Here is a 71,549-nt window from a genome sequence, read left to right on the forward strand (position 1 = left end):
TTTTTTGTATTGGAAAAAAAAAAACAAATGCAGAGAAATCTTCATTAACACACGCACAATTGGTTCAAAGTCAAAGTCTGAAATGATTTTTAATTTATGAAGTCATTAATTGTAGCTAACATAAATTAATTTTTAAAAATTCATGATAAATAATGACAAATAAATTATCCAAAATGATTTCTTTTGTTTTTTTTAAATAATGAGTAATTGTAAAATAGATAACACCAAATTGAATGATAATAACTGTTATTTCATTTCCGGTTATGAAAAAAATGAATAAATAAAATACGGATTTGAATTTATTAAAATGAATATATTAATAATAACAATAAGAATATATTTATAAAATTATTATTTAAAAATTATAAATAAATAATAAAAGCGAAAATAGAAAATATTTTTCGTTTAAATAATTTGAATTAAAATCAAGCCGGTAGGATTTTATGTTATCTGCACTTTGCGCATGTGCTACCAACCTAACAATTTAAAAACGCCGGATAGTTTAATAATAATATAATTAATTAATTAATTAAAATGGTAAGATTTTTATATTTAAAATAAAATAAAATGAAAACTTCTTTTTTTTAAATAAAACTACGTATGAAAATTATTAAAATAACTCGATCTTTAATAAATAATTAATACATTTTTTATATTCTTTTAACGATATTGTAAAGCCTCGTTTCTGTACTGTTATATTATGCATCATGGAAATAGTAATTAAAGAAAATAAATTTTTTTTTTCCAGCATTCTGTCTTATGCAGAAAAGAAAATGCTCATGAAGACTCTATATGGGGTTGCGTTTGGGGTAGAATTAGAAAAAAAAAAGACAATTCGGGCAACGATAAAGAGGATTCTCAAGATGGTTTGCCTGAAGAAGTTGACTATGTTGTTACCGGTGGAGTAGACGATTGTGTTAAAGTTTGGGTATATGATGATAAAAAATTAAAATTAAATCACAAATTGGAGGGGCATTCTTTAGGAGTTGTATCAGTGGCCCTAAATTCAGATGGAAGTAGTATGTGTAATGTATATACTGTTAAATAATTTTATATTATTATTATTATTTCATCATACCTCTTTCTCGACAACAGTCAATTGTTAAATTTTAGAATAATAAATGAAAATGTTTAATTATTTTCTTTTATAATCATTTTGTATATCGAAAACTTACATTCTATGTAAACTACTCATTTTTCAGAATGTGCATCTAGTTCTATGGATTCAACTCTTTTTATGTGGGATGTAGTGACTGGAGAGAAATTAGGTAGTATAGATGTCGGACCAGTAGATATATGGACTGTAGCATTTTCGCCCGATGATAAATATATTATATCTGGTAGCCATTTTGGAAAAATTAACATATATGGTGTAGAATCGAAAAAGCAAGAACAAAATTTGGATACTAGAGGAAAATTTACTCTAAGCATTGCTTATGTAAGAAATAAATAAAATGAAAACATTATTTCTTAATTAAAAATCAAATCTTAATTAAAATTATATTTATTTCAGAGTCCCGATGGGAAATATATAGCCAGTGGAGCGATTGATGGTATTATAAATATATTCGATGTTGCATCAGCAAAATTAGTACACACTCTAGAAGGACATGCTTTACCAATTAGATCTTTATGTTTTTCACCTGATTCACAGTTACTTTTAACTGCATCTGATGATGGACACATGAAATTATATGATGTGTATGTTTAAAATTTATCAAAAATGAAATTGTTTGAAAAAAGAAACAACTCGTTAAAATTTATTTTATTTCGTTTTAGACAACATGCGAATGTAGTGGACACATTATCTGGACATGCTTCATGGGTACTGAGTGTAGCATTTTCACCTCACAACACTCATTTTGTTTCAAGTAGTTCTGATCATTCGGTTAAAATATGGGAATTATCGACTAGATCATGCATACACACCTTTTCAGAACATCAAGATCAAGTATGGGGTGTGAAATACAATCCAGATGGTGATAAAGTTGTGTCAGTAAGTGATGATAAATCAATTATTATCTATGATTGTCCTTCGTAATGTTTCATTTAAGTGCAATTAAAAATAATTTTTACAATCAAAAATTTTTTTTTTTTTTTTTTTAAATTTGACATATAATTTTTACATTGAATTTTTTTGTAATATTTTGTGTAATTGTGATGAATTCTGTCTTGATTTCCTTAAAAGGGAGATTAATGTAATCTTTTTTTATCCTAAATAATAATAATTGACAAAAACTAAAATCATTTTGTTTCGATATTTAAAACCCCTTCGAAGCACAATTTCATATTTGAACTTAATTTTATATATTTTTTTATTTTATTTTTGCTAAAAAAAGGAGGGGGGGGTGTGTGAGAAAATAACAAAATAAATAAATTCAATTTATTGTAGATTTCTTTTTTTTTTTATTTGTAATATTTTAAAATATGAAAAAAAAAAAAGGAAAAAAAGTGAATGCTGTCGAATTCTTTCATAACAACCTTTTTTTCTTATCATTAAATGTTTTTATGTCTTATCAGGGGGAAGGTGAAAATTTTCAATTTATGGAAAAGTTTTTGTAATTTTCGTCTTGCAAAAAAAAAAAATGATGCTCTTAAATATTTTTTTATTGGAATTTATTGTTTTTTAATTACTTTTGTGTCCACATTGATTTGTTTTATTTGCTGTAATAATTTATTTGTTAAGTTTTTTTTTTTTTTTTCCATCATCATTGAGGGTTGTTATTATGTATCCGACCAGTACCTAAAAATTCATAAATATTATTATTATTATCACCGTTGTTATTTTGTGTTGTAAGTCATCAAAGCAATCCTTAAGCCGTGCAAAGAAAGAGCGACAGCGTGACTGAAGTTTAAAAAAAAATATTTATTTAAAATATTATTGAATCGCAACAAGATTTTTCACTTTCGAAATAAATTTTTATACATCTTTTGCACTTTTCCGAATTCGTTTTCAAAAATCAACCCCTGTCGTAATTAATCAAGGCATTGATGTGAAATAAAATTTCGTATTTTTGATGGCGATTTCGACGACGGTATCCCGAAGATCTTGAAAGTGAATAAAACAGAAATGCTGCGGTGGGCAGATCCTTTGGAAAAATAACATTTTATCGGAGTAATAAATTGTTGGAAGCCACAGCATCACATAACGTGTCAAAGAACATATTTACGACATATATAGGGTTCAAGCCTTCATACCTGAAATTTTTATCCATTTTTACCTTGGGGCAATGTGTAGAATTTGAAAATTCGAGAGACTTTACCGAAGACGATGCATTTTTTTTCTTAAAATTAAAAATTTATTTATTAAATTTTATTAAATTTAATCTAAAATTTTTCATTAAAGGATAAAATTGATAAAATGTCTGTTCTTTTAAATAACGAAAACAATTTTTTTTTTAAACGACGCATTTAAATTAACGACTTATTGTCGTTGAAAAGATATATAATAAATCAATAAAAACAATTTGATCGATATTAATAAATAATTTAAAATTTGATTCAAGGCAAAAAACAACAAGTTTGTTAAAAAAAATTACTTTCACATTAATAAATGATAAGAAAATTAAAAAAACCAATTAAAAAAAATTTTTTTTTTTTTTTTTTTTATAAGAAAACGAATGGAGGCTGAATTGTGTTGTTAGATCCCCACGTTCGTTATGTTTTTGTTTAATTTAGGTTTTTTTTTTCATGTTGTTGTTTTCTTTTTTTTTTTTTTTTGCCTATAAAAAAAAAAAAAAGGCAAAAAGTAATGACGGACGGTTTTATTTCACCCATTGATGTCAAAGCCAAAGTGATTTTTTAATGTGATTAAAAATTTTAATTAACAGTTAAACCTAATAATAATAATAATAATAATAAACCCAAAAATAAATTTTTACTTTTCATATATGTGTCTGTCTGACAGCTTTCAATTTTTAAAAAAAAAAAAAAAAAAAAAAAAATTTTTTGATTCAAAATAAGTAAGTCAAAAAATTATTAATTTGACCCACTAATTAGCCCGTTACATCATTATTTTATCAATTATTATCATAACCGTTAAGCGATCAAGGAAAATTTAATTTAATTTGTTTTTTTTTTTTTTTTTTTTATATCTTCCAACATGTTATTTATATTTTTTTTTTATATAATTAGCATTTTTTTTAATTAAAAATTACATATCATTATTATCATTATTATTAGTATTACTATTAATATTATTATTATTAATTTTTTTTAAAATTAAATTTTCCGAACTTGTTCTTTGTTCTTAATTAAATATATAAATTTTCAATTTTTATTTTTCCCTTTCGATTGTTTAGAGATATGGAAGTGATTTGTTTTGATTATACGAAATAAGTTTGTTTTGATTTTGAAAATATGAAAAATTTTTAAGTTAAATTTCAAATGATATCTCATCAATGTAAAGGTATAAAAAAAAAGGAAAAATAGAAAGTAATTGAAGCCGCGATTTGCTTCAAAATTATTGTAAATTCATGAATTGAATTGTAGCCAGTATCCGACCATTAACAAATGGACGGAGACGAAGCAGCTAAAGGTAATGAAAACAAACAAGGTCCAAATAATCAACCGAAAGTGACAGGAGCTCCGAGTAGTTCAAATACAAGAGCTTCAAGTTTTCCAAATGTAGCACCTTTAATGGATCCCAACGTATCATCCATAAATAATCCTAACGTTCTACCTTTAATCGATGCCGACGTTGTACCCTCAAACCATCCAAGTTTACTACCAATCAACGATCCCATTGGACAGCGTCCGAGTAATCCCAAGACAATACCATTAATCGGACCGGACGTGCCACCGAGTACTTCAAACGTAAAAGTTCCAAGTTCTTCTAACATAAAGGTTCCAAGTTCTTCTAACATAAAGGTTCCAAGTTCTTCTAACATAAAGGTTCCAAGTTCTACTAATATAAAGGTTCCAAGTTCTACTAACGTAAACGTTCCTAGTAATGCTAACTTAAAGATTCCAAGTTCTACTAATGTAAAGGTTCCAAGTGCTTCGAACGTAAAAGTTCCTAGTGCTGCAAACATAAATGTTCCGAGTGGTACAAACGTAAAAGTTCCGAGTGCTTCGAACATAAAGGCTCCGAGTAATCAGAATTTGGGAGCACCAAGCACTTCAAATGTGAGTACTTCAAAAGATGTAGCCGAAAGTGCGTCAAAAAAAGAAGATCTTGCGACGAAACATTCGAGTTTGGCATCGAAATATTTGGAAGCTTTCACTAAAAACGCTGCAATGAAAAAAAGACCGGAAGGGAAAAGGGAAAGTGTTTTCGATTTCAATGAGAAGGAAAAAAAATTAATACCGGAAAAGACGACTTCCGAAGGAAACACAGCATCTTATTTAAATTTACTTAACATGGACAACGAAACATCCGAAAGAAGTAAGTCCTGCGCTACCCTCACTTATAATTGTCCCCTTTAACGGTTTTATATATTCCATTACGTGTTCATCAAGTACTTAATAATAATAATAATAATAATTTAATTATAGAAACAAGTAAATCATCTCGTAAAAAATATACTCCGTTCGATTTGTCACCGGTGGATGCCGCACGAAACGTTCAAGTCAATCAAAATGCAAACAACACGACCGGTACAGCATTTGTTAATTCGGGGCAAACAAATTGTCCAGGTTTGGCGGCAACACTTCTCCAGAAAAGGAGTCCTTTTATACACGATCCACCGGAATTGGAAGAAAGGAGGCCTCGCATACAGTCTCCGAGAACTCCGAGAGAATACATAATTAATTTAAGAGAAGATTTAGCGGATTTTCAAGAATCTCACGGTCTTCCTCGGTCCAGAGATTACAGTTTTGTTTCGTTAGGTTTAGCATTGATACAAGAAACCGGAAGAGCTTTGTTTTCCTTATTTCAAATGTTTACTGAATTATTTCCCGTATTAGCCATCATTTCCTTAATATTGAGATTTGCGCTAGATAAAGTAAAAAAAATTACAAAAATTTTAAGTTTCTGAATTCGTATTCAAATTTATTAACGTGACGTCATTTTTCTTCTTTTTTTTTTTTCTCACAGCTCATTGAAATATTTGAAACTCAGGAGACGGTACCGAAAATAAAAAAAGCCGTTATATTCACGCTCGAAATGATTGCCATTATACTACCCCTGTGGATAATCGTCGGATCGATATTAGTACCCTTGTTGAGTTTGGTCTTATCATTATTTAAAAGAGTCTTTCATATCAGATGGAGAAGACACGGTTGCAGTGTAATTATCATTTTAACTAAAACCCTAAATATTATTATTATTAATTTATTTTTTTTTAACGAATCAATTAACAAAATGACTTATTTAGGAATGTTTTTAGGCAAAACGGTGAAATTCGAAATGGAAAAAAACCTGAAACAAGCGAAGGAACGTCATGGAAAAAAAAAAAACTTTATACTCGGACTTCAACTAGAATTTTCTTTTTTTCTCTCTCTTTTTCTCTCTTTCTCTCTCACTCTTATCCCCTAAATTTTTCATTCAATAACTAACTGTTTGTTATCATAATTTTTTTTTTTTTGTTTGATGTGTATCTTCACGTGTAATGTTAAACACGAAGGAGGAAAAAAAAAAAAACGAAAAGAAAATTGTTTATTATTATTGTTATTAATATTATTATTATTATTATTATTATTATTATTATTATTATTACAATTACTATTACAATTATTACAAAATGAAAAAAATTTTATTTTTATTTAAAATATTATTATTATTATGTTGGAGTTTTTCCAGCAGCTTTCGTTTCAGTTCAGATATTTAAATTTAATTGTGATGGCGGTCGGTGGTCGATGGTACGTAAATAATCATTTTAAAAAATTTTACACGATTTTCGCACTGCTTCCACGACAACCCAAACTATTTCCGGTTTAATTTCCGGTAGACATTTTGTAGTATTTCCGGTTATTCGGTGTCCTTTTCCCTTTTCCTCCCCATATTGATATCGGATTTACGTATTTTTTTTTTCTTTTGCAAATCGACCCTTATTATCGAATGACGTCATGATTGTTAATAATAATAATAATTAATTAGAGGAAATAACGAATGCGTGCGTGTTTGTTAAAATACCAATATTTAAGTTTTTTTTTTTTTTTTTTTTGTTTTCTTACATTTTAAATTTTTCAAAAGATAATATGAATGAATTTCGAAATTGATTTAAACCCGGGTCACTGTACTGGGATAACACCCCGTCAGATAACCGGTGACCCCTGGACCACAAAATTTCGAATGCGGACCACACGATCAAATTTTTACTCATTTTATGTAACGCAATTGACCTAAACGGAAAAGAAAAAAAGTAAAATAAATATAATTTATTTATCAACCTTCACCTAAACCTTTTTTTATGTTTCTCTCACTTCCGCCAAATTTACGCGCACAATTTTCACAACTCGTTTCTCGTATTTTTTTTTTTTTTCTTATGCGTCACCGCCATTTCGCGTAATGTCGTCAAATGATGATAATAATAATAATAAAAATGAACAATCGTTGTCCTGTTTGTCGTCGTTTCCTACGCTTCGTTCTGCGGGAAAAAAAAAATTTTTTTTTTGCTGTTGTTAATTATTATTAACGAGAACGTAAATCAAACAATAAGTTTTCCCATCGAAAAACAATAAAATAATAATAATAATAAATTTATATAACGATTAATTGATTGATTCCCTCTTTTTTTTTGGTAAAAAATTTGTTTTTATTTATTTATTGATTTTTTTTTTTTTGAGAAAGTTTAAAAGGGTCATTCAACCAAAAAAAAAAAAAAATTTCAAAATTTATTTTGTCGCGTTTTTTATTTATTTATATAAATAAGTAACGGAAAAATTTTTTTTTTAAACCGGATATGCTGGAATTTTTCTAAAAAATCACCCTAAAATCCATTTAAATTTTTTTAAATAATAATAATGACAAACACGTGACGAAAAAAATCAATGAATTAATCAATTAATCGATTTGTTTTTATTTTCCGGGATTAATTTTTTTTCCAGGATTTTCCATGATGTCGTGACCCCCGTCATGGTTGTTTTTTAATCTACAGCAAAATAATTGGAAAAAAAAATTTAAATTTAAAACCTCACGTGAAACGAAGGGAAAAATGCGTAGTAAATTAATAATAATAATTAAATGAATAAAAAAAAAAAAAAAATTTTTTATTTATTTATTTTTTTTATTCATTGATGGACGTGTTAATGGCAAAACGAATTTTTATTTATTTTATTTTATATTAAATTTTTTTTTTTTTTTTTATTGACGGGGTCGCGTCCTTGTTCTTCACACACACACACGCACATATTTTGTAATTTTAATTTCCTAAATTTAATTTAATTTTACGACGATTTAATTGAATGAATTTTTTTTTTTTTTACTTGCGGATCCTGTAGGAATCTTCGAAAGGGAAAAAATTTATTTTTTCAAAATGGCGATTTGTGGAACATCGTGGGGAAAAAAAGGGGGTTTTTTTAAATTTAAATTTTCTTTTTATTTATTTCATTTCCGGTATTCAAACGGTTAAAAAAATTTTGAAAATTGTGTGTAAACTTTGCAATTTACAATTTGTGCCTTTTCTCTCTCTCTCTCTGCCTGCTTCTACCTCTAACCCTCTCTCTCTCTCTCTCTGTGCCTGCCTCTTTCTCTGTCTGCTTCTACCTCTACCTCTCTCTCTCTGTGTCTGTCTCTTTCTTTTTATAAAACACATAGTTTTTAGATAAAAAAAAAAAAAGTTTTTCACCATGAACTTGTTGTTGTAATGTTTAAACATGAATTATTGGTCCAAAATTATTAGACAGTTAAAGGGTCATTAAACATTTTGATGATTTTTTTAGGCTTAATAACATGAGTTCTGTTACAAAGGTGAAATGTTAACTATTGGAGGCTAGAAATTAATGATTGTATAAATATAACATATCGTAGAATTATTATTGATTAGCATGCGCGGATCTCATTTATTATCATTCGTATATTCATAATATCTTTACTGTCGGCCAAGTTTTCGCTGTGAGTAGAACATCAAAGCCATTCGAGCTTTGAGCTTCTACGGTACAGACGAAGTAAATCCATCGGATTATGTGTGTGTTGTAAAAAGAAAAAAAAAAAAAAAAAGGTGGCGAAATTTATTTTAAATTTTTTTTTCTGTTTTGGCCGGCCGTGATTAGGAATCACGAGAGCCGTACAAAAGGAAAAATTGTGTCGAAATTGTGAAAAGTGTTTGTTTAAAAAAAAATTTTTTTTTTTTTTTTTTTTTTAGTGCGAAAAATGGGGAGCGGGAAAAAGTATAATTTTACTTTTTTCATTTTAATTTTATTTGCTATTATATTGGTAAGTTGATGGATCGATAAGGGAGAGTTAAATGTTTAAACGAAAAAAAGATTGGTCGTTGACGAAAACAAAATTGAAATGGTTTTTAATTTTTTTAGCTGGTCAACAATGTTGAAGCCAAAGAAAAGAGAAAGAAAAAAATTCATCCCTCTAGAATCCATCTTGTAAAACCTCAAGCTCAACAACCGCCAATAGGGAATGAACCGCCACCACCACCACAACCTCCGAGAGGTAACGAAGCTCCAAATCCAAATTACGAAGAATATGATTATGGAGTTGATTATGATTATGATTACGATGAAAATAAAACAGGTATTTAAAGGGGGAGGGGGTGGGAAAAAAAATTGATTTCATCGAATAGAAGTTTTTTTTTTTTGGAAAAATTAAATTAAATTTAAATTTTTTAGATTCTGTTAATTCATCGGCTTTAGGACCTCAACCTGGAGCTCCAAATGGGAAAAATTTAAGAATTAATTTGCTTAATGCAACAACACCTCCTCCAGTAACTACTCCTCCATTACCAACTGAGGCTCCTGATAAAGAATGTATTGTTGATGGACAAGTGAGATTTCACAACGAAGTATGGAAATCTGACGAATGTACTACTTGTCGTTGTGATAATGGTTTGGTAAGTTTAAAAGAAAAGAAAAAAATTTTTTTTTAACTATTGATTTGTTCAATAATAAAATTTTTTTTTTTTTTAAGGTTGCTTGCACTACTGATGCTGATTGTCCACCAAAAAATAATTGTGAAAATATCGTGTGTCCAGACATTCCTTGCTCTGGAACTAAATACACACCCTACGGAGAATGTTGTCCTGTTTGTATTCCATCAGAACCGGTAACTCCAACTCCGGAAGTTAATAGACCGACTTATCCGTATGAAGGAGATGCTGGAGCTTTTGCTGGACCAAGAGTAATTTAAAACTTGTTAAAACAAAATAAATATCGATTTGAAATTAATTGTTATAATAATCGTTTGAATTTATTTTTAACAGGGAGAAACTGGACCACCCGGAGAAAGAGGTCGACCGGGAGCAATTGGAATGCCGGGTGCACCCGGTACTCCCGGAGTTCCTGGAATACCAGGACCCCCAGGACCTTCACCAGATGTAATGAAAATAATTTTTTTTGTAAATAATTATTATTTTAGGAAATTTTTAAATAATAAGATTTTAAAATGTATTTTAGCTCTCGAATTTTTACGCACAATTGGCTATGTCTCAATCAGGAGGTGATAAAGGACCCAATGACGTATTAGGTAGACTTCCGTTTCCTCAAGAACCATTTTCATATCTTCAATCTCAAGTTGGCCCACCGGGACCAAGAGGACCTCCAGGACCTCCCGGTCCACCCGGACCTCAAGGTTTTCAAGGTGTAAGAGGTGAACCCAGTGAATCTGGACCACCAGGACCACCAGGACCCCCTGGACCAAGAGGTTTACCCGGTCTTCCCGGAAAAGATGTATGTTATAATTTTTTTAAAATTTTCGCATTACAAAATCTTATGATTTTCTTTTGTAGTTTTTTGAAATATTTTTTGTTTTTAATAAAAAAATTATTTTCTAATTTTCATTGAAGGGTTCACCTGGAGAAGATGGAGAGCCTGGTATGGCAGGAGCAGCAGGTCCTCCAGGTTCTAGAGGTCTTCCCGGAATGCCAGGATTGCCCGGTATAAAAGGACACAGAGGTTTCCCAGGTTTAGACGGTGCCAAAGGAGAACAAGGACCCGGTGGAGAAAAAGGAAGTCAAGGATCGGCTGGTCCAGTAGGACCCGTCGGACCAATGGTAACAATAATTTTCTTTTCAGAAATCTTTACAAACTACTTTCGGATATAAAAACGTTTTTTATTATTTAAAGGGACCAACTGGACCCAGAGGTGAACGTGGCCGAGAAGGTCCACCAGGACCACCAGGTTTAAGAGGAATTGACGGTATTGCTGGGCCTCCAGGACAACCAGGTGCAATTGGTAAACCAGGAGCTCCAGGTTTTCCAGGAAATCCAGGAAATAAAGGAGATCAAGGAGCAACAGGACCCAAAGGTTCTCAAGGATTACAAGGACCACGAGGAGAATCAGGAAGACCAGGTAAAAAAAATGATAACAACATACCATAAATAGTTATTTGAAAGATTTTATTTTTTTAAATTAAATACTAATCTGAATTAAACACATTTAGGACAACCTGGAGAAAACGGTCAACCAGGTCCAAGTGGAAAAGACGGAAGCCAAGGAGAAAAAGGAAGCCCCGGTGCTGCTGGTCTTCCTGGACCACCAGGATTTCCAGGTGCAAGAGGAGCTCCAGGATTATCTGGTAGCCCTGGACAACCTGGAGTAAAAGGCGCTCCCGTGAGTTTTAAATTTTTTATATTTTATTTCGGGAATATTTCCAAGTTTTGAACTTATGGGTTACGACTTCTGCTTTTTCTCGAGTTGATGTTTAACGTTTTCTTTAAGACATAAAAATTCTTTTTTAATTTGTTAATTATATATTAAAAAAAAAATTTGTCTTCTTGAATAAAAATTAAACAAAAGCTTATCAAATGACTAAAATTTCGTAAAAAACGAATATTTTTGTTAAAGGGAATGCCTGGTGAAAGAGGACTTAAAGGAGAACAAGGAATGAAAGGTGAAGCTGGATCACCAGGGCCTAGAGGTATTCCTGGTACTTCCGGTTCTGAAGGAAAACGTGGTAAAAGAGGTTTAAGAGGACCTACAGGTTTAGCTGGAACTCAAGGAGAAAGAGGAACACCTGGACCACGAGGATTGCCTGGACCTGATGGAGCTATTGGACCAAAAGGTAAAATTTATCAGTTTAAAAAAAATTTTGATATCCTACAAAGAAAGTTATAATGAAAATAATAAATTATTTAAAAATTTTTTTTTTAGGACAAAGTGGTGACCGTGGACCTCCCGGTCCGCAGGGACCCAAAGGTAACACTGGTGAACCAGGAAGACCTGGACCACCCGGACTTCAAGGTTTAAGAGGATTAGTTGGACGTCCTGGGCCTGCCGGTAAAACTGGTCCACCAGGAGATAGAGGTATCGAAGGAGCTGATGGAAAACCCGGTGAACAAGGACCCCAAGGTATTCAAGGTTTACCAGGACCTATTGGTTTGCCCGGAGAAAAAGGATTAACTGTAAGAATTTACTGAAAATTTACCTTTGTTAAAAAAAACCCATACGAGGTATACGTTATTTTATTTTTAAAATATTTTAAAAGGGTGAACCCGGTAAAGATGGAGAACCTGGACCACAAGGGCCAGTTGGACCAAGAGGAGATGCTGGTAAAGACGGTTCCCCTGGAGCTCAAGGACCACAAGGACCGCCGGGAGCTCCTGGAGAGAGAGGAGCTAGTGGACCACCAGGATCAACTGGATTCCAAGTAATTTAAATTTTTTTATGAGTCATGAAGTTTTTCTACTAAGTTTAGGGAAAAAAAACTTATTTTTATCTTACTGTAAAAGGGTTTACCAGGAGCCCCAGGTACTCCTGGAACACCAGGAAAAGATGGAGAAATGGGTTTACAAGGACCTCCTGGACCCATAGGTGCACCCGGTAACAGAGGAGAAAGAGGATTTCCCGGAGAACGAGGATCGGTAGGTCCACAAGGTAGTCCTGGTGCCAGAGGTGAAACCGGAGCACAAGGAGTAGACGGACTTCCAGGATTACCCGGAGAAAAAGGATCTAAAGGACACGTGGGACCACCCGGACTTGTGGTAAGTATTAATTTAATTTAAGTAAAGTTATTTTTTTCGAAACAGATCTTACAAAAAAAATTTTTTACAACTAGGGTTTGCCAGGAGGCAGAGGTCTTCCAGGACAACCAGGAGAAAAAGGAGAACGTGGATCATCTGGACCAATAGGACCTGAAGGACCATCTGGAAGACAAGGAGATCGAGGACCTCAAGGACCACTTGGACCTCCGGGACCACCTGGAGAACCCGCTGAAAGAGGAGATCCTGGTCCACCAGGACTTCCCGGAGAACCTGGAGCCGCTGGAACTCCAGGAGAAAGAGGACCTGTTGGTCAACAGGGTATTCAAGGATTCCCCGGATTACAAGGACCAGCTGGAAGTCCAGGTACTGTTTTATTTGCAATAATAAATTTATAAGATCATAAGCGCGTACTTCAAAATCAGATTTAAAAACCGAATTAAATATTAACTTATGAATTTTTATTCATCTACAGGAGCCAAGGGAGAAAGAGGATCAAACGGAGCTAAAGGAGAACAAGGAAGTCCCGGTCTTGCAGGTAAGCCTGGAGATCCCGGTGTAGCAGGATTAACAGGATTACCAGGACCAAAAGGAATTAGAGGAGAACCCGGACCAAGAGGAGAAGTTGGTTTGATGGGACCAATGGGAAGACCCGGAGAACCTGGAACTGCTGTATGATTTCTTCTTTAATTTTTTTATTTCTTGTACGAAGCCATAAAAATTACTAATATTTAATTTTTTTTTATAGGGTCATACAGGACCACCAGGTCCAGCTGGTGCCCCTGGTATTCCTGGAAGTAAAGGTTCATCTGGTGACACCGGAAGACCGGGAGCTCCAGGACCCATTGGACACCCTGGTGCTCCAGGACCTGAAGGCTCTAAAGGAGAACAAGGACAACAAGGAAGCCCTGGATTAATAGGACAGCCAGGACCCCAAGGACCTCCGGGAGATAGAGGATTGCCAGGATTGCCGGGAGCAGCAGGTGCCCCAGGTAGCAGAGGAGTTAGAGGAGCGCCGGTAAGCTATAATCATTTACTATAAGATAAATTTTGAAAAAGTACGAATGATTCGTTACATATTAATATATTATTGATTCTAGGGTGAATCAGGATTGCCAGGAAAACCAGGTAATGAAGGACAACAAGGACCACAAGGTATAGCAGGGCCACCTGGTCCTCCTGGAGCTCCAGGAGAACAAGGTGTTGAAGGACATGCTGGAAAACCAGGACCTCCAGGTATAGCAGGTCGTACAGGAGACAAAGGACCGGTTGGGCCAGCAGGGCCTATGGGTCCACCAGGTGCACCTGGTCAACAAGTAAGTAATTTAATTTTACCGTAAAAAAAATCTAAATTAAACAAAACTTATAAATCAAATTGTATTTTTTTCAGGGATCCCCTGGTTTAGTTGGAGCCCCAGGACCAGCAGGTGAAAGAGGACCTAGAGGAGAAGTTGGACCTCAAGGAGCAGATGGGCCCGTGGGTCCACGTGGTAGCCCAGGAGTTCCTGGAGAACAAGGAGTTAAAGGAGATCAAGGATCAGAAGGTCCTAAAGGTTCCAAGGGTCATCGAGGTTTGATTGGTTTGCAAGGTCTTCCAGGTCCGCAAGGTCCACCAGGAGAAAAAGGTTTGACAGGAAGTCCCGGATTCCCAGGAAAAGATGGAGAAGTAGGTCCCAAAGGACCTCCTGGAAGAGATGGAAACCCAGGAATTGCCGGATTGCAAGGACCTCCTGGAGTAAGAGGTGCTCCTGGAGATGAAGGTAAATCTGGACCTCCTGGCCCACCTGGACCTCCAGGACCGCCAGGACCACCCGGAGACTCATTAGCATACGACGCAGCCACTTTGGCAGCATTAATGGGACAACAAGGCTCTCAAGTTAAGGTAATAATAATAATAATAATAAAATACTGCTCCCATATTATTTACCATCACGTATTAACATTTAAAACCCCCAAAACTATTTAGGGACCTGATCCTTTGAGCGGAGACGAACCACCAAGAATGTTCGGTGACATTTCCGATGAAGAGAGAAGAAACTTGGTTTTGAAAGCTTATGAACACTTAAAAACAACATTTGAAAGGTTTAAAAAACCAGACGGCAAAAAGAATTATCCAGGTAAAACGTGTCGAGACATTTTGGCTGCTTATCCTGATTCACCATCTGGCGAATACTGGGTAGATCCTAATGAAGGAGACATAAAAGATGCTGTTTTGGTCCATTGTGATATGGAAAAGAAAGCCACTTGCATTCTTCCGAGTCCATCTAAATCAGACGAAATCAAATCTTATGGTGAAAAACCAGAAAACTGGTTGGGAGACATGGAAGGCGGTATTAAAGTTAGTAACTTAAATTTTTCAAGAATCGATGACGTCAATAACGCATGAATTCACGCATTCTAATTTTTTCTTTTCTTTTCCTCAGATGAATTACAAAGCGGACAGTAATCAAATGGGATTCCTTCAATTACTTTCCACCGGTGCCGTTCAAAATATAACATACCATTGTAAAAATTCAGTGGCTTCATTCGATGCACAGGGTAAAACATTTAGAAAAGGAATAAAACTTTTAGGATGGAACGATGCCGAAATATTACCCAAATCCGGTAACCACAGATTACAATACGAAACTATTGAAGACACGTGCAGGGTAAGATTGATTACACGTGGTTATCATTTTCCCCCCCGACAATTAATAACATTATTGACATTTATATAATTTTCTTTCCCAGTTTAAGAAACCGGATTGGGCCAAAACCGTCATTTCGTATAAAACGGATAAAGCTATTCGACTTCCCATCGTCGATATCGCCATTCGAGATATCGGAGGTCCGGATAAATCATTTTGGGTGGAAATCGGTCCAGTTTGTTTTCAACACAATTAAATATACATAAATAAAAATATAGATATTAATTATAAATTGTAAAACTGCCAAAAAAAAATGATCCAAAATGTGTTCATAATTATCTAAAAACAATGTTAAACAATAATAATAATAACAATAATAATAATAATAATAATAATAGTATTTATTACTTAAATTCGATATATATATCATTCAATAATTTTCTCTTACCTTAATTATAATAATAATAATAATAATCCTTTTTTTTTTAATTCAATCGATTCGAATTTTCTCCGTGTTTTTTCTCATCATTAATTTCATTATTATTATTATTATTATTATTATTGGTATCGTTATTTGAATATGAAACGTTCGATTCGAAATAATAGTTATGTTGTTAATAATCCGTAAATTTTTTTTTACACCAGGGATCTAAAAATCTTCTAGTTTCAATGATGCCAACAATTTCTTCTACGGCTCTGCAAAGTCTGTTGTACGTCTGTAACGTCGAGAAGGGGGGGAAGGGGGGGAGGGGGAAATAAATAATCCGTTTAAAATAATTTTTCCGTTAAACGTAATATATATATTATTATATACCTTTATGTAAAGCATGACGTAAAAACGTGAAAAATCGATAATTTTAAAAGATTCTTCGGATTTTAATCCGGCGTATGAGGTTAAACTAAAATCGATTTCACCATCGAGTATCATAGTTTTATCATCATCGTAATAACTTTCACCTTCTTCATCTTCACCATTTTCCCGGCATTCCCAATCGCATTCGCAATCGATTTTTAAACGAGGATTAAAAGAAACGCAAGATTTAGAATATTCGTAATCGATTTCGATAAAATTGATCATCTTGCATAAAACTTCGTACGCCATGACGTATTTTTTATTTTTTCTTTTTTTCCCACGCACGGGTTTCAATGCATTTTTACTTTCCGTACATATTTCCCTCCAATAATTTTCTTTTTCCTTTTTCGATTTGATATTCGTTAAAACTAATTTTACCAGGGTTCCCAAATGTAAATCCCATTCCGCTTGATTCGTTTTACAAAGGTTCGAAATCTATAATTCAAACGTTCTCGAATTATCATATCCAATTTATTCATAATTATTAAATTATTATTATTATATATACCTCGGAAAATAAAATTTTTAATTTTTTAACCGTCGTCGAATTATAATAATGCTGTTGATTGTGATATTCGAATAAATCTTTTTCCGTTAAAACCGATCTGTATTCTATGTAATCCAAAAAATAATGGGGTTCCGTGAGCGAACGTATAATAATATCATTCAATATATATTTTGCTATCCTTTCACCGACTCTCCTATTCAAATAATTTTCTATCGTTTGTATTTCCTCTAAATTTGTATCCCCCACGACGACAGCAAAAAATTTAAAAGTCGCATGTTTGACGTTCGAGTGCAGGGGTGGAAAAGTATTTAAAAACCAAGTTTCCGTTCGCGTCCCTGATTTTTTTCCCATAAGATAAAATTTCAAACAATATTTTTGCCCCGGTAAAAAAGTACCTTAAAAAATAAAACGGAAATGAATTATACCTTATCGTTATTTCAATTAAAATTAGGGGAAATTATTAGTATTATTATGAAACCTGTATTTTTATCGAAGAAAAACCAAGGTTCGTATTTGTAAGGTTTTAAAAGGGTTTGTAGAGGTCTTTTATCGCACGGTTTCATGGTCCATTTATATTTTATGGCAACGTTTCCTCTATTTTCGAAATAAACAACCTTTTCGTAAAGTTTTCCGATTTCGTTCGTGCAACCGAAATCTATGTTCCATGTCGGACTATCTCCATCTTCTTCGTGTCCTTTCCTTAGAACCAGACAAACTGTATTTTGCCATATTTACCTCTCCCTACATTTAATACTAACAGATAAAATGATAGATACACAAACGATTTCCTTTTCACCCTGTTTGTTTATTTAAAAAAAAAAAAAAAAACTCACCATTCTTTATCCAAATTATATTTCATTTCAACGCCATCAATAACCAAAGAAAATTCGCTCGTGTTTTCAATTGTATTATCATTATCTTCATCTTCTGGCGGTGTTATTATTATTTGCGGTATGACGTCAAATATCGAAATCGGAACGTCAACCTTTTCATAACAAAAAAAAAATTATTATTATCGTTTTTTACTAACTCACCATCACCACCGACACGGACTACGGAAGAAGAAGAAGCAGAAGAAAAATATTTACAGGTTTTTCACGAAGGATTCCTTGTCCCACAACCGACAAATCGTCCATATTTATATTTGGTTTAAATTTTTCTTCTGCGAAATTTTCAAAATAACATCTTCGACGACCTTTTGATCTTTCGTAATCTTTGCAAAATAAATTTTTTTCATTTTTAATTAACAATGAATTACCGATGAATTCGAGTTTTGACAGAATTTTATTCTTTTTTAAATTTTTCCTTTTTCTATTATTATTATTATTATTATTATCTCCTTTTAATAAATCGGCAACAGTTTTTGAACGTTTATATTTTTTATTATATTCTAATAATTCTTTTTTTTCAACCGTCTGAAAAATGAATAATTGAATACTGGGTTAGGGGATGGGAGTGGAAGTGGGGGTGGGGAGTAAGTTTTAATCAAACGACTAACTTTTCTATAATCGTCGGATTTATTAAAAAGTAAATCGCAAACATCGTTATTAGTTTTTCTCATCAAGTGTTCCTGCATGATTTTTCTTTGTTTTAACCAATAATCCCATCGTTTGAGCGCGTTTGATTCTTCTAATTTTTCCTCGGGAAGACTTATATCCTGGAAAATTAGACGATGACGTTTTAATTCTTTGATTTTACACTTTTTTCAAAGGAGAGAGAACAACTCACATCAAAATTCAATTGAGATGGCATCACATGAAATGGAAATTCGCAAGTCGATGGACCCATGGAGAAAATTCTTTTATTTATTTCTTGAAATTGAAAATCGTAATTTAAATTTTCTTCGGATAATTTCGATTTGCAGGAAATCATTCTGGGACATTCTTTACGTAATTTTGAGAAACATGGTCTCATGATTTCTTCCGAATAATGTACGGGTTCTTCAAATTCATGCATTTCGACATTTCTTGTTCTTAATTTGGGCAAACTAACTCCAGGTTTTAACCAGAATGGTATGGAATCTTGTAATTCTTCTTCTTCTTCTTCTTCTTGGGATACCACTTTTTGTTTTTTCGTCATCGTATTTATTTTTTCAATGGGGGGAAGGTAATTGGATTCCGGTTTTCCCGTGCACACATCCGGTAAATATTGCGGTTTACGAATTGTAAATCCGTGAATATTTCCATCCGTATTACTAAATTTATCATTTTCATTCATTTTTGTCACGTCGGACATTTTTTTTTTTTTTTTTTTTTCCCCACACAAACGAAACGTATGGCAACGAAACGATAAACCCACTCACGCACTCACGCACTTTTTCCGATAAAATTAATAATTAATAATTTATTTATTTATTTATAAATTTTCGTTTTTCGGTTTTTTTTTTGGGGGAGTCTGCTGCTGCTATCTTGAAATAAATAAAAAAAAAAGTTCTCGAATATTAACTAACCGCGAATGAAAACTGTCAAAAATAATAAATAAAAAAAAAAGTTTGAAAAAAAAAAAAAATAAACAAAGTTATTATTATTATTATTATTTTTATTTTCTTTTTTTTTTTTTTTTTTCTTTTTAATAATTTTTATTTAAATGGGGTGCACTTTGTGTTTTCCTTTAAATTATTCAATTAAAAATTGTGAGTGCGCTTGGTTTTATAATAACATTTTTTAAATTTCAAGTTATTGTGATGTTAATAAAATGTCAAGATCACACTGCGAAACAGAAAACGTACAATTCGTTCAAGAATTAGCCGAAGTTGATGGGCCCTTTGAATCCCCCATAAATATTAATTTTAAAGATTTAATCAAATTAGAACTTCCTTCCCTTGTTTGGAATCAATGTGATGCCAGCCCGAAAAAAATGAAAATAACAAACACGGGACATACCGGTAATCATTATTATTATTATTACTAATCCGAACCATTTCTTAGGTTTATGTAAATATGCGACACGATTCTCAATTTTATTTAATTTTTTTTAAAAAAGTTATTTTAAGCGGTAAGTGGAAATGTGAAAGACCGTATTTAACAGGGGGACCCCTTAAAGGAAAATATGTTTTCTCACAGATACACTTTCATTGGGGTACGGATGATTGTAAGGGTAGCGAACATTTAGTATGTGGCGAAGGGTAATTATTATTATTATTAAATTACGTTTTATTCTATTTCGAACTTTAATAACATTTTATTTCAATTTTCTTTTTCAGATTTCCTTTGGAAATGCACGTTGCTCATTTCAAAGCGGATTATTTAACACAAGAATGTGCCCTAAGAGAAAAAGATGGAATGGTCATATTAGTTTATTTATTCAAAGTAATATTAATTATTATTATTATTATTACTAAAAATGTCTACGCACACGTATATAATTAAAAATTTAAAATCATTAGCTTCAAGATGAGCCGAACACGAGTTTAAATAGAATAATTAATTCACTGCAATACATACAACAACCAAGTTCGAGTCAACATTTAGATCCACGACCCATATTATCATTCATTCATCCATTCACGGATGATTATTTTATGTATTGGGGTTCGGTTGTCACGTCAACTTGTGCCCACATATTAATGTGGTTGGTTTGTCGCGAACCATTTGGTATATCCAAAGAACAAGTAATTTTTTTTTTTTTTATTATTAATAACGTTTTAATAATAATAATAATAATAAATTAATTTTTTAATTGAAAAACGATTTCGAAAAACAGGTATGCGAATTTCGAAAAATATTAGATACGTCAGAGAGACCGATAAGTAGAAATAATAGAGATCCACAACCTTTGCACAAAAGAAACGTTTTTCACGTGAATGCATCAAAATTTTTAGATTGCGCCATGTTGCCGGTTAAAAGAATCGCCGGTTGTTTTTGTGGTAGAGGAGAAGAATTTGGAAATCAAAGAAGTGGTTGTCAATGTCAGGGTTCTAAATTAAATCAAGAGGATATTGAAGGTAGAGTGTAAGTGTTTCTTCCCTTATATTGATAGGAATTAAGGGTTTTTTTTTTTCAAATGAAAATTAGTTTCTTAATTATTTTTAACATATATAAAAAATTTCAATATATTTTTTATAAAATAATTTTATTAATATTACATAGAGTAAATATTAAAATAATTTTTTTTTTTTTTTTTTTTTTTTTTTTTTTTTTACCAGCAGGGATATGTTTTGAAGGTAAGAATAATTTTCTGCACCATTTCTTAATACCGGAAAAGAAATTCTACGACTTTCCATAAACAAATTGAAGGTTTTGGTATTAAATTAAAAAATAATAATAATAATAATTGTGACTTTATCAAAACGAATAAAAATTAAAATAAAAAAAAAAATTTTTCATTTTCAGGCCAAGAAAGCGTTTACACGAGTAAAAGATTTTCCGGCGAAAACTTTTTGCAACAGCCGCTTTTTGTGCAAAGGGCAACGGTACATTCCGCACCGTTGTTACCAAAGCTCTTGGAAAATACTTATTTAGGACAATTATGGTCGAATAATAATAATAATAATACTATAAAACCAGCCGACGATTCATCACATTTGAAAATAGTTTCACAAAGCTGTTGTTTCATACCCGTTAAAGATATATCGGACACGAAACCGCGTAAGGAAAAGAAAAGAATGAAAAGGAAACCGTTCAATTCGACGAAAACAATATCGAACATAATGGAATCGTTGGAAACGTTGAAAAATCAAACTCTTAAAAAATTAAAAGAAATCGATTCGATAAATCAAGAAATAAAAGGAATCAAATCATTTTGCCACGACATTGACGATCAAAAATGGATAAAAAGAATAGAAAAAATGATGTTCAGACAAAAAGCGATAACTATCAAATCCTCACAGGGATATTTTAGCAAAATGAAAAAACTCGCAAGGGATTGTAACATAGATAATTTTTTCGAAGGAAAATTACTCACATTTGGCGACAACTACGGTAAAACGTGGTTGAATAATTTTTCTAACGAAAGGATTCGGTCTGGGGGACCAAATTCGCAAGAACGGGAAAACAATTCCGATTCGAAAGGAGAAAAAACATTCGACGAAAACAACGCCATTAAATTTTCAAATAAAGCTCATAAAGTGATACAAAGTTTTTTTGACGACATGAAAGAAAATGACGGATTACAACAATCATTGAAAAAAGATTTAAATCATTTGAAAAAAAGTCTTTCGTATAAATCCCAAAGCGAGAATAACATTTCACATAAAAATTCGAAAAAAGGACTCATAACTCAAAAAATTTTCAAATCACAAAATTTGGGTAATAGATTTTTCATCGAAGTGAATTCCGAAGAAATCGACGTCGATGGTAATAAATCGAAAGATTTGAAAACGTCAGAGGTCAAAGTTGATGAAAACGTTCCGAGCGAAATATTACAAAACGATACGGATGATTTCATATGTGATTTCATACCTCAATACCATAATATTTACGGACCTAAACGTAGCCGAGAGGCTGTGATTCCTTTACACAGAACGAACGTCGCAATGAAATTTTCTCATCCCGGAAAAACATCAAACGGGTATAAACATGTTAAAACCGAATCGAATTCTTCCGTGATTAAGAAAAATTTATATAACGATAATTTACAAATAGAAAACGCGTTAAGTGACAGTGATAACGATAGTAGTAATAATAATGATGATAATAATAAGGAAATAATAAATTCGGTGTCGAACGAAAGGCAAAAAATTACATTAACGAAATATTGTAAATTTTGCCCGAAAAAATTCAATAAGAACAACAACAACAACAGCAATACGAAAAAAACAACAAAGTTAAATCGTAAAAAAGGTTATAAAAAACAAAAATTCCGGGATTTGAATTTATTCGAAGGTTTTTACGTTAAAAAAAAAAATGTCAAAAATAAAAAAAAAAATTTAAAACGAAATAAAAATAACGAAAAAGATTGCGACAGCGCATTGGAATCAAGTTCGGCGAGTAAAGACAACGTTCTCGCATTAAAATACAAATTGAAACATTTGAAAAAAACAAAATTTAAAATTAAAATAGAAAAAGGAAGTGATAGTTGTACCGAATCGGAATTTCAATTTTCAATCACGAGTCCGAATTATCGAGATTTTCCAGAAAATTCTTCACTGAAAAATCAAAACACGTGGAATAAAATCCACGTGAAAAAAGATGTCAATAATAAAAATGTTAAAAATTCACCGAAAAATATTTTACCGGAAGAAATTTCATCGAAGGAAAGTATTCGTACTTCCGGTTTTAAAAACGAAGAAAACGTTTGCGAAAATCAAAATGACGTCATTGTTGAAACGGAAGAAAAAAATAACGCGGATGACGACGAACGATTTTACGTGGCGGAACCAACGTCATCCGGAAAAGTCGAACCATCGAATGACGAAGATTCCGGGAAGAAAATAACGGCGGTTAGTACCGCCGATATTAAAAACGATTCGACGGATAAAAAAATCGAAGAAGAAAAATTACAAAAATTTCACATCGGAGAATTACATTCGTTCAACGAAGTTTCGAAAAATAAAAGTTTTACGTCATTTTCCCTAATAAAAGGTTTCACGGTTAACGTTAATGATAAAGTCATACCATCGTTCATGAGATGTCATCTCGAATTGAAAAAAAATTTAAAATTCGATAATGAAATCGATAAGAAAAATTCGATTCTCGAATTGGACGCGGGTTTTGTTATAAGCGCGAAAAAAACGTCGGAAAATTTAAACGTTGACTTTATACAAAAAAGAAATGTCGTCACTCTCGTGAATCGATGCGGCATTGAAAAATATCATTTTTTGGACAAAGAATTGCGAGATGTTAAACCTTTACCGCAGCAAGAAATAAACGCGATTAAATGCGAACCTAAATCCGAACAATGTCCGCCATTGAAAAACGACTCGGTCGAAGACATCGTTTCCGTTATTTCAAACGACGTGGCAGAAGACGTTAAATTTCCAAGCGTTGACATGCGTGAATTAACAAATTCGTACATGGATTTAAAACACAACACGAACAGATCGTTTTCCTTTGAAAATTTTCGCGCCGCCGTTAAATCTCGTAAGAAAAAAATTAAAAAACGGCCAAATTGTTATAAAAAATATTCGATAAAAAATACATTTTTTAAAGATTCTAATAAATCTAGTACGTCGAATATAAAAGAAAATGACGTTTTTTCTAAATATTCTAGTGAAAAACAATTGAAAATAATAACGGAAAATGTTGCGAAATATTTAAAACAAAAATTTATAAAAAATGATAACGATAACGAACAAACTTATCGCGACGTACATAAACTAACGGATTCGGAAAATTCGGAAAAAGAAACGGAAATCGGGAAAAACGAGAAAATAAAAAACGAAAACCCGGAAATGAATTTCGAAACTAAACAATCGAAAAATTCTTCCGTTACATCCGTTAAAAAAAAAACCGCGCAAAATCAAGGGGGTAAAAATGATTCGACGATAAAAGAAAATCGAAAAGAAGAAGAAAAAGAAGCAGAAGACGTTTTAGATATAAATGGTAATACAATAAAAAATTTTAATACCGCGAATGATGCCGTGAATGAAGGTACAACTTCGCTTTCCCTCGACAAAACAAAATCAGGTACGAATGGCGAAATTTTATATTTGATCGAACGTGACAACAACAACCACAACGACAGCAGCAACGTCGTCACATTAAATACAACAGCAGAAGAAATTAATTTACAAAAAAAAATTAATACGATGAAAACGGAAAAGGAAAATTTGATTAGTAGAACGAAAGAAAAATTTTTCGAACCTAAAAATATTTTTACGAGAAAACAAATTTGCAACGTTCAATTGGACGTGGATGGGATTAACAACAGCAGCAGCACGAGTAAAAATACGACGACGGAAAAAATCAAAACTAAATTCAACGAAGAAGAATGCGGGAAAGATTGTAAAAAACTAACAAATTCAAAACCGCATTTAAATTTCGTCAAATTGAACAAATTAATGGCGGGAAAATATAAAAAAAATAACGGATCGACGGAAACGAAACAAATGACACCCTCGTGTCAACCCCCTTATAGGAAATACGCCGAATCGAAAGTACCCGTTTTGAAAAGGAAAATTCCGAAAATAAATAAAAAAATAACGGATGAAAACGGCGTTTCGAACGCCGCGGACAAATCCGATAAACAAAACGATGATAATAATGATGATAACGATAAGAAAAATAACCGGAAAAGGAAATTATTCAAAACTAAAATACCATTTTCCCTTCCGAATAAAAATAATTTGGAAAAGATAAAATCACAACCGAAAAAAAACGAACAAAAAAAACAAAAAACAATTAATAATAATAATAATAATAATAATTACAATAAAAATAAAATTAATAATAATAATATTAATAAAACTCATACTAATAATACTAATAATAATAATAAAATAATTAATAAAAATAATAAAATTAATCGTAGATTAGGAGAAACCGGAAATTCAAAATCAATATTAGCATTTGAAAAAATATCATCATCATCAAACGATTTATTAAATTCATTCATGATGACGTCACATTCTCCATCTTTGATAAACGTTTTCGAAAAGCAAAAAATAAATCAATTTTTTTTAAGTGTTAAAAATAACAACAACAACAACAACAACAACCACCAACAAAATGAATTACGTTTAAGCGAATCGATAAACGAAATAAAAAATTTTTTCGAAACGCAATCGAATAAAAGCGAAACGATATTTGCAGAAGATTTAGAAAATTTAATAAAATTACAAATGTGTTTAAATCACGAAATTGCCAACAATATAGAAAATTCTATGAATTATATAAAAACATTATTAAGTCAAGAATGTCACAACAACAACAACAACAACACCGAAACGGTTATTAATTTTGATAACAACAACTACAACACGCTCATGGAAAATAGCTTCGAAAATAACAAATCAAATAATAAAAGCGGCATCGTTTTGATTGAAATGAATTCAATAATAAATTCACCGAGTTCCGGTTCCGGTTCTACGTCGGATAATTTAGAACCTTTTAATTTATTTAAATTAGAAAATCAAGTTGATAAATTACAAAATATCGATGCCGTGACAGGTAATTAATGCTTTTTTTTTTTTTTTAAATAGAATCACTTTCCGCCATTTTGTCTAATTTTTTTTTGTTTGTTTTTCGAAGATTTAGATGGCGACAAAGAATACAATTCGGATTCGAGTTACAATTGCGAAATATCAATAACACTAAATGGGAGATCAAGCGAAGTATTAACACCGACGCGTAAAACATCATTTAATTACCTCAACGAATTATTAATAAATAATTGTAAAGAAAATATTATATTTACCGGAAATGAAACGTCCGATAATTCCGGTGAAACGATGAATGACGTCACGTGTAAAAGTAACAGTGCGCAAACGATACGTTCTCTCGATTGTGATAAAACTAAAAAAGAAAACGAAGAAATGTCGTTGGAAATGAAAAAAAAATTATTGGAAATATTAAAAGGTGAAATTAAAAAGGAAATGACACTCACGTATTCGAGATCTTCGGAAACTCTTTGTGATAATTCGTCGTCTGCTACTAAATTAAACGATTCCAGTTTAATGAATTTAAGTCCGAGCGAATGTGAAAGTGAAAAAACGGAAACGCTCATAAGTCTATCGGAAACGATGAAACATTATTTATCGGAATATAAAAAAAAAATTATTCACGAACAAAAGATTGATAAAAAAAACCCTGAAAAAAAATAATAAATATTTATTATTATTATTATTATTATTATTATTATTATTATTATCATTACTATTTTTTTTTTTATATATACATACATAATAATAATCAATTTTTTTCTTATAAAAATATAATTTCACTTCCGGTAAAAAGTGCGATGCGCTACGATAAATAATAAATAAAAATTTTTTTTAAAAATAATGACGTCATCGCGAAAAAAAATAATTTCCCGCGTTTGATACCGATAGTGTTTGTATCAATCAATAAATAATAATCACGTATAATATTTATTTAATCGATTAATAAATTTATTAAAACGTTGTTAATAACTTATTTATTATTATTAATAATTTTCTTTAACGTTTTTCTAAATTTTCTTCTTTTTTCGCTCTTTCTTTCTCTCTCTCTTTCCCTTTTTCTCTCCTGGAGCTGGAACGCTATTATGAAAGTATTATAATTGAAAATTATTACTATTATTATTATTATTATTATTATTATTATTATTATTATTATTATAATTCAATTTTTTTTAAATATATTTATTAAGAGCTTTGTACAGGTTTGTTTTGTTTTCCTTATAAAAATAATACAGAAATTTTATAGATTAATAATAATGATAATTTATATATAAAATAATAGCAGTAATAATAATTATTATTATTATTATCATGACAAAAGGAACTGAACTTTATTATTATTATTATTATTATTATTATTATTATTTCATTTTTATTTTTTCAATCCTTTAATTTTTTTTTTAATAAAAAAAAATGCACAACAATTTTTTTTATAAGCATTTATTATCATTATTATTTTTCTTTTTCTTTTTACAATCAATGCGATTAATAATAATAATTATTATTATTATTTATTTATCAATATATTTTATGTATTTATGTATATATTAAAGTGTGTGTGTATAAAAAAACATTTAATTAATATGACTGGGCAAATAATATATTTTCTCCCACCCTGTTTTGATAAATCACATCAAAATCAAAATGTCCGTTACAAAAAAAAAAAGAAACAACAAAATCATAAATATATGTATGTACATATATATAATTAATTTCCTCCCTTATTTTCTCCTTACGCCCCCTCCCCTCCCCCCTCTCTCTCTCTCTCTCTCATCCACGACGCTACTTTTTACACTAATAATTTCTCTATACAACAATTTAAACTCCCTATTCCCCCGATTAAATCAACCCACTCTCTCCTCCTTTTCTCCCGGTTAAATCAACCCCCTCTCCTCCCTCCCTCCCCCCTCCCCCCCCGCAAAAAAAAAAAATTAACGAATGAATAATGCGACATAGAAATAATAATAACAATAACAATAATAATAAAGTTTAATACAAAAAATTTTTTCTTTTCTCTTTTTTGAGCCACCAAAAATTTAAAAAAAAAAATGATAATAATAATAATGATAATAATAATAATGATAATAATAATAATAATAATTATTATTATTATTATTAATAAACATATTTTTACAAGAAATCTAACGTTCGAGTTTTAAAAAAATTGACAACATAATCTAATCTATACAAAATTCTAATATATATATATGTACATAAAAAAAAAATAGATTAAAAATTATAAAAATGTTACGATAACAATTATTTTCATTATTATTATTTTTTTTGTTATTGAAAATCAATAATTAATTAATTAATTAAATTTCAATCGAATAAAATCAATAAAATCGTCAATAAAAAAAAAAAAAAAAAAAAAATTTTTAAGAGTTAAAAATTACATTGACGTTGATGATAATAATTTTATCTTTAAAAAAAAAATGATTTTTAAATTTATTATTATTATTATTATTATTATTATTATTATTGTTATTATTATCATTACCCTTCACTTACTCACTATTAATTTTTCCTTTAAAATAATAATAATGATAATTTAATAAAGGCTATTTTTTTTCTCTCTTTTAATATTCTTACGAAATAATTTAGAGCTTTTCTTCTAATTATTATTATTAATGAGCGGGTAAATCACATTTTACTATTATTATTATTATTATTATTATTATTATTTATTAAATTTATTTTTTTGTCGCCATTTTAAATTTAAAAAAAAAAAAATTATTGCAAATAATATGAGAATGCCATTTTTTTATTTATTTATTTATTTATTTAAGGTCTTAATTACTGTGATAAATTTTCATCTCCCCACACAAAAACTTTCCCAATCATTATTTACGTGTAAATATTATCATTATTATTATCATTCGAATTAATACCTTAACATATGCTTCGTATCATTTAAATAATAATAATAATAATAACGTTAAAAATAAATAATTTTCAGGTTTTTTTTTTACGGTAATTTTTTATTTCGAATAAAAATAATAATTAAATTAATTATTACTTTGTTTGATTAATAATAATAATAATAATAATAAATTCATTTTAATTTCAAATTGCACTAATAATAATAATAATAATAATAATAATTTAATAATAATAAAATTTTTCTTTTTTTTTTTTTCTATTATAACTTTTATTAACTTTTATCAATAACTTAAAAATGATACATATGTATATATATATATATATTTAATAATAATAATAATAATTATTATTATTATTAATAGATTTTAAATGAATTTTATTGATAATTAAATTTAAATTTAAAAAAAAAGAAATACATTTAATTAAAATATAAATTAATTTAATGTTTCGTCTTGTAAAAACAAAAAAAATTCAATTCATTCGTTACAATTAACAAAAAAAAAAAAAAAATAGTCAAAGTAATTTCTCAATTAAACATTTTCGTTTTTTTTTCGGGGGTGGGGGGGTGAGGGGGAAGAGAGAGGGGGGAAAAGATTTTTTTTTTTCATAAGTTTTTTTAATGGCAAAATATTTCATTTAAATTTTATTTAAATTCATCCCACCTATTTATTATTATTAATTTTTTTTCTTTATTTAAAATTTTCTAATTTTATACATATGTATATATATATATATTTTTATATAAATATAATTTTCTTCTTCTTCTTCTTCTTCATCTTCTTCTTCTATTTAAAAACATTTTAGTTTACAAAAAAAAAAAAAAAAAAAATTCTTTACAATTTTATTGTCGACAATTTTTTTTATTTATTTTATTTTATTGAATTTTCAGGATTCAATAAATACGATATAATTAAATTATGCTAGAGAGAGAGGGGGAGGGAGGAGGGGGGGTAAATAAAACAAATAAAAGAAAAAAAAAAAATTTTTTTTTTTAAAATTGCACGAAATCCATCAGCATCATTTATACAAATTAATTCATCCATTTTCTACAATTCGGTGCACCGCATAGACAAGGAATTTTATGTTGATCATCTTCTATATCGAATTTATAATCGTAAGCCAACTGCGAACAAATAATAATAATATTAATAATGATGATAATGATATAAGGTTAAAAATCATGAGATTAATGCAGCAACGAGACCAACTTCTTCTCCGCGTGTTATCCTCCTTTTGGCAAATATTATTATTCTTAAATCCCTATCGACTTCGACAATTTCCGCCACGCAATTCGGATTACAGGAATGATTAATGTATCTGGCTAATCCTCCGCAAATGGTCGCATCGATAACTCTTTCCTCATCTAATCTGAACATGTAAATCCCACGATTCTAAAATAATAATAATAATAATAATTTTCATCTCACTTCACACTTCCTTTTCCGTTTTGATGTATGACGTCATTGTAAAAGAAAATTTATTTACCCTTGCTTCGTATTGTTTTTCTCTCGATTCCGACAATTCGTGTCTTATTATCTCTCCAATGTATTCAATGACCATTGTGTGACGTTCCAAATCTCTCGCCGCGTACAATCCCAAACCTTGAATTTTGCTCCGTGCCAAATACACATTGTTCCTCCATTCCAATTTCATTTTTTTGTACTGCGAACTCTTCGAATGTACGAATTGTTTCGAGTAGGGACACAAAATTTCACTGGACAACCCGGGCAAACTCGATGCGAATAAATTCGGTCTGAAAAGGTTTTTAAATTAAAATTTTTTTCCGATTGTTTCAAACAATCTCGATTCCAAACGTTCGATATATTATACCTGGAAGTTGTAGCCGTTCTTTGCGTGTGTGGCCTTTTATACGGCAACAAGTTTTTCTGTCTCGGTTCCGATCTCGCACAACCCGTAGGATTAACGGCCAAGGGTAATTCCAAAAGTGGATTACGACCGTATTTAAATTTATAATCAGTCAAAGTTTCAACACCTGAAATTTAAAAAACGACGGGTTGGAAAAAGGAAAAATTATCATTTTCAAAGAGAGATTTTCTTTCGCACCTGGTAAACTTTCGAGAACTCTCACAACCGCGGGTTCATTCAATCCGAATAAATCTTCACCCGAAACGTATCTGGGAAAAATTTGAACGTTTCCATTTTCCTTTCGTAGTTGTTGTAAAGGCTCGAGTATTCGAGACCAAACTGCTTTCGGAGTCGAATCTCGGAGCTCTATGTCATCGTAATTAGGCTCTTGGACTAGAATTCTAAATTCGGGACGACCGTAAGCATCGTGAATGGAACAAATGTATTTGCAACGTTTGTTTGGCCTACGCATGCTCCAGTAAAAACGAAGCTGAAATTTTAATTTAATTTAATATAATTCGATTGCAATTTCCCCTCCCCTCCCCCCCCAAACAAAAAAAATAAAAAACTCCTTACTATTTTGTACCCGACAGGATAAATGTAATTGGGCGTGTGAAAAACCGAAAGCTGATGAGGCAATAATTGTCCGACGTTTAAAAAAATTAATGAACCAACACGAAGAAGATGATTTTGATCCGTGTGATGCATGACGGTTGCCACTTGTCTGTTTTCATCTCTCTGAACGTACACTCGCCGATACACGGAAAGAGTCGTCAATTCATTGTCTTTTTCATTTTTAGGGATGTGGGCTGGACAATATGCCGTCTATAAATAAACAAATCAATAAAATGATCATGTACAATTTTAGCAAAGTAAATTGTTTAAAAAAAAAAGGAGGGGGGGTTACCTTATTCTTAAAAAATACACATTCATCTTTAACGGCGCAACCTAAATGATACACGTTCGAACACCGGAGTTTGAAACAGTGGATGGTAGCTCCATTTTGATTACACAAACTGCAAATGGTCGTTTGACCCAATTGAAGAGCGTTGTCGACATTCATGAGTGCTCCGTTCACGGTTTCATAAACATCGTCCGACCAAAGAGCGCAATTTAAATGAACCCATTTATCAACGTCGAAATTGAGCAATCGAGCCGGACCGTCTGCCACGCCGTCTCCCAGCTGATGACAAAACAGACACCGCCTCGTATCATCGGAATTTTGACTCGGAGTTAACGTGACTCCCACTCTGAAAAGCATTTCCATCAATTCTCTCTCGGATTGCTTCTTGTATCTCGTGTTGGCTATCAAAGATCCCGGTTGCCAATATTTGTATTTATTCCCTTTATTCGGTTTTTTTATTTCATTGTCTTTCTTTACTTCCTCTTTAGATGCGACTTTTCCATTTTCTTTTTCTTCCGTAGGTGATATTTTCATTTTTTTTGCAGAACTTGAATTATTACTCAAGTGATCGACGACCGCAGCAGCTTTATCTTGACCAGTGTTCGGAGACTTGTGCATTAATGAAAATTGCATGTAACAACCAGAGCTGCAAAAATAAAGATCTTCCGTGCTATCCGTTATGTCGTCTCTCTGAGATAAAAACGGAAGTTCCATGACTTTTTTACGTATCATGTTGTTTAAAATAACCACGTCGCAGTGTCGGCAAAATTTGGCTTGTCCATTTAAAATACTTTGAATATCGACGGGAGCACCTTCTTTACCATCTTTTCCCTTGTTGCGATACAAGCCCAGTTTAATGCTTGGCGGTGTTGCCGTTCTTTCAATTATTTGGTAAGTAGTAGGAGCAGGAATATGTAAAATATTAGCCAAATCTTTTAAAACGCTTAAAATATCTTGAGCCGCGTCGGAATTTAGAGTGAGAGTCACGGTCACGTTTCCGTCTTTGTTTAATGAAGAGTTTTTCCTTAAATTGGCTCCGCCACAAGAATTTTCCTTATCCATTTCTCTGAACTCTTTTAAAGTTTGACCCGGTTTTAATCTTACAGGGATGGGAGCTATAATAGGAATGGGAGGAGATGCACGCAAACCTTCTTCATCGGAACCAGTTTCTTCTTTGATTAACTGCAAAGCGGGATACAAACACGGAGGATCGTGCAACACGCATTCCGGAGATGAAGAACTGATAACAGTATCGGGAGTGTCGGTATCTCGTTCCCTGTTTCCCAACAATAAAGTTTCTAATTTTTTTTCTTCACTGTCCGTAACCAAATTGATAACTGAAAATTCCTGATCGTAAAAACCTCGTTGAGTCGAAAGTGGACTCACGGGGGGAGGTTTTTCTTTTTCACCGAATGGTTTTGTAGTGTAATAGTCCCCCAAACTAGGGAGAAAGCAATTGCCGTAAGTGCCTTTAATTTCTACATTATTCAGTTTATTATGATCACTACTACCAAATATATTGCACACATTATAGTTTTTCCCTAATGCCGGTTCCAAAATAGCTAATGACGGAAGTTGACGTAGTTGCGCCATTAAATTATCGGTATAAGTTTCGTAATCTTCTTCCATTCGAGAACCTTTTCTAGCCCTTTTTTTCGGAGTTCCTCCGGTAAGACCTTCTTTCCCTTGACTTTGTCGTCTCTTCTGCTGGTATTGTCTACGTTTTAATTTTTTAAGATCAATTGCTGCTTGCTCTTGGGAAATACGTTCGCTCGGAGTGCTGTCCATTCTATTTTCTTCCGACAATTCTTTTTTTATTTCCGATTCCGAAAGTAAGTTTTGTAAAGGCTTTTCTTGCTTTATTGTTGCTTGAGGGCTAGTAATGGGAGAAGGAGTTCTTAAACCGAAGCTGCTTCTCGTGGAATTTGTGGGAGATAACAAATCTTCTCGGCTTGGAGTTCTGTTCGATTGTGATATTCTTCTTCCTTCTACAGGAGCTGCTGGCTTTTGTTGTTCTTTACCAGGAAGGGCAGGGGCTACTGGTTTTGTTGCTTGAGGAGAAAGCGGAGTATTTTTTTGCTCCGATAAAATGCTGGGAATTAAAGCCGAAGGCGTGGGTGGCACAGGACGTGCTAATTGTGCTTCTAAAGAAGGTACTGTTGGTAAAACAGGAGAAGGAGCGGAAGATGCAGCAGAAGGAGTAGAAGATGCTGATAAACCTGCACATGCTGTATTTTGCAGCAGTTGCTTCAGCAAAACGTTTTGAGACTCGTCGGTTCTAGGGTATTTGCTACTAGAATTTGTAGTTGCAACATAAGGTGTGAATTTTTCTTCTTTAACTTCTACTGGCTCTGTTTTAACTACCGCTAAATTTACTTGCGTTGAATTGATTTCTTGAGGAGGAATTTTCGTTTCTGGACTAGATCCCAAAACTTTGGGCGGCTGCGTCAAATTTCGATTTTGAGATTCTACGTCATGATTTTTGGGCAAAGACGATTGAATTTCAGATCCATTTTTCTCAACGTTCATGGAAGAAGTATTGCTAACCGCAGGTGTTACTGCAGTTGGTATTGATAATCCTTGACTGACCGAAAGCCTTTGTAACTGAGTGGATGCAATAAGTTGATTCCCAGAAGACACAACCAAACGTGTCGGTATATCAGTTCTAGCTAATCTCAAGGTAGGTTGGGTTAGAGTTACATTTACTGGAGTCGTTGTCGCCACAGAAGCAGCAATTAACGTTCCTTGAGCAAGAGGACGAATCGCTCTCTGAGAAGTTACGTCTAATTGAACGACATTAGGATGCGAAATAACAGTGCCTTGACTTGCTACGATATGTGTTTGGGGCTGGGGAGGCGTTCTAGCGCGAGGCGGAGAAGGAGTTGAAATTCGTCGCACTAAAACGGGATTGGCACGGTTTTGCTGAATGTAATTAGCAGTAATAATTTGCTGCCGTACTCCAGGCGGTAGATTAGAAAGCGGAGAAACTCTATTCGGGCTAGAAACGGTTTTAGTTATTGGCTGCAATAGTCTAGTAGTCATCAAGACTCCAGAAGAAGCAGCAATCAAATTCTTGTCATTAATCAAAATTCCTTGCTGTCCTCCGGTTACGGTTACAGGAGAAGTTATTAAAGTGCCCTGCTGAACTACTGATTGTCCTGTGCTTAAAGTAATTCCTTGCTGTTGAGGCTCTAAAGCAGTCTTATGTTCTGGCTGAGATCCTTGCGAAGGCAACGGTTCACTGTCACAAGATTTTGAGTTTTCAGTCGGTGAATCGGTGCCTGATATTAAAATTCCACTACTGGGACTAAGAATTTTGGATGCAGGCACTCCCAAATTGGATCCAGAACTTCTGAAAATACCCGACGTCGGAGATAATATGAGGTTCTCCGTTTGGTTGATTGTACTCGAGTTGGAATTTTCAGACCTAGAATGACCGGGTGATAGCTCTTGTGATGAATTTTCCTGCTTGCTATCGGCATCTTTTTCTTCCCTAATATTTTCAACCTTATTTTCTTGCTCAGTTTTACTAACGGGTTCTGATTCTTTTTCGAGCAAAGCTTCTAAAGTTGGCACACTATTTTTTCTGACTTCAGTCACTACCACAGGCTGTGAGGTATTAGAAAAATTGGCCTCTTTTTGTAATTTTGATCTTACGGCATCAGAACCCGCGGTAAGAAGTGCGGCTAATTTAGATTGCGTGTTAGCCGGTGGTAAATTTCTAGTTTCCGGTTGAGCAGAAGTTTTTGAAGATCCCCTTGCTAAATCACTAACTTGTATATCGCTTTTACCGGTGTCGGATAACAAACTTTGTAAATTGATTTTTTCATCAAATTTCGGTGGTTCAACTTGTTTACATTTCGGAGGCGTGGGTGCTTTTTCCAATTCTTCATTTTCAAACAATTGAGTTTTTTCAATGCTTTGAAGTTCCGAGGCGTTCAACAATCTAGTCGGAGTGTTATCGATATTTTCCAATATATCTATGACATCTGACAAATCGTGATCGGTTTTAATTACTTCCGGTTTCGTTTCAGGCAAAGTAGGCGCGACCGGAGGAGGTTCGGATTTTAATTTTTCTTTTTCAAGTTGGGATTGTTTTATTTCCTCTAATATCATTTGTTTTCTTTGTTCTAATTCTCGTTTGTTGTCACGAGAAATGGCTTCTGAACTCCGCCTCCTTTCTTCCACGGATTTTTTTCTACCGATGTTTTCTACTGATTTTCTGCGTCCGTCGTTCTTTTTCGTTTCTTCATTTTTCGTTTTGAATTTTAAATTTGAGTCCGATTGTTTTTGAGTAGTAGGAGTTAGATTTGAGCTCATTGTCATACGCGCCGTCGAGGATGCTATAACCGAAGTTGTCGTGCTTACTTGACTTGTCGTAGTTCCAGTAAGTATAATTCTTCCCTTTCCTTCGGTCGAAGATTCCGATACTCTAGCGGGAGGAGTTATTTTTGAAATGCTTATAATGTCACGAACTTTAGGATCAATTTTCGCAATGTGAGAACTTATTTCCGGTAAAACGGGAGCGTCTATTTTCGATTCAGAATCGCAACTTCTGGCCACAACCGAAGGAGCAACTGCAGCATTGCTTATGGATGACAAATTAAGATTCAAGCTTTCATTTTCATTCTTCCAAGAAAATTCCGAAGGAAATTTTTTAGGAGATTTTAATTCCAAATTGGAAGTAGAATACGTGATTATAGCTCTTGGAGCGCTATGAGCACCCATTTGAGAACTCGTAGATGAAGTAAAAGTAGGTTTTTCAATTATTTCCGATGATGATTTTGCCGAGTCCGCCACTGGTTCCATTTCTGTTTTTTTTACAGTCTGAGAGATGTTTGCAGACGAATAGGACACGATAGGTCTATTGACTCCTGTTGTGGAATGTGAACGACTAGAAATTATCTGTTCCGTTTTTAAAACTTGAGTACTACAATTACTACTACCACCACTACTACTACTACTACTACTACTATTATTATTACTATTACTATTATTATTATTATTATTATTATTAGTGCTATTATTTTCTAATTTGTCTTTTTCTTCTTGGTCTACTTTTTTAAAAGCTTCTACTTTTCCAGGTATACTGGTGTAATCGTGTTCACTTAATTGCACTTTTGTTTTACCAAATTTTGATTTTTCATAAGTTTTTGGGGCTTTAATCACAGAAGTTTGATCGAAATTGAATTCTTTTTTCCGTTCAACATCAACATCTTTTGAAACCGTAACAGTTTCTTCGTTTCGTCCTTTATTCATTTCCGAAGGGATTTCCGGTTTGGTTTCGGGGAAAAATTTCGACGCCAGTCCTTCCGGTAAGTCAGTAAACGGAAGATTTGTAACAGACATATCCGGAATTTTAGATGATTCCAAGGTTTCTAAACGTTTGGAGGAAGTGCCGACATTTAAAACTGTCGTCTCTTCCACTTTACTTTCGTTTGCTATAATTAACTTTGTTTTTTCACTGGATTTCAAGAGTCTCGGATCTGGTAAATTCAAGTTTTTTTCAGCTGGCTCATTGCTTATAACTACTTTTATCGGAGTTAAAACTTTATCGTGCGAAGGATCTGGAGAAAGGGGACTGTCCGCAAGATTGTCCGTAATAACACTTTGCACATCACTAATTAATTTTGGCCTTTTTTTCTCAAAGCTCGTTAAATTACTTTTTAAACTACTAGTTTCTAATTTGATTGGTCCTTGCCTTCGAATTTCCTCGTTTTCATTCATTATAATAATTTCAGATTGTTCTATCAATTTTTTGAAATCATCTTCACTGGCGTCTTTTAAAGAAACATTAACGTCTTTTTCATTTTCAATCTCTTCAACATTTTTTTCCTCTTCACTACTACTCCTAGATAATATTATACTTCCTTCACCGATATCTTTATTTATTTTATTATCCGAACGAAAAACAACTTGCCTTTGTTCTTTCCCTTCCTGACCACGTTTGACCATAACTATTTTTCCCTTTTTAGTATGTCTGACAATTATTTGCTTTTGTTCTTCCTGTGGATTGTAATTACTTTCATTATTTTCCTTGATTTCACTTTCCTCAATGCTACTAATTTTGGTTTCTTCCGTGCTCAATCTTAAATCTTCCATTTCTTTTGCTTGTAACGAATCCTCATTTTCTTGACTTTCTCCATCGTCAACACTTTCAAACTCCATTACTTCACAATTGGTAATATCTATTTCATGCGCTTCTAAAACTTCACATTCTTCAAGCACTACCAATTCATCAGAGTCTGATATGACTCCTTCAATGGGCTCATAAACCATTAGGTCATCATCAATGAATTCCATTACTGTGGGTGATCCATTTGGATTTTCATCGTACTTTTCCAATTCGGTTCCCCCTTCTCCTGAATTATCTATAATTATTACGCGCCTTCCATTTCCTTCGTCACTTTCTTCTAATTCTAAATTTAATAAATTTTCCTGAGTGAGAAGTTCAAGACCTTCGGCATCGGTAGCAATTCGGATTTCTTCTTCTTCTTCTTCAGTCTTTTCTTCTAATTTATCAGACTTCTGGTCGAGTTTATCACTCCGATGAGATGGCGACGGAGGCGGAGTTTCTTCATCTAAGCTATCATAATCAACACAAACTAATGAAGCTCTTTTTGACATGATTTGGGGTGAACTAGATTTTTTCTGCATTACTTTTTGACCCTGTAATAATTGCAAATTTTTTTGAAGTGGAAAATTTTTCTGCTGAATATTTCCACCCAACATTTGTTGTATAATTAATTTTTGTTGACTAGGTTGCAACTGTAGTTGTTGACTACTTTGTAACTGCACCACGATGCCTTGCTGAGATAACTCCAAACTTGAATCCTTTTTGTGACGGAGAACAGAGATTCTACGATTTTCAGGAGGGGAAACACTTTGACTGGTAGACGGTTCTGCATGAACCACACGACTAGGCCTAACAACGCGTTGAAATCCAGAATTTTTTAAAATTCCTTGAATGGGCTTTTCTACCGTCAAAGTGTTAACTTCCGCTGAAGGCTCTGCAGTATTAGCTACCTTTCTACGATCGTCTTCATTTTTCTTTTGTTTCTTTCCTTTGCTAAAAGTCCACATCGGAGAACCTCCGCGTAAACCAAGACCAAATCTCGCCAACCTTTTTATATTTTCAATGTATGGCAGAAATGGAATCGGCGCGTTAGGTCCTCCTCCTCCTCCTCCACCATGATCTAACTCCAAAGAATCACGTTTATCTTCTTCTTGCACCATATGTTGTTGTACAATATTGTCTGTGCTCCCGTAATTCATATATCCTGATAATTTATTTATTGGACTTCCTACGTTCGGACTTCTGGGAGGAAGATTTAACGGAGATTGTACTAATGGACTTGTCTGAGTCTGAACCATAGGACTTTTCTGAATTGTTGGCGTAACTGGGCTCTTTGGTGGTAAATTCATAGGAGATTGAGGCATTTGAACCATCGGACTAATTGGACTTTTTGGATTTTGCCCAGAGACAATGGGACTTCTTGGAGAACCTTGAGAAATGGCGTGAATGTTATGACCACTTTGAACTACAGTTATTCTTTGTGGGGATGATATTGGCACGTTTTGAAGACTTGATTGATTTTGTATAATTCTTTGTTGATTTTGCGCAGCAAGTTGCTGTTGCTGTTGAATCATTTGTTGATCTATCAATTGTTGTCTCTGCTGTATTAATAGCTGCTGTTTTTGCTGATGAAATTGCAATAATTTTTGTTTTTGTTCCATTGTTAAATTAGGGTTTTGTTGAGAAATTTGATTTAAAATTTGTTGGTTTCTTATTTGTTGCTGCTGCTGCTGCACTTGTTGCTGTTGTTGTTGCTGCTGTTGTTGTTGAATTAAAACATTTCTAGGTATTACTTGCTCTCGTGTTAATGCGGCTCGCTGAAGTACTTGTGTTGGATCTTGAGGTTTTTGAGTATATATTACTCGAGTTGCAGTTGGCCCTTGGTAAACTGTAGCTGTTGATTGTGGGTTTGGTCCTCGCAACCTGGGCTCTCTGGAAAATCTGGGACCGACATTTAATCCGTGAAGACGGTTAACCTGATCAGATAAACCAGGTGAATTCACCATTCGTCCTCGATGCTGAGGAGAAGCAAGGCGAGGATTCCCAGGAACTACAGTTTGCGGAGAAGCCAAGCGAACAGGCCCTGGTGACGGAAGTGAACCAGGACTAAATGGACTGTCTTCTCCCTTTAAACAAAAGACTCTCGATTAGCATTTAATTATGTTTATAAAAAATTTTTAATCTTTTTAAATGTAAATTTTATTTAAATTTTATTATTTTTAAATGTAAAATATACCTGCGAGTGAGGAGTTCCCAATCTTGGAGACTGTTGCATACTGTGAGGCGACATCGGGCTTTGCAGAATACCACCCGCTCCGGGAGACTGGTTAATTATAGGTCCAGGAGATTGTAACGGCGAAGGACTTGGACTCATTAAAGGACTCTGAGGAGTATTTGGATGTGACGAAGTGTTAAAACCTGCTGCAGGATGCATTGGAGAATTCGTTTGACCTAAAAAATAATAATTTCCAGTATTTTACAACGTATTTATAGTATTATTTGTAAATTTTTTTTTGTACGGAAAAGGTACAATACTCACCTATATTCATTGGACTTTGACTAGGATTCAGTGATCCGGTAGTATGCAGCGGACTATGACTAGGTTGATTTAAAGGACTTGAGCCAGTGTGTAAAGGACTGTTTTGTCTTTGTTTTTGTTGTTTATTCCTGTATTCCTGAATGAGCATTCCATGTTGTCTGCAAGATTTTCTACTGGCATCCAAATGTTTTTGAAGTCCCGACTGTTCCGTAGATATCCTCTGTAATTCTAGAGCATCTTGTTCTGAAAGTTCATTTCCATTCTTTCGAAGCTGCCTTTGTTTGCTATTAAGTGACTAGAAAAAAAATTTTTCATCATTAAATTTCAATGTTTAAATAAATCACCATTATATTATAAAATATCAAATGTTATTTTACCTTTCTTATTTTTCTCAATTTTTGCACCTCAGTTTCATAATATTTCAACTGCTGTTGAAGGATGTGATTTTGATTATTTAACCATGTTTCATACTCGATTGCAATTTGTCGATCTTGTTCGCTAGATATGACATCGGGGGGTACGGGTGGCGGTTGCAAAACTGGAGCATTAAAAGGTGGAACCCTCGAGGTTTGATTAACATCGGCAACGGGTCGACCTTGCGTTGAAATAAACGGTCCGGGGGGACGTTGAAATTGGGGTCTCATTCCAGGATTCATAACGTTTGCCGGAGAATTCATACCTGCATAAAATTATTATTTAGAAAAATTCTTCGAACTAATTACTATAACACAAAAAAAAAAAAAAAAAAAAAAAAAAAAAAAAATTACTTATTATACCGGGTGCCGAAATACCAGGGGGGGGAATGGAATCATTTCTTAAGTGATCCATATTAACGTCTCCCATGGAATTTGCACTGTTGTCAACATTTTGCTGTTGTTTTTCCTGTTCCCTCTTTTCTTGTTCCAAAAGATCTTCTAGTAATAAAGGCTGTTCCTGTAATAAATACTATTGACAGTTAAAAACTTTTTTGTAATTAATTTTTTTTTTTAATATGTTCAAATATAAACCTAAATAATTTAAAATGTGCTGCGAATTTTTTTTTTTTTTTAAATAAAATTGTGAATTAATTTTTTTTTTTTTGTATTTAAGCAAAAGATTTATTATTTATTTTTAATGAGTAATGAATTTTGTTTGGAAAAAGCAATAAAATTAATTCTGTGCAATATCAACAACCATTTTTTAACAATTAAAATTCATGCAGTGAATAGTCATTCATTCAATATAATTATTATTTTTTAATTTTATTATTTGTGTAAGAGAACAAATTATATAAAAACGAATAAGTACATTTAGCAAAATAATATAGACTACGAGAACATTCGGTATATTCCTCACCTGAAGTAGAAGAGGCCTCCGTTGGAGATAGTGAGGCGTGTGATCTTGTGGGTACATCACAGGAATCGGATGGCGGCCAGATGTTATCTATACAGTTAGATAAAATCGCATACGTATGTCCATCACCAAAATCATTCACAAAACATTTACAAACATATTTAAAACTTTAGCAAATCACACCAAAAATTCATTAAACATTGTTTTTAGTCGAGAAAAAAAAAAAAAATTTTTTTGAAATTTAATTATAATTTCAACGAACAAAAACATTAATATTTCTTTTTATACTAATTCATTTCATTTTTAGGGCAAAAAATCACACGCACGCACACACACACACACGCATATATTGTGTTTGTGTGTGTGTGAGATTGTATTCTAATTTTGTGGATTTGCTTCAAGTTATTGTTTTTCTTTTATTTATGGCAAGTTAAAAATTATTTTAACATAAAATCCTACAAATTTTTATTTTTTTATAAGCTAACTTTAATTGAAAACATTAATGAAATGTTTATTTTAATAATTTTTTATTGTTAAAAAAAAAAAATTCTAAAAATATGAAAATTTTAATCTTTTTTAATCGAGTCATAGTAAAATTCATTTGAAAATTTTTTAATTAAAATTAAAAAAAAAAAAAACTACTACTTTTTAAACTTCAAGCAATAATAATTAGTGTGTTTTGTATTCAGAGGAAAAAAAAAAAAAAAAACATACTAATTAAATGATTAGAGCAAAAGGTTAATGAAGTATAAATTCAAACAACTATTACAAGCAACCCTTTTAATGTAAGCTAGAATTTATATCACATTATCATAATGCTTACCTGTGGTCCAGGATATGGCGGTGGAGGTCCGGGATAGGGAGGAGGTGGTGGAGCGACTGCCAATCCGCTTATCCTGGTTTGAACCGGTAAACTTTGTATGATTTGTCCGGTGGGACCCACTATAACTCGAGCAGAGTTTTGAGCGCCTACTCGAAGAGGAAGACGTTGAGGATCAACTGTTAAAATGTATTTAATTAATTTAATGTTTAGATAGAAATTATCATTTTTAATTTTTTTTTTTACCAAACTAAATTATGGGGTATACAAACCTGAAACTGGAATGGATCCAGGGATGGCCATGGATACTCGAGGTAATGCTGATGTAAATCTGGGCTCTAAACCCTCAGTTTGAAGATCTTCCCCTGTTAAGTGAGTCAAAGAAATATCACCCGCACCAGGGACTTGAGGGGTTTCAGCGGGTTTTGCAACCTGATTTGAAACATCGGAAAGACCGGATGTAGCTAAAGCAGATTTTACGTTATTTTCTGGAGGAATAGCCGCCATTGCTTTACTTGCAGAAGGTTTTCCGGCACTAAAATTTCGTTTAAAAAAAAAAAAACAAACGATATCACTATTCTTAGTTTATAAATGTTTTGATCATACAATAAACCACGACTTACACATTATCCTTGTGTATTTTTTTCTCTTTAGTTTCATCATCTTCCAACTCCAAATTATCCAAAATGTTAGTTTTATCTCCGTGCGACGTCTCGGTATCCACGTACTCAAGTATATTAAAATCCGCACCCATTTCAGCCAATAACTCGTCGTCGTCATCGGCTAAATCTCCCAAAATGGCAGATACGGCTTCAACCTCTGCCATTTGACCACCTTCTTGCTCTAACTGTTCCAGTTCCGCTGTTACACTTTCCGGGATTTCCTGAAAATATCGATTTAAGTAAAAAACATGCAATAAAAATAAACGATGTGAAAAAAAAAAAAAAAAAAATTAAATCTAACTTGTTGTTCAGTGGTAGCAGTGGATTGTGGAGGAGGAACAACAACGTGACTCGGTGCAGTATGAGTAGGTCGAATTCTGACTGGAACGAGACGTTGCTGTAACACGGTATTTTCACCGTGCCTAGGTTGAACCATTTCGTCGTAAGGATCGAGTGCGTTTCTCGGCTGAGTTGGCTGAGTAATAAATGCTTGAACTGTTTGAGGTCTTTGCTGTTGTATTAAAAGACGCATTCTTTGATCTTGCGGCTAAGTAAATGATTTTATTTAAATATTATTTTAACATAATCAATATATTAAAATTGAAATAATAATAATAATAATTACTTCAAAAAAAAAAAAAAATTTTCCAATTCAAAATTTAATTTAACATAAAATACATTTTTACTTACACCCTGAATTCTAGGATCGGCTATTTGTCGCAAAGGCGCACGTACCAAAACTTGTTGAATAGGCATTCTGGGCCTAGGTAGGGTTCCCGGAGGTAAAGGATGCCTAAATGTGCCCTCCTCGGGGTTCTCAGAAAATTGCTCTAAAGCTAAACATTTTTTTTTTTTTTTTTTTTAAAAATTAAAAATCATAAAAAATAAAAAATTTAAAGTAATATTTAAAATTTATGTAAAGAGGAAAAAAAACTCTACCTGGACCTGAAGACCATTGCCTTTGAATATTAGGAGATGTAGGAATACCTTCCTTTTGTCTCTGTAGTAAATCTCTTAACTGACGTGTCACTTCAGGATTTTGTACCGATTGAACTGTCGAAAAATTTTCTTCTGGGCGCCTATTGGCTTCATTGTATAAAACTGCCGAACGTGGAGGCACCGAAGGAGGTCTTGGAGATTGCGCAGTATAAACGGCTCTAGGTGACTGATTAGCAAATGTTCTAGGAACAATATAAGGATCAGTCTCGGAATTAGGAGAAGTTGTTCCCGGGAAATCTGGAAGTGAAGATGTTTGATTAGGAGAAAATTGCCGAGACTGATAACCTTGATTCAGAGGCCTTAAAGGTCTATTAAGAAGAGGAGATGGTGGTGCTAAAGGATGAGAAAATGGACTAGGACTTTGTGCAGGGTGGATTCTAGTCACCTTAACATTTGAATTCAATGGAAACTGCGACCTGGAACCTGGTGAAGGAGAAGCCATTGGTCCCAAAGCATTTGCATCCTAAAAATTAATTTCATGTGGGTGTAAATAAACGATTGAAACATAACTTTCTAAAAATTTGGAATGGTTAATACGCAATTATAGGGAAAAAAATTATATAGTACCTGAGTAGTTGAAACTTGTAACTGTATCGTTAAATTCGATGTGTTATCATCTCCTACGCTCATTTGTCTGTTGATTCTAGCAATGCCTTGAGCTCTCTGTTCCTGAATGACCTGCTGTTGTTGTTGTGCTTGAGCTTGCCTTAATGCCTGCAATTGTTTCCAGTGACGTTCTTGCTCAGATTCACGATTCACCTTTTGTTGTTGCAGAACTTTTTCTTGATCCTTGACATAAATAAATTTTCTTTTAATTTTTATAATGATTAATTTTTTCAAATGGTAAATAAAGCAAATCAAATCGAATTTTGAAATGCTTTAATTTACGTAATGGTTAATTTTTTTTTTTTTTTCATAAAAATCTTAATATCAAACCCTTTTTTAAAATTATGTACATATGTTAAAAATGAAACCGATGGATAATTCTAATTAAAAAATTTCAATTCTCCATTATTATTTGTTTCAAAAACCGTTCGCAACGAAAATAATCATTAAAACATTGGTTTCATTACGTCATATGCGTATAATTTTATGTTTAACCACGACCTGACAGATACCATTGTCAAAAGAAAAGGTTCAATCAATCAAATTAATAAGCAAAATTTTAGCTTGATCGTTGTACGAAAAAAAAAAAAAAAAAAAAAATCAAGGCAAAGCTTGTGAGAGTATCTGATGGCCACTTCTTTATTAAAAAAATTATACGTTATTGCTATTAAAATAATTTTAACTTTTTCTTTTGAAAAATATTAAAAAAAAAAAAAATTAAGTTAATGTGAAAATCAAAAACTGTGAAAGAATAAAATAGTTAATAAAAATTAAAAGAAGAGTAATAACAACAACAACAACAACAACAGGCAACCACGAACACCTGAAAACATGCAATTAAAAAAAAAATAAAATAAAAAATTTTTTATCTCAAGTTGTCAAAACTTATTTTTTTTTTACAATCTCCATTTAAATAAATAATTTTTATAAGACTTTTCTTAAAATACCATTTTTCTATTTAGTTTTTGACAACTCGAAATGAAACAGTTATTGCTAACAATTTCAAAGAATATTTTCTTTTGTCCGCCATTTTCCATCAATCTTTCCGGCATTAAAAAAAAATATTCTTTGAACGTAGCAAACATAATAAAATATAATAAAAAACTTTTAAAATAAAAAAAAAAAATCACAAAACCAGCAAAAGTACTGTAAACCAAATGCGAAGCTTTCTACAATATTTTTACAAAGATTATTGTTAGTAAGAAAGGAATTAAGGAATTGGTGGGTGGAGGGAAGGGGGGGGTGTTGAGAAGGTTAAAAAAGGATTCGTGATTGTTGCTTTTTTTTTTTTTTTTTTCGACAGGGGGGAAACCCATTGAAATTTTTTTTTTTTTTTTTTTTTTTTTTTTCACGACTTTTCTCCATGCAAAAATAAAAATCACGGCTGATATTTTTATTGACGAACCTAATTAATTACTACTTTTCAAAAAAAAATTTTCTTTTTTTCTATGACGTCTTTTTCTTTTTTTTTTTTTTTTCTTCCAAAATAAATGAGAAATGAATTTCGCCCTTAATCTTGATTCGCCAATAAAAACAAAATTTTTTTTTTTTCAACTTCATAAGACACATTTTTTCATTCACGAACGAACGTCGACGAAAAAAAAAAAAAAAAAAAAAAACAAAATAATTTGCAATTCTATTTTTTCACAGCAAAAAAAAAAAAAAAAAAAATAAACAAGAAAATCTAACTAAAAAAAAAAAAAAATAATAATAATAATAATAATAACTCCGAATACTAACGTCAAAACGATGTACGGTAACGTGTATGTAAGTAAAAAAAAAAAAGACTTTTAAGAAAGAAAACATCAATTTTTTTCCATTTTCTTCTAGAAATCGAAATTTCAACATTTCAAAAAAAAAAAAAAAAAAAACTAACGTTAAAACTTATAATTTTTGTGCCTGTGGAAAATACGTTGCCGTAAATCGTTGACCAAAAAAAAAAAAAAAATAAAAAAATAAAAGAAATCATAAATTCAAAACAAGGAAAAATGATAACAAAAACGTTCTTTTTGAATGTGCTCACCATGTGTGAGTGATTCGAAGGAGCTGGGGAGGTGGTTTGCGAAGGATGAGCTAAATCGTAACCATCGGGACCGAGAGAGGGTAGCGTTCTCATGATTTCGGATGGTGTGAGGACCCTAATCTGATGATCGTTGGATTCGCACGATTCCGCTGTGTCATCTTCTTTTTGCGAAACTAAATGAGATTTTCCATCCAATACTTTCGCAGATTGTTGGCAACCCTGATCCGTGACAATGAGTAAACGATTGAAACCCACTATTTTATCTGCCAAAATGTTGTTACTACTACTACTACTACTACTACCACTACTACTATCTTGGTTCGAATTTTGATCGACAAGTGTTTGAGATGGTTCGGGTTGCTCTTTACTCTCAGACGTTCTGTTACCATCGTTCGTGTCGACGGATAAAACCTTATCGGAATCGTCAGATTTCAAAGTCAAATTGTTCGAGTCTAAGGGTTGAGATTGAATTATTTGAGGAGCGTTTTGTAAAATTGTGTTCGATGCCGGATGTAAAATTTTAATTTCGGATATGTGATGAGGATTCCCTTGATTTTGAGGTAATGCCAACGTCATGGGACGATGAATAAAAGTTTGACCGTGGTTCGATATCTGATTACGAGTCAAGTGGCTTAATCCCCCCGCTTCGAAAGCTCTAATAGTCACGTTTGGCGCTCTATTTGATATATCTAAATGAAGTTGACTTGGAAACCTGGAGTAATTTGGAAACTGAATGATATTATGATTATTTTGTCCTATGATATTTTGAACGTTAAACGTATTACTTTGTTGCGTTTGAGCTTGACCGGTAATAATAATCGGTTCGTTTTGAACGTATTGGTTGGGAGTTGTAACTCCGGAAAAATGATGATGTATGGTAAAATTATGACTGGGGTTTACGATATTGTGATTATTAGCAATGACTACGTTACGAAAGAGAATGTTTTGAGATCTGTTATGAGTATTTTCTACGGGAGCCAACAAAACGCGCACAGCTTTATTTTCAATGGGAGCGGAATTTTTTGCGGAATTTCCTTCCGTCTGACTTCCAGAATCCGAACTGTTATTCGATAAAGATTTATCATCGGAGACCGAAGCGAAAAGATTTATTTCATCAGATTCGGCGGAATTCGTGATTGGAGTCACGGTGGTGGTGGTGGTTGTGGTTGTGGCCGGGGTGGTTGTGGTCGTGGTGGTGGTAATTGTTATGGTGGTGGTAGTCGGAGGAGAAGGAGGAGTGTTAGTAGTTAGTGATTGCGTCTTGAGTGCCGCTTGATCGGAAGCCGCCGCCTCACACACCTCGCCTTCTCCGGGTAGTTGTTGGCTCATAGTCGTCGGAATAATATTCTTCTGCTCGGTCGATGGACTTCCCTTGGCGACAGCACTCCCCGACGGGGAAGTGGCGCTTGTTGGGCTTTCTTTTGGAATCTAAACGGGTTATTTTACAAAATACGATTTGAGAAGCTAATTTCAATAAAACATTTTTCCATTTAAAATTTAAAAATGTCAACGTGAAATTTAAAACTTACAGCTAGATGATACAAATAGACAAAAAAAAAAAAAAAAAAAAAAAAAAAAAATGTCTGTTACCGTCACATTTTAAAATAAAATTCCAGATACTTCCTGAATTTAATCAAATTAAAAGAATTACCGCTAATAAAATTTACTAAAGCACATAATTCAACTTCTAGAAATTAGCTCCTCATTAAATCACAACATAAAAACGCAAAATAAACAACATGAAAAAGCTCCCCATTATTTTTATAATTTTTGGAAATACTTAAAATTTTTCTAGAAGGGTAGTTTAGCACAACTCATGGCGAATATTTCAAATTATTAACTAATAAAATTCTTTTTTTTAAATTATTCAACAACAGAATTACTGACTTAAACGAGTTTTGCAGTTTAAAAGACTTTAGACCACAGTAAATAATTTTTTAATAATATTATTTTTCTTAAATAAAATATTAAAAAAAAAAAAAAAAAAAATGTACGCACCTGCTGAGCTTTTTTCATCCTGATTACAGATCTGTTATCCCGAGCTTTTTGAAGATAAGGTGCCTTTTGATCGCTAGTTAAACTTCTCCATTTTTTCAAAATTTGTTTACATCTCTCTGGCCATACTGAAAAAAGAAAAAAAAAACGTTTTTGTATTTTATTCATTCTCTCAAGAATTAAAACTGAATCGAATAATAAAATAATGTTTATTTTACCCGGGAATTGTTTTTTCCATTCTGGATGATTAGTATTTGCGTAAAGAACACTAGATATAGTGGCATTTAATCCCAAAGCTTCATCTGCTTCCATTTTCATTGGAGTGGTTCGTGAGTTAGTAAAAGCTGGACCTCCGGATCCTTGAGGCTGATCAACCCCTAAAGGTGTTTCTTCTAACCAAGGACTCGCCGGTTCGGAGACTTGGGAATGAGGCGAGTTAGAATACTCAGAGTGGTATGGACTAGGGGGAGGAAAACTCGGAGGAATTATATTTTGCGGAGTCATTGGCGGTTGAACATTTAAATGTAAGCCTTAAACGTTAAATTAAAAAATTAATTAATTGCATTAAATTTAAATTAAAATGTCAACCCATTACTGGAAAACTTATCAGACCTGTATATCCTTGTTGACTCTCTTGATTTTCATCCGTTAATACACCCTTAAAAATCTCTTCTACGTCTTTAGAATTCATATTAGGAAGGCCACTTTCCCTCACCATTGTTTCCAAATTAAAATGAGGAGATAATATGTCGGTTAGCTCGTCTTTTGACTGATTCGCACCTGGTGTTTCTAACGTATTGTTTAATTCACCTCCATCTAAATTATCCGAAGTCTGGAGAAAAAAATGAGTGTTAAGAGAAGCAAATACAAAGTGCTATAATAAAGTTTTTAAAAAAAAAAACCAACTTTAATATCGTCCTCCGCCATAATGGTATTAACTAAATCGGGATCCAGGAGATCGCCAGGCAGCGGTAAATCTTTCAAATTTAAGTCTTTTAAAACTTCATTATCACTTCCTTCATCTTCTTCCGTTTTTATCGGCGATCTTTCTTTTTCATTAAATATTTCATCCACTTTTTGTTTTTCTTTTTCCTTTTCTTCCTTTTCTTTTTCTTGTTTAGCTTTTACGTCTTCCATGACTTTTAGTTCGTCTTTTGACAATTTAATAGTCTTATCATCTGATACCTAGTATTTTCACGAAAATAACAGAATATTTTGTATCTTTAAAAATTTCTACAATTATTTTACTTAATACAATTTTTTTTTGACGCAACTTTTAAAATTAAATAAAAGAAAATCTCCAAATTGAATTTTTTCTTACCTGAAACTTAGATACTAATTCATCATCGGAACTTGAATGCAATTCTTTTTCTTTTGGCGTGTCGAGCAATTCTCGACCGAAAAAAGCTTCTTGAAGATACGTGGGAAAACTTTCAACAAGTTTACTTTTTGTTTTTCGCCTGATTGGTTTCCTTTTTGGTTTATCCATCGATTGCATAGGCGATTTTTCAATTCCCGGAATATCTTCATCATCTTCGGCCTTTCTATTAGATCGAAATCTAACCCAGAAACCGCCAATACCTTTAACAACAATGGTATGTATTATTATTATTATCTCTTTCATTTAAAATAGTTCAATTGTGTTCAACCCTAATAAAATTTAGAAAAAAGCTTACCCAGCTTTTGTAAATTTCGAGTTCTTTTCTTTCTTAAAACCATGACTCCCGATTCCGTAGTGACTATTGTAAATCCCTCTGGAGGTTCTGGAGGCTTTCCGTCTTCTCTAGGAGTTACTTCCATGCCTTCTTTCCATAATTCGGTAGGTTCGTCCTTTAAACCTTCATCTCGCATACCATCTTCATCTTCTTTGATGCCTGGAGAGCCGGGAGCGGCCAATTTTCCTATATTCCGAAACAATGAGTTCAGTAAAATACATTCGAAAAAGGAATAAATTTTTCTGTTACAAAAAAAAAAAAATTTTTTTAATTTTTTACCTTCGGTTCCAGACACAACACTTTCAATGGTAGCTAAAAACCTTGCCTCTTTATCCATCACGGGAGAAGGCAAAAGAGAAGCTATTCTTTTAGCAGATCGTTTTTTTCTTTGAGTAACTTGTTGTTCAATTGCCAAAGATTTTATCTGAAGCATACCTGCTTCTGATAAACAAACACCATCTACCAGAAATTGAGTCTGAGAAAATCTTGGCAGCTCTAAAATCAATAACAAAAAACCTCACGCAATTAGAAAATCATCAACGATTTTTTGAAATTAAAAAAAAAAAAAAAAAAAACATTTTTCTTTTAATCTTACCGGGGCTTTTAGTAGGAGTCGGTGGTTTGGGGATTGGTTTTGGAGTTGGAGGAGGGGGTAATAGATGTGGTGGTGGTACATCTCTAGGTCTACACAGCACACAAGTGTATTTTTCATCGGCACACTTTTCCGCATCCAAATCATTACGGATTCCATCGCATGACCCGTGAAGCCACCTTTCACACTGTTCACATTGTATCACAAGTTCACCTTCAACGTACGGTTCAAGACAAGACGGGCAAAAAGTGTGAGAAGCACATGGGCCGCACTCGGTGTATCCATTCATCCAATTGCAATTGAATCCAGGATCATTAGATCCACAGCGAATGCACACAACACACCTAAAAAATTTCAAATAAATTAAATTGTATCCATGTCTAATGACATTATGTAAATAAATAATAATTAGTTCACTCACCATTTACACTTCCAAACTCCACGAGGCACATAATCAAGAGGTGGGTCCATACAGTAGATATGATACGAAATATCACAGTCATCGCATAAAGTTAGTCTTGAATCGTCGTTTCTCTGACCACAACCTTCACAAACAGTGCAATCCAAACATCGCCAGCCTTTTTGTAGAATAACCTTAGTAACCTATAAATAAAAAAATTCATTACGGTACTAAAAAAAAAAAAAGACAACATTGATAAAATATAAAAATTAGCTGTACTATTAACCTTGACATTAACACAATAAGGATGGTAGCACTGTCCACACTGGGCACAAGATATTAAACAACCTTCTTGATCCGTACCCAAAGCACCACACATTACACAAATATCTTGACTTAAAACAAACTTATCGGATCCGGAGCATAAAACCATTCTATTTTCCACTCCAGGCTCTTCTTCACTTTTATTAGAAGGATCCGCTAAAGGCTTCTAAAAAGATTTTTAAAAAGTTAAAATTATTGAAGAGAAAAATTTATTTTATTCGCAAATATATATTATTAAAACTCACTTGCAATCCTAAACCGGGAACCCCAAAAACTCCTCTCATTTTTGGTTTTATACCTCTTTTTTTACCGAATTCTGGCATTTTTTTCATTTTTTGATAATTTATTTTACCACCAGCTTGTTGCCCTTTAGGTCGGCTCATAAAACGTTTTTTAGCCAAATTGCTAGAGCAAAATGGTTTGCCTTTTCCTAATCCTATGATTCTAGAATAATCTTCATAATTTTTTCCATCGGAAGGAGAATGATCGACTTCCATACCAGATGAGTCGTCCCCGTATAAAGATTCTTGACTGGCTGAAAGGCTGGATTCTAGTAGAGCTTCATCAAAACCTATAGATTAAGAGAATTTTTTAATTTTAGTAACCATCAATTTATTTTTTTTATTAAACCAAATTTCAATCTTTACTCACTGTCTTTTCTTTTTATTCCCTGCCTTCCCATTGAATTCAAATTTTTACATATACAACAAATGTATTCATAATCAGGATTTGTTTCTTTTCTTGCAGCGTAAACGCTTATATCGGCCTCATTATCGCATGAGCCGTGAACATATTTGCGACATTTTATACACTGAACCATTTCCCGATGAGCGGCAGCTCTATAAGCCCTGCCACAAACAGGACAACAAAAACCTTTATTTCTTTGCTGATAACATGAATCACACACAGAAAAATGATTGTGCCAACGCGATGATAAGCCTGATCCAGGAGTACGAGATCCACAATCGCTACAAACTCGACAACACTAAAACAATATATTTGAAAATGATACGATGGAAATAAAATTATAAATTTTAAATATACATTAATATTTTTTATTTCAAAACTTAAAAATTTGATTTTTACCTTGCACTTCCAACCATATTTTGGAATACTAGTAACAATAGGTCTTAAGCAACTAGGATGATACGCTTTATCACACGATTCACAAAGCATTATTTTTCCTATTTCACTAGGCTGGCGGCAAACCTGGCACACTCTACATTCAAAACACTGCCACCCGGCTCTTACTCCAGGAAGAAGAGCGAGCCCAACACACGAACCATGATGATGTGCTCCACATGATGTACACATTAATATGTTGCTAACATTGCCCAAAGAAAGACAAGTAGAACATTGAGAAGTTTCACCTATGGCTAAATATTAACATTTAAAAAAAATAAATTTTTATTACATAAAAGAATTTTTAGATCTCTCGAAAATTCAATGCAGCAATTTTACAAAAATGTCGAAATACTTACGCAACAGTGGAACTTGGTCTAAATGCAAGTTACATATTAAAGATTTTGTTTTGTTGTCCATAAAACTTCCACTAGCCAGGGCACAGGGATAATGAAAGTATAATCCACAAGAAGATTGTCCTTGGGAAAAACAACATACTACAGATGCACCAAATCGCGAACAATAAGAGCACCTTCTTGTAAGCGCTTGCAAAACAACTGGGCCATGATTTTCAATTTGTAAATCGGATTCATTTCTATTTACTCCCTCCGACCATAATATACAAGATAAATGAACATAAAATGTACCTAGAATGTATGTAATTCAATTTTGTTAATTATTTTTTATTAAATATTAATTCCAAAATTGACTAGCGTTATAAAATTGAAAAGTAAATTACCTAATGATTCAAATATTAAATTAACATCTGGTTCATCAACATAACCAATTACACTCAGTTCATCCAAAATTTCACTTCCTGATTTACCCTCCCTACTTTTTTGACGCCTGTGACTTATTTGATGAGGCACTTGACCTCTAGGACTCTTATCCCCTGTACTTTGAACCGATGATGGACTCAGTCCTGGACTAGGATTGGGTTTACGAGGTGTAAAACCTTCTGGACAACTAAGACGAATCATTTCCCTTTGACCAAGCTGACTTCTTTCAGACAAATTACATAGGGCACATATTTTACCAGGCCTAAAAAATTTTTATTTATTTTTTAAACTTGTCTCGACATATTTACTTATTTTTAATTTAAGAAAACTGACCAAGTTTCCGGAAAATAAGGGGGGTCATCTGGAGCAAGCATTGGAAAAGGTTTTTCTGCCTTCTCAGCTTTTTCCATTTTATCACCAAGATTAACAACCAGTTCTTTACATTCATTTTCTAAATTTAAATTATTATTAACACTAATTCCACTTTCGGTAGGTGATTTTTGAGATTGTGGTGTATCAGGAGCAGAATTCGGAGTTCTTGGTTGTTGACTACAAGAAGTAGGGTCTCTTTTAACATAAACACCACTGAAATTAAAAAAAACCTTACTAATTTTTCATCTTAAAATAAAATCCAATATTAAGGTATTTTTACTTAAAAAAAATTTAAATTTCATTTGACTTTTATTATGAATATGAACAAACCTTTTCCATCTTTTTAATTTGATACCCAAAGGCTTTTTATCTGAATCTTTTTTCGGCCTTCCTCTACGCCTCCTAATACTCAAAGGCTTTCCTAAATTTGAATTTGGTTTTTTAGAGAAAGAAAAGAAACCTTCTTCTGAAATATATGGGGGTGTAGAAGCAGCACTTAATGATGGGGAAGAACTTGGATCTTCATCAGACTCATCATCATCTCCTTGAGTTTCTGATTCCATTCCCAGATCTGTGTCATCATCTAATTGTTCTTCATCCATTTTATTTATTTAATCTCCATTTAATTTTTTTAAAACTTTGCATTTTATCTATAAGTAAACATACTTATTAAAGTAGTTCTAAGCTTTTAGTGAGAGATTTTTTATTTCAAATATACAAAATAAACTTATTAATTTACTTAATTAAACTTAAAATATTAAAGAAAATCTAAAAAATCTAAACTAATAAGATATAATTTTAATATATGAAAAGTATTGAGAATTAATTGATAAACGAATTTTTATTTATTTTTCGATATTATTTACAAACACAAATGTATTAACAGGTCTTAACGTTTCGTTTTATTGCTAATATTTCAAATTAAAAAAATCCAGCATGAATTTTAGTTTTGTACAAAATTGGCTAAAAATATCACATACGAAATAAAGGAATAGAGTGAAAACAAACATAATTAAAACTGATCCTTACAAACTGGTTACTAATATCGAATGTAATATACCCGTAAAAACATCAAAAAATATCTAAGAAAATATGTTTTTTTTTAATTAAATAAAAAAACATTAGAAATGCATTAAAAAAATCTTACAGTTTAATCACCACGAAAATCACGTATTATCTTTCATACTCAGTACACCGTAAATATAAACTTAATTCAAAATGGCGAATTGAAAAAAATCCATTTCTATAGGCCACGAAAGCGTCTAAATTTTCTTTGGAAACGCCCTGATCAGTTAATTACACGCTTTAATTGTTGATTACTATACAGAGTTTTAACTTTAATATTTAAATTTTAACGTTTAACTAACTATAAAAAAAATATCATTTAATTATAGTAACAAATTGTACAAAGACGCCGGTAAAAAAAACACAATTAAGACCCCACAAAACGAAATGGCGGTGATGATTACATAATATGAATTATTTGAATTATATGCTTAGCTTATGCATTAAGGAAAAAGGGCCCAAAAAAAAATCGACGTGTTTCTTTTCTGCTATAATGTCAGAATTTAAGAATTAATTTTTATAACCTTTGTTATTTATTAAACTGCATTTAAATATTATTTAATTGACACTCTTTAATTATATTTATGTTCGTATTTTTAGGGTTTATTTGAAGTTTAACTATATTCTTAACCAGTGAATAAAAAAATTACATTTCTCTGATGGGACAACCGTTATTATTTACCTAACAGAAAAACTTTTTTAAATATTTACTTAAAGTTTTTATTTTAAAATTTTAATAAATGCAAAATAATATTATTAAAATTCAAAGTTTTAAATTCGTGTAAATTAAATTATTATTACAATTTTTTTTTTTAAATATAACTTATTATTAATTTAAATTTTTATTCCCTTATTAAAAATTTACCTTTAAAATTTTTATTTGTGTTTGTAATCATTTTTTTTAGACATCAATAAATCTAATTTTAATAAATTTTATTAAATAGTTTTTTTTTTTTTAAGGTAAAAGTGTAGTAAGAGACACAAAAATGATTTGCAATAATTTTTATTTTTTTGAAATTAAGCCCCTGTTTACTTTGTTATACTAATTACAAACTATTCTTGTCACAATTATAAGTCTACAAAACAAAATTACTTTAAATAGAATTAAAATTAAGAGTTTTATAATTAAAAAATGTATAAGTTATTTTAATTTTCCCGCAAAAAAATTAAAAAATTTAAATTATAACTCGAAATAATTAAGAATTTATCATTAGCGTGATTTTTTTTAGATATTGTAACGGTTATTAAATATTTGGCTCCATCATGTTCGCGCTCCAACGTTCAATACCGGAAGTTTTGCGACAAAATTTTGCTAATTCCTAATTTTTTTTTTTCCCACTCTCTTCGTCCTAAAATTAATATAATGTGTAATTACTGTTAATTAATAAAATACTTTTTTTTAAATCACAATATTTTTTTTAAATTGGACAATACCAAAATCTGTAACATTTTAAATTTGGGAACACGTTGTACTTCCGGTGCGAGAATCACAACTTCTTTCGCGTTTTTGTTGTTATCTAAAGTTGTATCCAAAATGTTGTCTTCGAAATCATTTTCCACATCTTTCGTTTCATCTCTATCGGCAAATTTTAAATTTAGTAATTATAAAACATTTCAAAAAAGAAGTACAAAAATTTTAAATAAATTATTTCACACCTTAAATTGTAATCCGCCATATCGGAAAACATTTGATAACCAAATTTTTGATATTTTTGAGCGTCTTCATTATCCTGAATTTGTCCATTTGAAAAATTGGGTCCTTTATTTATATTTTCAATGTACGGTTTAAACAGTCTGGAAATAAACCATTCGTCATTTCGTTTTTGAGTTGTTGCTGTTCCCTTTAAATAAGTTCCTCCATTTCTCTTACCGTGCCCTAAATTACATACAGATACATAATGGTGTAAAAGAATTTTAAAAAATTACCTATTTATAAATAAAATTTTTCTAGAACTTACCTCCCCAACAGGAATGTCCGTAGCTAAGACAAGTACCTGTAAAATTTAAAAAATCTTAACGGCAATTTCAAATAACATTATTTAAATTTTTTAGTGCCATATTTTGATCAAAATTACAAAAAAAAATTAATATATTACTTACCTCCGGATGCTTTTGTGAAACAAAACAGTAAAAATATTGCCAGAAGTTTGAAAATGAATGATGCCGACATGATTTTTTACTTTTTTTTTTTTTTTTTTATACAAAAAATCAAAATAATCTGTTAATGATTATCATCCAAAAAAAAAAAAAAAAATAGTAATAATAATAATAATTAATAAATTTGTTTGACTAAAAATAATGCTGAAAAAAAAAAAAAAAATTATTTAAAAAGTGTAAAAAAATATCCATAATTAATTGAAAATTACCTTTAAAAATCTTATTTTTTATATTTTTTTATTAATATATTATATTTAAAATTAAAAAAAAAAAAATTTAATAAATATATTTCGTTAATAAAAAATGTCACGATAATCACCTGAAGATGTTGTTTGACTCTCTTATAAATATAAAATGCGTTAATGATAGACTAAAAAGAGGCGTGAAAAATTCAGCGCCAACTCAGCTGTAGAGTTGTTTAAAAGGTAAAAAAAAAAAAAAAATATAAAATTCATTCATTTTTCAAACAATATAAAAAATTTTTATTACCAAAAACGAGGAAACCGAAAGTAAAAAAAAAAAAAAAAATAATCAAAGATATCTTTTATTAAATTTTTTTTTTTGTATAACCGCCACCACCACCCGACCGACTATGGATTTTCTAATATATTTTATTTCTCTAATAAAAATTTTAAAATTATTTGTCTACCGAGTCTTCTTCTTCTTCTTCTTCTTGTTTATTACCAATTACTAATGTTGTAAAAAAAAAAAAAAATTAATAACTTAAAATATTTATGTAAAATAATTTATTTATTGGTTCGAAATTTTCGTTTCGTTGGATTATTTATTATTCATTCACCATCAGTTTTAATTTTTTAATTTAATAAATAAATTTTTTTTTTTACTATACTTTAATCGATTTGAAAATTATACCAACAAGTAATTACTGTAATAAATTTTTATTAAAAAATTATTTTCCTACCAAAAGAAATTTTTTTTTTTTAATTTTATCCCAATGCTGCAAATATGGCGAACCGTTAATAATTTCACATACTTAAAATCAAAACAATCCAAAACATAATTTTTTTTTTTTTTTACAATTTAGTAATAAAATAAAATAAATGTGAAAATGTTAAGTATAGTCGTTGAAGTGTTAAAATAACACATAATAATAATAATTAATGTATAACAATTTTCTATTATATTAAAAATAATGATGATTTTGTGAAGTGTGTGTTTTATGTTGTTGTTTTGTGTTTGTTCTCTTACGAAAGGTTTTTTAAGGAATAAGAAAAAAAAAACAAGAAGAAAAACGAATAAACATCACTTCAAAAAATTCAAAATAATTTATAAATACATCTTATAAATAAAAATAATAATAATAATAATAATAATGAAATAAAATTTTATTAAATTATTTACAATGTAAGAAAATTTAACTTTGATATTTATTTTTTTCCCTATAACTTTTATCTATCATATATATATTAAAATAATATCATTTTTTTTTTGTAAATTAAAAATTATCTTAAAATATATTATAATATATAATAAAAAATTAATTTAAAAAAGAAAATTAATTTACAGGAAAAATTTACACTCGTTTATTTTTCAAAAGATCCCACCAGATTTTCTTTTTGATTGTTGAATCATTTTAAATAAATTGATAATGAATCGAAAAAATATCGAAAAGAATAAACGAAGTAAAATTTTAATAATAATGATAATAATGACGAAATAATTTGATTTTTAAAATAATAATAATAATTATACAAATAAATTAATTTTTATGTTAAATATTTTCCTTGGGATGGACTTGATAATTCAATAAAGTTTGAATTAGGGGATTATTAACATTATTATATGACCAAAAATTTATTAAAAGACTAATTTAGTTTACTAATCGTAAAATTAAAGAAAACAATCAAAGGTTATCAGGTAATCATTTCCAATAAATAATTATTTACCAGGGATTAATAAATAAATTTAACGATCAAAAAAAAAAAAAAAAAAGGATCGTAAAATTTCATTCCAATCAAGTATTAACAAAATTAATTATTATTTTCTTGTGAGTGTTGTGTCCATTATTTTATTATTCTTCATTTTCAAGTGTTATAAATAATTTTATAACAAAAACTACAATTAACTAACTCAAATAAATAAAAAAAATTAAATTAAAAAAAATACACTTGAAAAATTACTTATTTAATAATTTAATTGTTAACACACACGTGTGTGGGTGTTAAGTTCACAATTATTTATATAATTTTTTTTTTTTTTTTTAATAACAATTTATGTTTTCCTAATAAGAATCTATTAAAATTTTTTTTTTTTTCGTGTTAAAAAATACTAAAAATGGATCAAAAATAAAAAAATTCGTACAAAAAGTCGTACAAGAAAGATGACAAATAAATTATCGATAATTGTAAATGTCGTTTTAAAATTTAAAAAATAATAATAATGATAAAATAAAAAGCGTGGAAATCATTAGAAATTTCTTTCCGTTAAATGAAAAATTAATAAATAATTTTATATAAAAAAATAAACAACTAATTAAAGCTGTGAATTGATGTGTGAGAAAACACACACACACAAATTTGGTTACTGTATAGAAAATTTTTAGCTTCGGTGAAAAAAAAAAAAAAAATTTTAATTAATAAATTAAATTGAACAAGAATTTTATTTTGCCTCCATAAAACACAAGAACCTAAAAAATTTTGAAATGACATAAATTATTCTATTATTTTTTCCCCCCAAATATTATTAAAAAAAAAAAAAAAAATTCATTAAAATTTTTGTGTTAGAATGAAATTAATATCATCATCATACGATAAATTTAAATCGCTTTTAATATTTATAAATAATAATAATAATAATCGTTATTAAATATTATTTTATTACTCTGTTTTTTTTTTCTTTAACACGACATTGTCATTTTAAAACAAAATTTTACTGACATAAATATTTTAAGCTTATTTAAAATAAATAAGAGGACCGTCCAAAATTTTGACACACACACAGATTATAATATAGTCGTCTTATTAAAGGTGGTTTTGTCGTTGTTGACATTTTAACAAAAATAAATTAATTTTTTCTTGGAAAACTTTTCTTTTTCTTTAACTAACTAATATTGTATACTAAAAGTTTTAAATTAAAAAAAAAAATTTTTTTTAATTATTATTATTATTTGAAATATGAATAATTATTTCCACATTCGATTTAAATAAATAACGTACACACACACACGTTTTTGTTTTTAATTTCGTTTTTTAAAAAAAATATAAATAATAAAAATTAATCATGTGAAATTTAATATATATAAATTAAATTAATTATTTTATAAAAAAAAAAATTTATCGTATGGATTTAAAATAATAAAATGAAATTCAAAATTATTTTTTTTATCGCAATCGTTTGTATTAACATACATAATATGGGACGAGGTAAATAATTTCAATAACTAAATGTTGATATTATGTATAATAATTTTAAATAGAATTGGTTTTATTATAAAATTAATATTTTCGAACTATATTTATTTTAATTTAAAATATTATTTAAATAAAAGGTCAAATTATGGAAATTGGTAAAAATATAAAAGTGAGAGACCACCCAAGTCCGAATAATGTTACGCTTATGGGAAATAAAACGGTATTCGTATTAGAAGATTATTATAAAACGACTAAAAAAAATGATTATGTCGGACAGGCAAACATAAACGATCCAACGGTTGTTAAAAAAAAACATTTAAATTGCATTTGTAAATTATCTACGTGTAAATGTTCGACAATTGACGACCCGGAAAAATGGTTCGTGAAAACGTATTTGAATAAAAATAGTAAAATACATTCGGGAAAATACTACATAAGTAATAGGACGTTTCATTCGCCAAAAATAAATACGTTAGATTATTCGGACATGATAAATCGAAATTTAGGAGGTGTACGGAAAAATTGGGGTAACGCATTCGATTATAGATTTGAAGAAAACTACAAAATGACTAAAAACCGTTACCGTTTTTTACCGATGAGTAATTATAATAAAAAAAAAATTATCAATTTTGAAAAAAATATAAATTTTAAATGTGAATGTTTAAAATGTAGATTTCAACCTGATAAAACGAAACGTGATTTGATATTATTTTGCTCACAATGTGGTCCTATAAAATCTAATTCGCCCAACGAATATAATAATTTTACTAAAATTTTACATAAAAAAAATAATAAATTAAAAATAATAACAAATTTTTTACAAATAACTTAAATTTGTACAATTTTTTTTTTTTTTCTAAAATTTTTTTAATAATTAATTAATTAGTTATAATATTTTTTTTTCTAACCGTTTACACTTTTATCCATTTTTTTTTTTGATATAAAATAAATTAATAATAGCATTAACAAGTAAAATAAATAAATAAATTATGTATAAAAACTCACTGTACAACCTATATCTCTAATATACATATTTATAATAATAATAATAATAATTTTAAAATTAAATTATTAGTATTAAAGAATTTTAGCATAAATAAAATTATTTTTGTAAAATAATAAATAAAAATTAAATAATTTTAAAATATTTATATTTTTTTTTTTTTTTTTTTTTTATTGTCATTTATTGAAATATTTAAACTTTTTTTTTTTTTAAAAAAAGTGAATTACGTTATTACTCAAAAAATTATTTTTTATGAAAGAGACTAATAATTTTTTTTTTAAAATTATTACAAATAAAAAAAAAATTAAAATTATTAATTATTATTATTATTTATAGTTAATCATTTTCATCGTCTGTGCTACAATCAGAATTGCTAAAATGTTCTTCTTCTTTGTCTGTTACGTTGGTTTTAAATATTTTTTGTCTCATAAGATTAATGTCATTTAAAAACGTTTTATTTATAAATTCTGAAGAATAATTTAATAATTCACTATGTGATACAGTACTATAATTGTTTTTTACACTTCTGTTATTATTATTATTATTATTATTTTTTGTTATTTTTGAACGAGATTTCAAAATACCATCCATGTAAGATACAGGAATCGATTGAGAATTTTCTTCGTGATTTGATACACAATTAAGATGATTATCTTTTCCTTTATGAGAATCAATATTATTATCATTTATTTTATCCAAATCAATTTTATTCTTAAAATATTCTTCATTTTTGAGAATTCCAAATCTTTTCGGTATGATATTTGCTTCCCTTTTCTTCCAATTATTATCTCTTTCTTCAATTTTAGTCTTGAGTTCAGACATGACATTTTTAGAAAATTCTCTTTCTAATTTTCTTTTCATCACATTTTCAACATCCCAATCGTCAACATCACAGATATCAGATTTTTCATTATTATCATCTTCTAAAAAATAAGCTTCAAAAACTTCATCATCAACATTCGAATTAAAATCAGTAAAACCAACTTCAATTTTTTTTTTCTCATTCATATCAAATGTTTCTGGTTGGTTTTCCTTTATTTGCAGAACTTCTTCATTTTCAACATTTCCACCCATTGCTTTTTTTAAAAGGATAAAACCATCTGAAATACTTTTTTGACAATAGTTTAATTCTTTTTCTATGTTAATTAAAACATTTTCAATTTCAATAGGATTTTTATTGTCTTTTAAATTTTTTTCTAAAATTCTAGATTTGATTAATAAATTTTGAAACGAGTTGGACACATCGTGCATGTTGCAAGCAAATTCATCTTCATATTTGGTTTTATATATTTTTTTCTTTTCAGGTTTGTTTTGATTGACTTTGGATTTAAAATTAAGCACACCATTCACATACACAAATTTAAATTTTTTACTTAACACATTAGTAATTTTCAATAACTTTAAACTGGCTTCAGTAAGAATTTTATTTATAATTTGAAAATTATTTTCCTTTCTCGCATGCAAATTAGGTATTAAACTTAAAATAAGTCTAAGAAGAAATTCAGCTTGTGCCAATAAATAAATATTATACAATTTTAACAAATCAAAAGATTTACAATAATTATCATTTATTTTATTAAATAAATACTGATCAGGGTTTTCCACATATTCCAGCAATGGTACATTGATTATTAATTTTTGGGTTGACTCGGAAAGAATTTCTATCACTTCAATTAATGACGAGTAAAAGTCTGATTTAAAACTGTTATAAAAATTAAGCTCTGCTTTGAGCTCACCCAATTCAGGATTCAATGCAGAGGAATTAATGTCTAAAAATCTATTGTTCTCATTAATAAATTTTACAGTTTTAGTCAATAAATTAAAATTTGTTTGAAGAATACCGGTTAACTTTTTTAAACGATTTTGACGATAATTGCTTTTCCATAAATAATCAGCAGCTTTGTAAGCATAATAAGTTGATGTTATGAAAAAAGCATAGCTGCCTATTATCAAATATAAAATTAAACCAGAAAACATAATCAGTCCTAGCATTCCATGAAACATACTTCTCAACATTCCAAATTTTTTTACTTTGAAACTAGACAATAAATTTTCTACTACACCAACGTCTTCTTCAAAGAGTAATTGAGTAGAAATTAATACTTCTACTTCTTTAATTACTTGCTCATCAATTACATCGATATTATTACCTTTAAGTAAAAAATTCTCTGATTTTTGTTTTAATGAAACATCATTCAATTTAACAGAACTTATATTAGGAAATGATTTTTTAATTTGCAAGTCTTGATAACTAAACTCTGCAGGTATTCTTTTAAAGCACTATTTTCTGGTAAGCAATCTTCGTCTTCCATTTTATCTAAAATCAAATAATGATATATCAATTTAAATTTTTAATAAATAAAGCAAAGGAAATTAAAAATAATATAATTCCTGTATTACTTCAATTAAAAGCTGTATCATTAATTTTTTTTTTTTTATCGAATAAAGATTTTAATAACAGAATTCTAATACAAGTTCTTAATAAAGGGCCCCGATAATTTTGATAGTTATATATTAACAACTAGTTGCTTGAAAGTTTCTCGTGGTATTTTAACTACTTAGATGTTAATTTTTATACTGATGTAGGTTTTATTATTTTTAACTTTTTTGAATCAAAAGAGGCTGTTAGTAGGCTTTTCCTTAATATTTATAGTAAATCAAATGAAACACTTATAATCAAAAGATATTTTAAAAAATAACGTCCGAAAACTATAAACTTTTGAAGCACTGTGGACGACAACAAGGAATGTAAATTAATTTTGACAGTATTATATTACTATGTTATTAGAAAATTTAATTTTAAATGAGAAAAAATTTTAAAATATTGGGATTTATGGTAGTTTAAGAAAGTTCAAAACTTTTTTTTTAAAAATAAATATATGTTTGATCTCCTATGTGTATATTTGGGTTTCTTTATTTTTTAGAAAAATTTTTGAGCTACTAAATCTTTATACACATTAACCTTCACTTTAAAATTATTTTTAACAATTCATGCATATAGTAATTAATCAAAATCTATTATGTATAAAATTTATAAAATTTTATTTTTTATTGTTTCTCAAGAGCTGTTGTCATAAAACAAATAAGACATTAATAAAATAAAGGTTTATGTAACATATATATGAAACTTTCTCATCGAAGAGCAAATGATTTCTTTTAAACTTTTCTGACTAATATTTAAAATAAAAATAATTGCATAATATTGAAATACTTGAGCTTGCTTTGCAAATGCTTCTTTTTTTTTTTTTGTAGAAATGAAGTTTTATTATTGTTAATTTAAGTAAGATTATTATTATTCAATTCATTTTTTTTTCTTTTAGCAAAACTTAAACCTTTAAACTTGATAAAAATACAGTCAGTGTCATTTCAATTTTAAAAATTCATTCAATTCAAAATTAAATCAATTCTGTTAATGTTTTAGCATACTCAGGTAAATTTTTTTTTTGTAAAAAATAAGTTTTGTTATTTTTTATTTTGTTTAAAATATCATTTCATAAATGATGACTCGAAGTAAACGACAAAGAGTTAAAATTTCAGTTCAAGATTTTAATATTAAGTTAGTTTTTGCAATATTAATAAAATTACTTATTAATATAATATATATAAAATAGTTTTGTGTCAGTTTTTTAACTGTTAATTTTTTAGATGGAAGAGAAAAGTATAGGAAGAGGAAGAGGAAGAGGATTAAAGTTAATTCAAACTATAACAATACATACCCAAAAAGCTTTAACACGAGAAAATTTATTTCCTAAACCTGGTATTTTTATTATTCTTATTTTTTATTAATAAGATATTTTGTTTTAACCGCTTTCAAAATTATTTAAACTATCTTTTTAGATAATGACAAATACAAAAATGATTCATGTGCCAAACAAGGAGGAAGAGGCGCCTTTCTTTCCAAATTTAAGGATCAATTTAAATCACGTATTGGAAGTGATCGAATTTTTACTGATTATCCTTCAAGTGAAATCCTTTTAAAATCGTCAGTTTGAATATTTTTTGTTACATTCAAATCATTAAATTCAAGAATAAATATTTATGTTACAATAATTATTTTTTAGATGTATAAGCACAAGCATTCTCAATGACGTACAAAGCAAAACAAAAAATACTTTATTGGAAAATGAAAAACCTCCAGTTATTAGAAGAGGAGAAGGAGGGCAAAAGTAATTTTTTAAACTTTTTATCACACGTTTAATTTATTTATTTCTCATCGTTATTTTTTTTTTCAGAATCGATGTATTAACTAATTATGTCCTTCTTAAAAAAGATCCGGAAAAAAATATATATGAATACGATGTGAAATTTACACCGGAAGTAGTTAACGCCGCTTATCGTTTCAAGATCATCAACGAACAATTCAAATCGAAAAAAGGCAAATGAAAAACAATTTAAATTCTTTTTTAAATTAAAAAAAAAAGGAAAAAAAAATTAAATGAATTTATTTTGCTAGGCATAAGGTGTTACGATGGAGGAAATAGTTTTTACCTACCAGAAAAATTACCAGAAGATGCAATCGTTATGAAATTGAAACACCCGAATGACAATTCTTCTCTAAATCTGACCGTTACGTATAAAAAACAAAAAAATTATAAAGAGTGCGGAAAATTTTTTAATATTTTATTTAACAATTGTGCAAAAGTTTTAAAATTAGCCAGATTGGGAAAAGAACATTATGAATTTCGTTTAAGTCATCAAATTCCTCAACATAAATTAGAAATTTGGCCTGGTACGGTAAATTTTTACAATTAAAAATGGCGGTTAATTCGTATTAAGTATTTATTAAATTAAACATTTATTTTAGGTTATGTGACAAGAGTTGCAGAATTTGAAGGGGGACTTCTTTTGTGTTGCGATATACGTCACAGGATATTACGTACCGAAAGTGCACTCGAAGTGTTTTCGAACATTGCAGCAATTGATCCCCTTAACTATAAATCGGTGGCCTTTAAGGAATTAATAGGACAATGTGTTCTGACACGTTACAACAATAACTTGTACACGATTGATGACATAGATTGGGATAGAACGCCATTATCAACATTCAAATTATCAACGGGAACCGACATAACTTTTTTAGATTATTATAAAAGGCAATACAACATAGATATAATTGATTTGGAACAACCTTTGCTCGTTAGTAAAACTAAAATAAAAAATGAAAAGGGAGAATTTAAATTCATGTACCTCGTACCGGAAATTTGTCACATGACGGGATTAACTGAAAAAATGAAAAACGATGTAAAAGTTATGAAAGAAATATCTGCGTACACGAGAATCACTCCCTACCAAAGAAACTATGCTTTCAATAGGTTTTTGAGAAATATAAAAAATAACGATGATGCCAAAGAAATGCTTTTAGAATGGGGTTTAAATATCGACGTAAAACCACTTGAAATCGAGGCTCGAATTTTACCCAAAGAATTTATCATTTTAAAAGATGACAAAAAAATCGAAGCTCCGTCAAATGGTTTTTGGTTAAGCTGCATAAAAAATTTTGGAGCTTTCCGTACCGTTCGCGTAAATTCTTGGATTTTGTTTCACACGTTAAAAGATAAAAATTTGGCATATAAATTTAAAGAAATGATTTTAAAAGTTGGACCCGGTTTAGGTATGAAAATATTAAATCCGCAAATGGTGGCATTGAAAAATGATAAAATTGAATCCTACATACAAGGTTTAAGAGATAATGTTAATTCGGAAACGCAGGTAATATTGACATAATATTGAGACGTATGCGTTTGTACTTTCATAATTTTAAAATTAAAATAAATTTAATTTTAGGTTGTCCTTTGTTTATGTCCCACAATGAGAACGGATAGATATTCGGCTATAAAAAAATTTTGCTGTAGAGAAACGCCGATTTTATCTCAAGTTGTTAACACTTGTACAATATCAAGAGATCATTTATTATCCTCCGTCGCGCAAAACGTCACACTTCAAATAAATAATAAACTGGGAGGAGCTTCTTGGGGTGTTCACATCCCATTGGTAAATTTTTCACTACCACAAAAATTTACTCTCCATGTTTTGTTTTGTTTTGTTTGTAATTTTTCAAAAAAAAAACAAGGGGGGGGTGGGTGAAAATTTTTTTTTTTAGAAAAATTGCATGGTTTGCGGCATAGATATTTTTCACGAGAAAAACAATAACAGCGTGGGCGGTTTCGTATCATCCTTCGATAATAATTTCACAAAATGGTTTTCGAAAACTTGCATTCACGAACCCAATCAAGAATTAATGAACGGATTGGTTTACTGTTTTACTTCCGCTTGAAAAAGTACTGATGTAGGTTTAATTTTTTTTTAAAACAACGAGGAGTTTATTTTTATTAATTAAAAAAGGAATCGTATCTCGATGTTTACATGTGTTTACAGGAAAATAAAGTTTTACCCAACAGGATATTTATTTTTCGCGACGGCGTAAGTCACGGCATGTTACGATACGTTCAAGATCACGAAGTTTTACAATTTTCCGAAGCTTGTAAATTACTATCTAAAAATTACAAGCCTAAAATATCGTTTATAGTCGTTGCGAAAAGGATAAATATAAAATATTTTGAAATTTCTGTGAGTCGAGTTAATTTTTATTTTGTTTTACCAAAGGTAAATAATTTTACAAACTAAATTATTTATATTTTTTTTTTTTAGGAGAACACGTCAACCGTAGAAAATCCTCCAATCGGAAGCGTTGTGGATCACACGGTGACACTTAGAAATAATTATGATTTTTTCCTAGTTTCACAACATGTTAAAAGTGGTACAGCCAAACCATCTCATTACATTGTACTTCAAGATGAAAATAATTTACAACCCCATCAAATGCAAAGATTAACATATAAATTTTGTCATTTGTATTTTAATTGGTCTGGAACTATAAGAGTACCTGCTCCCTGCATGTATGCTCACAAGTTGGCTTTTTTAGTCGGTCAGTACTTGAAAGGACCCGTTCACAGTACTCTGGAGGATAAATTGTATTATTTATAATTAAAAATTAACAGGATGTTAAAATTAGTTTTATGGTTAGACTATTACTTACAGTTGTGGAAGAAATACATAAGTATCTGCTAAACAGTTAAAGTTGTTAAAGAATATTCATTTATTAAAGCCATTTTTCCTTACTTTACTTATTCGACATATCAATTAGCATTATTATCATCATTTAAAGTTCGACTTTTTCGAATGAGGAATAAATAAGCCTTTTCCTACGAGAGATTATTTTGTTTCGATATAGTTGTAACATTGCAATTGATAAACAATAGTTTAAGCGAAAAAGAACCAAGAAAGCAGTATCCATTTGATTAGTAGTTAATTTTTCCATATTTTTTTAAACTGGTATTTTATTTATACCTGTTTTTTAAGGTAGTATTTTTAAAATTCTACAACATAATTATAATAAACTATATCTATATATATATGTACCCCATTAATTAACGAATAAACTTGATTTTGTTATTTTAATCACATTTTTTTATCATCAAAGTTTTTACAAAAAAACTTGTAAATTATTTTAATTGTTTATTAAAGTTATAAAGGTTTAAATTTGTTTTTTTTTTTTAATTTTAAGTTTATGATTATGTTAATCTATAATAGTGAAAAAAAAAGTTTTTTCCTTGTAATTAAAAAAAAAAAAAAAATTAAGAAAAATTTGTTGACGTATTTTTTTATATATTCTCACTTTGTTTGTATATTTGTAATTTTAAAATTAAATATATATAATGATAAAAACTAAAAAAGCAAAATTTTTCAAATTGATTTTTTAATTTATCCCGCACCATATTTAAAACTTCGAACTATTTAGAAATTAATTTTGCCTAATTTCAGGTAATTAATAATCGATTCGAATTATAAAAAAAAAGAATAAGTGTATAAATAAAAAATATGTTTTATTTGTAGAATTGTTAGACATTAAAATTTATAAATTTTTTTAGATCGAAATTTACTTAGGATAAGAATTCATTTAACTTTCTGCGAAATATAAATAAAAAAAACCTTAAGCAACCGAAAATTTTTCAGGGCCTTTTTAACTTCAAATGCCTTTACGAAAAAGTCCATGTGAGAAGTAGTAAAGTTTAATTATTTGATTATATTAATAAATTATTAATATTAAAATGAATACTATTTCTCTTGACAAAAATAAACAAAAAAACTTGATTAAAAATGTTGAAAATATAAAACGTAAACTCAAAGTAAGTAAATTTTTTTTTTTTTTTAATACTATTATTTATTAAATATGTTTATTACCGAAATTACTACGTCAATTCATAACCTTAATACATATCATAACCCTGAGAAGTGAAAAATATTTCATAAAATATATATTTAAAATCTATTTTTGAAAGAGTTTAATAATAATGCATAATAATTTTATTATTTTTTTAGTCAAAGGAAATAGTACTTCTTGAAAAAATAAAACGTAAATCAAAAAAGAAAAAGGAATTTCATAGAAAACCAAAACCTACCATATATGTAAGTCATATTCCTCATGGATTTTACGAGAATCAAATGCTTTCATTTTTTAGCCAGTTTGGTAAAGTATTTTCAGCGAGGATAGCTCGAAGTAAAAAAACTGGAAGGAGTAGAGGTTTTGGATTTGTACAATTTCAAAATGAAGAAGTTGCAAAAATTGCTGCCGAAACTATGGACAATTATTTGCTTTGCAATAAAGTTTTAAAATGTAAATTATTCAAATTTATTTTTAATAAAGAAAAACTTTTAAGTTTAATTAGTTTACTATAAGTGAAAAAAAAAATTAAAATTTTTAGGTAAATATATTCCTCCGAATGAAAATAAAATGAAGAGAGTATTAAAAATTGATCCTGCAAACTTTCCGAAAAAAATCAATAGAAGTTGCGGATTTAAAATTAAAAATATAGCATATGAAAATTTAAATGAGAAAAAATATCAAAGTAAAATTCATAAAAAAGCTTCACAAATTTCAAAATTTCTTCAAGATAAAGGAATTGATTTTTCATTGCAGGTAATACATCAAAATGAAATAATCCCGAAAAACTACACGATAATTTTCTTTAATCAATTATTAAAAATTCAAATTTGTTTTATTGATAAATTTTTTTTTTCAGCTTCAGACAAATCCCTTAGAAGAAGATAAAGATAAATTAATTAATGCAAATAAACCTGATAAGGAGGCAGTTTCTGAACAAGACAAAGTTTTAGAAATCGATGAAAGCGATAATGATATTCAATTTAAAACTCCACCGAATGTGAAAAAAATCATAATTAAATCAAATGGTTCTTCGACACCGAGAAACACAAGGAAAAAAATTGTTAAAAAGAAGAAGAAAGTATTAAAAAAATCCTAAAGGTACCTTTTTTATTTTTAAATGGCAAAAAAAAAAGAAAATACAAAATGAAAAGGCAGAAATGTTAAGGTTAATAATATATATGTGACCATAGAAAGAATAATTACAATTACAGTTTTACAATAATTAGAGTTTATATTGAGATTTTCTCCCTAATTTTCTTATCAACACCAAAATGATTACCTAATTTTAATCTTTTCCTCTTCATTCTTCTATTTTGAAACCAAACTTTAACCTTATCGTTGAAACGACAACAACAACAACAACAACAATAAATGTTTTGTTCGAATACAATTATTATAATTTTGTTAGTTTTTAATTTAAATTAATTTGAATTCACTTACCTGTTTTTCTGTTAGCTCAAGTTTGACAGCAATTTCATATCTTCTCAATCTTGTAAGATAATTTGAAGTTGAAAATTCAGTTTCCAAATCTTGTATTTGTTTTTTTGTAAATGCTGTTCTTTCCTTTCTTCTTTTTTCAACGTTTTTATCCACGACGTTTGTACCTTAAAAAAAAAAAAAGATTTATATTAGTATTATTTAAAATTTTCATGTAAAAAAAAGAAAT

General features: G+C 30.3%; 11 protein-coding genes across 11 annotated transcripts in view; 7 read left to right on the plus strand and 4 right to left on the minus strand.

Moving 5' to 3' along the window:
- Positions 1 to 707: 707 nt before the first annotated feature.
- On the plus strand, positions 708 to 2,041 carry Phum_PHUM411750 (WD-repeat protein, putative; the record flags this gene model as incomplete). The annotated part of the gene is made up of 5 exons (XM_002428895.1): positions 708 to 716; positions 749 to 1,019; positions 1,203 to 1,438; positions 1,514 to 1,701; positions 1,780 to 2,041. The coding sequence occupies 5 exons, from the start codon at positions 708 to 710 to the stop codon at positions 2,039 to 2,041; spliced, it is 966 nt and encodes a 321-aa protein (XP_002428940.1).
- A 2,471-nt stretch (positions 2,042 to 4,512) lies between these two features.
- Positions 4,513 to 6,341, plus strand: Phum_PHUM411760 (Circumsporozoite protein precursor, putative; the record flags this gene model as incomplete). The annotated part of the gene is made up of 4 exons (XM_002428896.1): positions 4,513 to 5,386; positions 5,497 to 5,945; positions 6,038 to 6,229; positions 6,330 to 6,341. 4 exons carry the CDS (start codon positions 4,513 to 4,515, stop codon positions 6,339 to 6,341), a joined length of 1,527 nt encoding a protein of 508 aa, XP_002428941.1.
- Positions 6,342 to 9,253: 2,912 nt separating this feature from the next.
- Positions 9,254 to 15,912, plus strand: Phum_PHUM411770 (collagen alpha-2 precursor, putative; the record flags this gene model as incomplete). The annotated part of the gene is made up of 21 exons (XM_002428897.1): positions 9,254 to 9,316; positions 9,415 to 9,628; positions 9,748 to 9,948; positions 10,086 to 10,231; positions 10,314 to 10,427; positions 10,507 to 10,779; positions 10,896 to 11,102; positions 11,176 to 11,401; positions 11,493 to 11,662; positions 11,897 to 12,113; positions 12,203 to 12,453; positions 12,537 to 12,698; positions 12,781 to 13,032; positions 13,107 to 13,395; positions 13,505 to 13,701; positions 13,778 to 14,047; positions 14,130 to 14,345; positions 14,420 to 14,911; positions 14,996 to 15,367; positions 15,453 to 15,677; positions 15,760 to 15,912. 21 exons carry the CDS (start codon positions 9,254 to 9,256, stop codon positions 15,910 to 15,912), a joined length of 4,710 nt encoding a protein of 1,569 aa, XP_002428942.1.
- Positions 15,913 to 16,270: 358 nt separating this feature from the next.
- On the minus strand, positions 16,271 to 18,973 carry Phum_PHUM411780 (uncharacterized protein; the record flags this gene model as incomplete). The annotated part of the gene is made up of 8 exons (XM_002428898.1): positions 16,271 to 16,372; positions 16,489 to 16,944; positions 17,111 to 17,412; positions 17,496 to 17,716; positions 17,851 to 18,002; positions 18,106 to 18,230; positions 18,509 to 18,674; positions 18,746 to 18,973. The coding sequence occupies 8 exons, from the start codon at positions 18,971 to 18,973 to the stop codon at positions 16,271 to 16,273; spliced, it is 1,752 nt and encodes a 583-aa protein (XP_002428943.1).
- Positions 18,974 to 19,711: 738 nt separating this feature from the next.
- On the plus strand, positions 19,712 to 26,968 carry Phum_PHUM411790 (major antigen, putative; the record flags this gene model as incomplete). The annotated part of the gene is made up of 8 exons (XM_002428899.1): positions 19,712 to 19,901; positions 20,000 to 20,141; positions 20,220 to 20,325; positions 20,403 to 20,627; positions 20,720 to 20,960; positions 21,349 to 26,064; positions 26,146 to 26,622; positions 26,946 to 26,968. The coding sequence occupies 8 exons, from the start codon at positions 19,712 to 19,714 to the stop codon at positions 26,966 to 26,968; spliced, it is 6,120 nt and encodes a 2,039-aa protein (XP_002428944.1).
- A 2,999-nt stretch (positions 26,969 to 29,967) lies between these two features.
- On the minus strand, positions 29,968 to 54,665 carry Phum_PHUM411800 (uncharacterized protein; the record flags this gene model as incomplete). The annotated part of the gene is made up of 37 exons (XM_002428900.1): positions 29,968 to 30,060; positions 30,146 to 30,328; positions 30,423 to 30,690; positions 30,768 to 30,930; positions 31,002 to 31,293; positions 31,380 to 31,628; positions 31,729 to 39,909; positions 40,020 to 40,234; positions 40,323 to 40,617; positions 40,700 to 41,001; positions 41,099 to 41,255; positions 41,658 to 41,744; positions 42,478 to 42,653; positions 42,747 to 43,009; positions 43,098 to 43,357; positions 43,438 to 43,683; positions 43,827 to 43,972; positions 44,076 to 44,598; positions 44,703 to 44,924; positions 46,765 to 48,192; positions 48,763 to 48,887; positions 48,978 to 49,289; positions 49,348 to 49,633; positions 49,666 to 49,944; positions 50,081 to 50,340; positions 50,436 to 50,660; positions 50,775 to 50,969; positions 51,070 to 51,410; positions 51,488 to 51,669; positions 51,753 to 51,956; positions 52,036 to 52,361; positions 52,442 to 52,775; positions 52,877 to 53,166; positions 53,272 to 53,559; positions 53,652 to 53,953; positions 54,025 to 54,276; positions 54,394 to 54,665. 37 exons carry the CDS (start codon positions 54,663 to 54,665, stop codon positions 29,968 to 29,970), a joined length of 18,222 nt encoding a protein of 6,073 aa, XP_002428945.1.
- A 6,136-nt stretch (positions 54,666 to 60,801) lies between these two features.
- On the plus strand, positions 60,802 to 61,488 carry Phum_PHUM411810 (uncharacterized protein; the record flags this gene model as incomplete). The annotated part of the gene is made up of 1 exon (XM_002428901.1): positions 60,802 to 61,488. One exon carries the CDS (start codon positions 60,802 to 60,804, stop codon positions 61,486 to 61,488), a length of 687 nt encoding a protein of 228 aa, XP_002428946.1.
- A 507-nt stretch (positions 61,489 to 61,995) lies between these two features.
- Phum_PHUM411820 (Spindle assembly checkpoint component MAD1, putative) lies at positions 61,996 to 64,080 on the minus strand (the record flags this gene model as incomplete). Its single annotated transcript, XM_002428902.1, has 2 exons — positions 61,996 to 63,939; positions 64,060 to 64,080. The coding sequence occupies 2 exons, from the start codon at positions 64,078 to 64,080 to the stop codon at positions 61,996 to 61,998; spliced, it is 1,965 nt and encodes a 654-aa protein (XP_002428947.1).
- A 1,079-nt stretch (positions 64,081 to 65,159) lies between these two features.
- Phum_PHUM411830 (uncharacterized protein) lies at positions 65,160 to 68,961 on the plus strand (the record flags this gene model as incomplete). Its single annotated transcript, XM_002428903.1, has 11 exons — positions 65,160 to 65,215; positions 65,721 to 65,825; positions 65,892 to 65,995; positions 66,113 to 66,388; positions 66,464 to 67,368; positions 67,444 to 67,650; positions 67,760 to 67,909; positions 68,002 to 68,226; positions 68,308 to 68,630; positions 68,658 to 68,716; positions 68,891 to 68,961. 11 exons carry the CDS (start codon positions 65,160 to 65,162, stop codon positions 68,959 to 68,961), a joined length of 2,481 nt encoding a protein of 826 aa, XP_002428948.1.
- A 1,489-nt stretch (positions 68,962 to 70,450) lies between these two features.
- Positions 70,451 to 70,979, plus strand: Phum_PHUM411840 (uncharacterized protein; the record flags this gene model as incomplete). The annotated part of the gene is made up of 2 exons (XM_002428904.1): positions 70,451 to 70,636; positions 70,746 to 70,979. The coding sequence occupies 2 exons, from the start codon at positions 70,451 to 70,453 to the stop codon at positions 70,977 to 70,979; spliced, it is 420 nt and encodes a 139-aa protein (XP_002428949.1).
- Positions 70,980 to 71,112: 133 nt separating this feature from the next.
- Phum_PHUM411850 (Homeobox protein Hox-A4, putative) overlaps positions 71,113 to 71,549 on the minus strand; it is a gene marked incomplete at both ends in the record, with an annotated part of 478 nt that continues 41 nt past the window's right edge. Inside the window, 2 exons of the mRNA XM_002428905.1 lie at positions 71,113 to 71,214; positions 71,324 to 71,446. Of these exons, the coding sequence (XP_002428950.1) occupies positions 71,113 to 71,214; positions 71,324 to 71,446 (225 nt within the window). The remainder of the gene's footprint in view (positions 71,215 to 71,323; positions 71,447 to 71,549) is intronic.

This window comes from Pediculus humanus, genomic scaffold (genome assembly GCF_000006295.1).
Source record: "Pediculus humanus corporis 1103172108180 genomic scaffold, whole genome shotgun sequence".
Lineage (NCBI taxonomy): Eukaryota > Metazoa > Arthropoda > Insecta > Psocodea > Pediculidae > Pediculus > Pediculus humanus.